The following is a 72,089-nucleotide window of genomic DNA, read 5'->3' on the forward strand; positions in this document are numbered from 1 at the left end:
ATTTTATAAATAAATAAAAATAATTTATTTTCGAATCAAAGAGTATCTAAGGCTACGTTTGGTTTGGGACCCTTTGTACTCAAGAACAGTAATTCTTATATTTCTAGAATAAGCTGGCATAAGACTAGAACGGTTGTTCTACCCTTTTTCTGGAACAAGTTTGCTCCCAGGTGGTAACAAGATTAATTAAAGTCTAAATTTAATTTTAATTATAATATTTAATTATTAATTAATCTACTTAATATATTTAAATTATTATTTATTGCTTAAATAATAAAATGATTAATTAATTTATTATTTATAATTAATTATTAAAAATAATTTTAATTTAAAATTATAACTTTTATTGTACTTATTCTAATCTAATCATCCAAATATTATTTATCTTATTTTAAGGAACAATCTAATTTTTATCCAAACACAAAATTAATTTAATTTTTATTTATATTTAAATTTATATTTATTTCTAAAATAAACTGTTCTTATTTATACCCGAACCATATTAATTCAATCCAATAATACGTGTACAAATGACATTCCTCTTTTCCCGTTTGGGGGCGCCAAGTGTGAACTGGATGTGTCGATATCGATCCTTGCTTTCTAGTGTCAAAATCAAAAGCTAAGTATTATTATTTGTGGGGTCCATAGCAGCTCAGGTCCACGATGCCGCACTCAACAAGTATATTGATGTGATGTGGACTCTTATTATAATATCATGAGCTGTACCTGGTACTATAATTGCAATAGTAGATAAAAAGTGTAGACCGAGGAATTGTAGTGTGCACGTGTTGCATACATACACATCGTGCACCACCCTTAAAAAGTACTAACTAATGACGATTAATATTTTAATATTAAAATTAGATTCAGTAGATTCAGTTTACAACAAGTACAAAATTACAAGGCTAAATGCAGAAAATCTCTGATATAAATATATATATATATATATATATATTTTTTATTTTAACATTTAATATTGTTGTAGTTGATATCCTAGCGCTGTAATTATTCCGGTACTATCACTACAACAAAAGCGGTCTATAGCGACACTTTTAAATATAGGTACATGTCAAAAAAGTACTGCTAGCTAAAATTACCGACATTTTTAAAAAGTGTTGCTATATGTAGGGTCGCTAGGTATATAGTGACAGTTAAAGTGTGTCGCTATAATCTAAAAGAGTGCTGCTAATTTACCAACACTTATTTAAGAATTTAGCAACCGCCGAAACTCTATCTCGTTGGCTGTGGTAGCGGAGGAGGACGACAGTAAAGGCTCTTCGTCTAGAATTTCAGTGGATTGAGTGAAGAGAGAAGAAAATATGGTAATTGATTTTTTTTTTTTTTTCTTTTTTGTTTGTAATCGGGTCAAATGGACTAGGTGTGGTGGTTGAGTAGAGTAATCTTTTATTTTTGGTTGGATTGGGTTTTATATTTAGGCATAAGTAGATGTTTTTTTAAGTTTTAGCATAAATAGGACACTTACTCAAAAGTGTCCCAAACATGTGTCCCTATAACCTAATTCTGTTGTAGTGTATTCGATTCATAAATTATATAGTATTAGCGAATAACTTGCTGAGTTATTAATAACAACACATGAGAATGTCTCTTTCTCCCAGAGATTTAGTAACTTCATGAAAGAGATTTTTTTACTATTTCTACAACTTTACGTTGTTTTTTTTTGTCATATCTAAAGGTTAAACAAATATATATATCAATAGTACTCATTCAGTCGTATCATATAATATGACAAAGCAGTAGCAATACGAGGTTAGATGCTACAATTTTAAATTTTGAGGAGAAAAAATTAGAGGTTTTTTAAAAATACAGAGGCAAAGTGCGAAAATGGATATTTGTAGGGGGGGTTTCGCATTTTGGCCATAAGGATTATGTATACAAAATTACAAGCTTTGAAAACCTATTAATGAAGTATATATATTAAGTTGTCTCACGAATCTCAGCAATATAGATTTGAGCATTATTTGATTCAAACGCATAAATTTAGCCTGACTATTTATACACTTAAGTCATTAAATTAAGCCAAAACAAACTACAAAAATCTGTAACAGCTGTTCGACGCTTTAAAATTAATATCCATCCTTTATTTATTGGAATGCTAAGGTAAATATAGTAGTTAGATCTCTTATATATATTTGTCACTTACTAAGTAAAAGATATAATAAAATTCAGAGTCAATGAGAGGTTGAAATAAAATAAAAGATTATGCAGGTTTCTATGAACTGTTTGAAGCTCATGATCAGGAGTTGTCAACTAATCCTTTGTCTCTAATTAAGAGTTTAAGCATGCAGTTTCCCCTAAATCCAGGCTCGATGACACCTTAAGGTATAAGCAGTTTCCCCTAAATCCGGGCTCGATGAGACAAGGGAGTCGTTGGAATTTGAACTCAGCGCCATCTGTTTTGATATATACCATATGAAAAGATAAATTTTAGAAGAACTTCTACGCTCTAAAAATAATCATTTATATCTAAAAATAAAACCAAAGACCTATATTATTATTTTAATATTTTATATTCAATAGATATTTTTTTTTCAAAGAAAAACATGTTTTTACTGATTTTGTCGCTTTTATGATAGGGTTTTAAGAGGCCCAGTGTGCTAAAAGGCTCGAACCAATCCGTGAAGTTTATTAATGAATGAAAATGACATCCACACTATATACAAACCAAAATTTATTTTTGCATCTAATGCATATTATTCTTAAAAAAATAAAGTATAGAACATCTACACTCAGATCTATGCATATTATTCTTAAAACAATAAAATATAGAACATCTACACTCAGATCTCACACCGCATCATCCAGGGACACAAAAAAAGTTTGTGGTTTTTTAATATAAAACAACATTTAAAAGGTATGTAAGTAAATTTAAACCATATAGTGTATAGGGTACTAGGATTCATATTTATATTATAGGCGTACAAATAGTATTGCTTTTATTTTTAATAGAGCAATGCTATCAGCAGGCCTAGTGTATGTATAGGCGCAAGCTTTACACGCTAACCTCTCAAAGATCAAGATTTACTCACTTAGCAATTTGTTTTTTTTTTCTCTTTTAGAGCAATACTATTTGTACACTTAGGTATCATTTGGTTCATAAATGAAGCACTTATTTTCCTTGGGGCTGTTTGATTTCTCGGCAAAGTTTGGGAAAAAAAAAAAAATCAAAAAAACAATTTTTCATAAAAACCTCTTTTTTCAACTTTTCCCAAACCAAATAATATCTTATAGGATTAATTACATACAGCTCCCTGTAAACACATCGAATGATAGATATTTTCGTACAAAGTTTAACTTTTTATTTTTTTTTTAGTAGTGCTACAGATACACCCCTATTTAGGGTGTACATCTTACAACTGCCAAATCCAACAGCGGGGAATAATGAAATTTTTTTTATTAAAAAAATATTGATAACTTCACTCCTTTTTTTTCGTCTCTTTCCCTCTTTTCCTCTGGACTTCCCTCTGCTCCCTCCTCTTTTTCTCCATCTTCACTTCCTCTGTCTCTTCCTTCATCATTCGTCGATTCTTCGGCAAACTCATGTCTTGCGGCCATCCGCATATTCTCTTCCTCCATTTTAAGCTGGAGTTCTCAACCCACATCCGCGGGTTCTTCTCTCCGATTAGTCCCCATCCGTGCATCTTTCTTGGTTGTGATCCTCAGTCCCATCCGTGCGTATGCCACTCATGATAGCCATTCTTTTCTGTGATAACATAAGTGCTTTACATATGACAATTAATCCTGTTTTCCATGCTCGTAGTAAGCATATATATAGAAATTGATTATCACTTTATACATGAGAGAATATTTGAATGGTTTCTCTCCTTGTTGAGATTATTCCTTATTGTATTAAAATGTATAGAAGTTACAAAACATTACAAATGGTATGATATGCATAAAAGAAAACAATTTGAAATAATAAAATACAATCATAGTTTCTTTTCTTAGAGTGGATGAAATCAATCTTGGTTGAGCACAAATGATCCTTCACGAGATTTGATAAACTTTCCTAATTCGTCTCTTGATCATGATCATTTCCTTTTTGATGAGAATGTTCATTACTCCCCCGCAAATGTCTAGACCACATGCCGAGTTTGGTTCGTAATTGTGTAAAACCAGATTTAGAAAGTGGCTTGGTCAATACATCGGCAAGTTGATGAGGAGAGGAGACAAACCGTGTGACCAAATGACCAAAAGCCACCTTCTCACGTATAAAGTGATAATCAATTTCTATATGCTTACTACGAGCATGGAAAATAGGATTAACTGTCATATGTAAAGCACTTATATTATCACAGAAAAGAATGGCTGGTTTATCAAGTATAATACCAAGATCACACAATATAAAGGACAACTAAGTTAACTCTGCAGCAGTGGAAGCCACAGCTCGATATTTAGCCTCGACACTAGATCGAGATACCGTAGGTTGTTTCTTCGCGCTCCAAGATTAGCAATTACTTCCAAGAAAAGTATATAAACCGGTGGTAGATCGGCGAGTAGTAGGGCAGCCAGCCCAATCGGCATTGGAGAAGGCATATAAATCAAGAGTACTTTGAGATAAAATTCGAATTCCAAAATCAATAGTACCACTGATATAACGAAGAATGCGTTTGACATTCTGAAAATCTTGCATTGTCGATGACTCCATATGTTGACATGCTGCATTAACAGAGAAAGAGATATCTGGACGAGTCATCATCAGATATTATAAAGCTCCAACAAGACTTCTATTAAAAGTAGGATCTGCAAAAGGACGATCATTAAAACAAAGAGTCTTAGCTTTTAAAGCCCTAGGAGTGGAGACAGGTTTGCATGCAGTCATTTGAACCCAGACCAATAAATCGCGTGCATACTTTCCTTGTGTAAGAAAGAGTCCTTGAAAATTTTGAACTTCAATGCCAAGAAAGTAGTGAAGTGGTCCCAAATCTTTCATAGAGAATTCTCGAGCAAGATCATTAATAACGGTATCAAGAAGGTCTGGATTATCTCCGGTTAAAATGATATCATCAACATAAAGTAATAAAATATTTTTTTCCCATATTAGTATGGCAAACAAAAAGGGGAGAATCAGCTGTGCTGCAATAAAACCCAAGACCAAATAAAAAAGTGCTAAAACGATCGAATCAAGCCCGTGGAACTTGTTTGAGTCCATACAATGCCTTCTTCAAACGACAAACATGAGTTGGATGAATTGGATCAATAAAACCAGGGGTTTGAGCCATATAGACAGTTTTATGTAGATGACCATGCAAAAAGGCATTTTTAACATATAATTGCCGAATAGGCCATCCTTTAATTGTAGCAATAGTAAGTACAGTTCGAATACTACCTGGTTTGATAACAGGGCTAAAAGTTTCTGAAAAATCGATACCTTTTTTTTTATTATATCCCTTACCAACAAGTCATGCTTTAAGACGATCGAGACTGCCATCAGCTTTTAATTTTGTTTTATAAACCCATCGACATTCGACAACATTCATAAAAGATTCCCGAGGAACAAGATCTCACGTATCATTTTTCATTAGAGCATCAATTTCCTCTTGCATAGTCGAGCACCACCCATCATGCTTGAGTCGATTGAATTGACTTAGGCTCCAAAGGAGTATGATGTGTAATCGAAAGTGCATACTTGGGATTAGGTTTAATCACACCTACTTTTGATCGCGTAATCATATGATGAGTATTTGAAACATTTTCAGTAGACATAGAGATAGTGGAAGGCTCACCAGTCATATTTTGATTAGGTTCGGTCATCACTCGAGAGGGTGAGATGTCGTCAGGAAGAGTCATGTCACCACTTGATGGAGCCGCAACTTCATGAGCAAGTTCTCTTGATTCAAAATTATGTTTAGCAGATGATGGATTTTCTGCCAAAATATGTTTTTCGTTTGCCGTTGTAAATATTTGGGATGCTTCAGGATTAGATGTTGGCTGTGAGTTGCTAGATAAATTCGCAATATCAACAGATATAATTTGATTTCCACCTGATACACTAGTTGATTCTATAAAACTAGTTTGATTTGAGCAGTCATGAAATGTTGATAACTCACATTCATCATGTTGAATATCAAATAAATGAGAACTATTTGAAAAAGAAAACAGTTGTTCGTAGAATACGACATGTCGAGAAATATAAACCCGCCCTGTAGGAGGATATAGACACCAATAACCTTTGTGTTTATCACTATATCCCAAAAACACACATGGTAAAGAACGTGGAGTGGAGTGAACTTATTTTTTGCATAATCTCTCAAATATGGAAAACAACGGCATCCAAAAATCCGCAAACTTAAATAGTTAGGATTCTTATTAAAAAGAGTTTGATATGGGCTCTTCATCTCAAGTCGAGAAGAGGGAAGCCGATTAATAAGAAATACCGTCGTTGAGAACGCTTCCACCCAATAGTGCCGAGGCATGAAAGCCTCAAATAACATAGCAAGACCAAGTTCCACAATATTACGATGCTTCCGTTCCGCTACGCCATTTTGTTCTGGCATGGCAGGACAAGACATTTGATGTTTTATGCCATTCATGGCCAAAAAATCAAGAAATTCTTTGCTAGAAAACTCACCTCCACCGTCCGATTGAAAGATTTTTATTTTTCTGTCGAGAGGCATCTCGACGAACTTTTGAAATTTTACGAAGCAATCAAAAAATTCAGACTTTCTTTTCAAAGGATAATACCAAATAAAACGAGAGAAATCGTCAACAAAAATCACATAGTATTTAAATCCTTGCACGGAGCATATAGGAGACGGTCCCCACAAATCACAATGAATTTTAAATAGTAGCTCAGAAGAGATTTGAGTAGAATTAGAGAAAGGGAGTTTTGAAGATTTACTCATTTGACAACTAGAGCAAATATAAGACATATTGTTCCATTTATTCACTCTAATAAGATTATTATTATAAAGATGATGCACAATATATACTAGATTGCGGATGTCCCAACCGTCGATGCCAAGTTTCTTTGGGTGCAACTTGCTGTCTATTTGAAAAGTAGGCTTGAATCACTTGTTTGCTATTATTCAACGAATATAGTCCTCCCTTTCTATTCCCCAATGTAATCACTTTTTCCGTTCTCCTGTCCTTTATCTGAAAGTCATTACAATTAAATTCAAAGAAGCAAGAAAACTCCGACATTAGTTGTGATACAGATAATATGCTCTTTTTCATTTCAGGAACTAATAATACATCATGCAAAGATATAGAGTCAAATTTTGTAGAGATATTAGAATTCCCCACATGTGATATTTACAATCTTTGGCCGCTTCCCACCGTAACAAAATCAGAACCGTAGTAAGGAGTGAGATTCTGAAGCTTACTAACGTCACCTGTTATATGGGTTGTTGCTCCAGTGTTTGGAATCCAATCTGAATCTTGAGTTTCAGAAATGCTCATGGATGCATGTGCTTTTGGGATATCTTCTGCCTGATCCTGATATGAATGATTAAAACGATGCCAACAATGAAGTGCATCATGGCCACATTTTTTGCAGATCTGACAAGCCACCACATTGTCATTTGTTTTGTTTTGGAATTGATTTGATTGTGCTTGTGGGAAATAACCATCTTGTCCTCGACCACCTTGCTCCTGTGTTGGTTTTTGTTGCATGGTACCTTGAGGAGAGCCACGTCCTTCTGAAGTAAAACGTTGTCCACCTTGTTTAAGTGGATTAGGTTTCTTTCGATAATTCTTTCCTCCGCTAGTGGATGGGTGGCCATAGAAAGCCATTGAATGATTTACATCATCATAATGACTTTTATTTCTTAATTCATGACTTTGCAATAAAGGTATGATTTCAGTAAAAGCAGGGATAGATGGTTTCAACATTGTAGTAGTAAAAGATTCATACTTTGAGCCCAAACCATTGAGTAAAGAGAATATTTTGTTTTATCATCAACGGGCTTACCAATGGCATTAAGCTCATCATATACAGATTTGAAATGGCGAAGATAATCTGCTAACGAGTGTGAGCCCTTTTTGATTAGTCATAACTTTTGCAGAAGTTCTAACTTCCAAGCTTGAGAATCTTGCGCAAAAGAATTCTCTAGTGTACTCCATACCTCGTCTGAAGTCACTAGCCCGACCACCAAACCAAGCACCTTTTCTGATAAGGTGCTTGTGATCCATGCCTTCACCACCCAGTCCGTGCGAACCCATGATGTGAAATCTAGATTCACGATTCGGCTTTTGCCATCATCCGAATCAATCTCACGAGCTGGTTGTGGCGTTTCGCCGTTGATGAAGCCCACCACATCTTGACTCTCGATTAGCGAAAAAATTTGAGTTCACCATAGCAAGTAATTTGATTGGTTGAGTTTGATAGAAACAAAATTCAGAAGGTTAATAGAAGCTAGATAGAGATAGGGAGAGGTAGAAGTATTTGTCATGATCAATGGCTCTGATAGTATGAAGAAAAGTAAGAAGTGAAAGACTTAGAAAATATTTGAATGGTTTCTCTCCTTGTTGAGAGTATTCCTTATTGTAGTAAAATATATAGAAGTTACAAAATGTTACAAATGGTATGATATGCATAAAAGAAAACAATTTGAAATAATAAAATACAATCATAGTTTCCTTTCTTGAGTGGTTGAAATCAATCTTGGTTGAGCACAAATGATCCTTCACGAGATTTGATCAACCTTGCTAATTTATCTCGTGATCATGAGCATTTCCTTTTTGATGAGAATCTTTATCAAATGATCCTTCACGAGATTTGATCAACCTTCCTAATTCGTCTCTTGATCATGAGCATTTCCTTTTTGATGAGAATCTTCATTAATTCTCTTCCTCCATTTTCAACTTGAGTTCTCAGCCCACATCCGCGGGTTCTCTCTGATTAGTCCCCATCCGTGCATCTTTCTTGGTTGTGATCCTCAGTCTTATCAGTGCGTACGCCACTCACGATAGCCACGTCCCTAGGCAATCGTGAGTAAAATTGTAATTTTTTCTTTAATTTGACCCCATTACTTCATTTAACTCATTGCTTCACTTTTTTTTTCCAATATTTTGTAGTATTTTGAGTAAAATAATATTTTTTTAATTGAGGTGAATTATTTTAATATTTTCTCACTGATTTGGACTACGATCAACTAGTTAAAAGATGACGCATTTTTATTATAATTCTATTTTATTGAAAATTTTCTATTTTTTACAATTTTTTGGTATTAATAGAATTTTTCTTTTTTGAATAGGTGGATGTATAGGTCATGAAATTACTATTCCTTTTAATTTTCTTAAATTTAATTTTTTTTCATTTGAAACAATTTTATTGATATTTTATCTAGTTATTTTCCTCCCTAATTAGGTATTCAAGTCTCTCTGTTATAGTGATATGAAGTTTTTTATATTTTACTTTTTTTACTTTTTTTAGTTTTATATTTAACAGTATATGAGAGTAAAATTTGATAAATTAAATATTGATTGTGTAATTATTTTGTTTGCTTGAAATGTTATAATCAAATGTTTATATTATTTTCTTTTGCCGTAATGGTACATTTTTAGGGCTCAGTAGAATGGTGCATATACATTATAACTTTAGACGTATCAATTTTGATAAATATTTTGTCCCTTCACCATTATTCTAATTTTGTATTCCGACTAAATATGATGTGTTATAGGCTACCAATTTTCTTAAATATCTGGGCACACATAATTTTAATTGATGATATTTTAGATGGGTGAAGAAAGAAACTATGAGGTTAGAGACGTAAATATTTCGGCACCAGAAATTAGGATAGTTTTCAATAATTTTGAAGCAGTTTTAAATTTCTATAAGCATTATGCACAATAATTAGGATTTGGAACTGTAAAAAGGTTTATAAGCATTATGCACAACAATTAGTATTTGAAATTGTAAAGAGATCAACTAAAATGACTGATGGCAAAACTACATATGTAATAATCGTATGCTCTCGTCATAAAAAAGTGCATTGGACCATAACTAATTGTAACAACCCAGTCCACTAGCAACAATAACTCGTTGGGTCCAGCATTGGACCATGACTAATTGTAATGACCGAGCTCACTAGCAACAATAACTCATTGGGCCCAAACCATCAGCCCAAACTGTTTAAACCCAATTATTATTACTAGTGTCTAAGTCTCTTATATACCCAATCACATCTCCATTCCTATTCAATGTGAGATTATTGGGGTGTGACAGACTCCCCCCATTAAGGTCCTGACGTCCTAATCAGTCTAATCACACACACACAGCCGACGATCACCACGCGATGTGAGACTCGTCTCGCTAGCCTTGTCATCCAAACCCTGACATAGCCGATCATCTTGTCTTTCCGACCCTGGCTCAGTCGAGACTCGCCACCAGTTATTATTACTAATGTATAAGTCTCTTATATATCCAATCACATCCTCATTCCTATCCGATGTGGGATTACTGGGGTGTGACATTAAAAGTATTCTATTATGCTATAAGAGTGTAAAATTGCAACGAATACATATTCACATTCAAACGAATAAAAATTAAAACCTGATAAGAGTGTTCTATTATGCCCTAAGAATGTTCTATTACAGCATAAGGGTGTAAAATTATAACGAATACATGTTCACATTCAAATAAACAAAAATTATAACCTAATAAGATTATTCTATTGTGCCCTAAGAGTGTTCTATAATATTATAAGAGTGTAAAATTGCAACGAATATATGTTCGCATTCAAACAAATAAATTAAAACATGATAAAAGTGTTTTATTATACCCTGAGAGTATTTTATTATGGCATAAGAGTTTAAATTACAACGAATATATGTTCGCATTAAAACAAATAAAATTATAATCTGATAAGAGTGTTCTATTATACCATAAGAGTGTTTTACTACGACATAAGAGTTTAAAATTACAACGAATACATATTCGCATTAAAACGAATAAAATTATAACCTGATAAGAGTGTTCTATTATATCTTAAGAGTGTTTTATTATATTATAAGAGTATAAAATTGTAACGAATACATATTCGCATTCAAATGAACAAAAATTAAAATATGATAAGAGTGTTCTATTATATTCTAAGAGTGTTCTATTATGGCATAAAGGTGTAAAATTATAATGAATATATATTCGCATTCAAACGAATAAAATTATAACCTGATAAAAGTGTTCTATTATATCCTAAGAGTGTAAAATTACAATGCATATATATTCGCATTAAAATAAACAAAAATTAAAACATGCTAAAAGTGTTCTATTATGTCTAAAGAATGTAAAACTTGATAAAAGTGCTCTATTATGCCCTAAGAGTGTTCTATTTTGTCATAAGAGTGTATAATTGCAAAACATGTTCACATTCAAATGAACAAAAATTAAAATTTGATAAGAGTGTTCGATTATATCAAAATAGTATAAAATCTGATAAGAGTGTTCTATATTACGGCATAAGAGTGTAAAATTACAACGAATAATGTTCGCATTCAAATGAACAAAAATTAAAACCTGTGCCCTAAGAGTATTCTATTATGTCAAAAGAGTGTAAAATTGTAACGAATATATTTTCGCATTCAAACAAACAAAAACTAAAACCCGATAAGAGTATTTTGTTATGCCCTACGAGTGTAAATTTGCAACGAATAAATATCCACATTCAAACAAATAAAATTTAATCATATATGTGATTATAAACTATATATGTGTGCGTGACACTATACTATACAAGTAGCAATTCTACAAATACAAACAAAATAATCATTTATAGGAGTGTGCAAGCTACAATGTTCCGTTTCAAGCAGTGTAGCAAAGTAACTACTAATACCTCATAGCACCATTCTACTAATCCATAAGAGAATATATTATTAATACATGTTTCCTATATATTTTTTTTATTCAAACGAACAAATCTTAATCATATGTGTCATCTATAAACCGTATGTGTATGTGTATGACTGTAGTATACAAGTGAAAATTTCTAAACCCTCATCCTATATTATGAATTATATGGATACAAATAAAATAATATGTACCAGTAAATTTGTGTAACACTATTCTACCAATCCCTAAATGAGAGTGTATATTTGCACTGAATACATGTTTCACATTCAAACAAACAAAATTTAAAACATCACAGTACTGTTAATTATGCCGTAATTAGGTATATTTGTAATGAATACATGTTTCCTATCCTAAACCAAACAAAATTTAATGAAATACGTGAAGTATAATTATGTGACTGTGGAAGCAACTTCTAAATTCTAAACCCTAATTCTAACTCTAAATCCTGAATTTATATAAATGCAACCAGAAACAATATATACTAGCAGTGTTTTAAAATTGAGTGAATCTGCTACTCAGTGACGAAGTTCGCAACACGACAAAGGTGAATGTGAAGATGGAACCCTAAACCCTAAAAATAGAAATTTTATATTAAATAAAAAAATTGAAAGAACAAGATTGTAGAAATTAAAAGAGTGTCCTGTTTGGGTTGAGTCTCCTGTTTGGGTTATGGCCAAGAGGTCAGAAATCGCCCCCAATTTTGGGCGCCCACGAGCGAATGAATGAGTGGCAGGTCCTGGGATGGACAGGAGAGTGGTTTGGAGCGTCGTACAAGCGATTGAGAGGTGAGCTCCTATAATGAAGAGATGCAAGGGCGAGAGAGAGTTCTGAGAAGATTGGAGCAGGATTTTCTATAGAGCACAAGAATGTGTGGAACGAAACAACTGCGACGTAGAGGCGAGCTCCTGCCCGATGGAGAGAGGCGAGAGCAAGAGAGATGCGAGAGCGCGAGAGAGAGGCGAGTGCGAGAGATAGAGAGAGAGGGAATGCTTGAAACCTGAGAAAAGGGGGTGAGATTATACCAGTCTTTAGTGACCATTTAATCTCAACCACCAATTCTTTAGTTGTAGTATGTACACCCCAAACAGGAGTGTACAGGTATCTTTTTCTTTTTTTTCCCTACATAAGTCCTAACGTTTTTAAATATACTCCTGCTGTTATGATCCATTAAAAAAATATAGTTGACCATAAGTAAAATACTTAACCGTGGTTAATGGATGAGTTAAATTGATCTTTTTAAACCTCTTATATTATTGGGTAAAATAATTTTTGGGAGGATGTCTTTGCATAGCTCTAGCAGCTGAGACTTTTGGAGAGATATATTTTTAAAAGAAACAATATCATTTCACTTATCTGCTGTTAAAAAATAAATAGTGCTCTAACGGTAACAAACCAAAGGAACAAATATAAATATCATTGGATATTTTCAGGGATAAAAATAAAAAGTTGAACTTTATAGGAATATATCTGCTATTCGATATATTTACAAAAAGTTATGTGCAATTAACCGAGTCTTATAATATAAGTGTAAGATTTATACCTTAGGCTTCCTATTGCAAAGATTTTTCCGCTATATTAATTAGTCTTATCATTTTTTAAATTCTAAGACCGACCGTCCCTAGAGCAAGTGGCAAAGGGCTTGGTGGTTAGTACCTGAGACCCAAGTTCGAATCCTAGTTGATTCATATATTTTGCTAAGTTTATTTCTAAATGAAATAAACAAAACGGATAACGTGCTACCTATCGTCTCCAAAAAAAAAAAATCACAGCTCAAGATTTATGCTTATAATATAATAAATAATAAAACATAACTTGTGTAATGTTAGCTTTTTTTTTATTAGTAAAGAAACACTTGTGCACCTGGTGCATACAATAATTATTTATTGACAGGAGCTAAGACGAATCTTAGTTGCACTTGCCATGGAGTAGTTGGGACGGCAGCTGTTCTTCCCCGGAATTTCGTAGGCCGGACGACGGGACACTCCCCCCCCCCCCCCCCCCCCCGGCCTCTTCTCTCTCTCTCTCTCTCTCTCTCTCTCTCTCTCTTCTCGGCCTTTATGCCGGCCACTGCCCAATCACCGTCACCCTCCTGCGTAAGAATTTATTACGCGCACCCAGCGTATTCACATATCTCACGCACCGTGTATAATTTTTGAAGACCTTAATAAAATCACAATCCTATCCTGTTCAATAAATACAGTGCGCATAATACAATAGGAAAAATATATATAATAAATATATTCTTTTAAGTCAACTTTGCATATACATTTTTATAAAAATTCAGTGATATTCATATTTGACTCCTGACTTGTTACCGTTAGAAATAAATAAAAAAATAAAATTTTGTAGGAATATATATACTACTCGATATGTTTATATGGAGCCGCATGCAATTAATCCGAATATATAAAATCCGCTGAGAATCCTCGTCCAAAATGTTAGAGGACATTGTATGTATAGATGTATGCAGAGTGTACGGAATGTAATTGTACACCGGGTGCACGCAATAAGTTCTCCCCCTTTGGAGCAGTTGGGAGCAGAGATACAGTTGCCCCTCCCCCCCTCCCACTCATCCGCCGCCACGTGTCACGCTCCCATTTCTCCTGTAGAATACTCTATACTAGGACTGTACCGGTACTCCTAACTAATCCCGTACTAATCGCAGAGAGAAATTGCGAATCTCCCTCTCACTCTGCTCCCATGCCACACAATTTGTTGCGTCATTTGGAATTTTGGTTTCACTGATTTCTCGCAGCTGCGATGCTTGACATGGTCAAGCTGAAGCTCCGCGCCTTCCTCTCCCGCCTCCGCTGGCCCGCCTCCACCCCCCGCTGCCGCCGCCAACGCCGCCCCGCAAAGCCCGCCGTAGTCGTCCGCCAATTCGGCCGGCCGAACCCCAACATCGACGACGACGCCGACGACGCCGCAGAATCAATGGCTAAGCCCAACACCTCGAAGAGCGCCGTAGTACAACTCCGTCTGGCCACGTTCAACGCCGCCATGTTCTCCATGGCGCCCGCCGTCTCGGCAGACCACGACATCCGGTGCAAGTCGGCCAACGACCGGCCCAAGGGCATACTGAAGCAGCAGAGCTTGGGGAAGTCGAAGCTGCGGGTGTCGATCAACCTCCCCGACAACGAGATCTCCGTCGAGAGGACCAAGCAATTGAGGGAGAGAGCTCCCTCACAATGTTATTACGGCTTCGGTTCCCCGAGATCGCACTGCGGTGCGGAGCGGAGCATGCTGGACGTGCTGCGGGAGGTCGGGGCGGACGTCATCGCGCTGCAGAACGTCAAGGCCGAGGAGGAGAAGGCGATGCGGCCGCTGTCGGACCTCGCAGAGGGGCTCGGGATGAAGTTCGTGTTCGCCGAGAGCTGGGCGCCGGAGTACGGCAACGCCATCCTGTCCAAGTGGCCCATCAAGCACTGGATGGTTCAGAAGATCTTCGACGACACCGATTTCAGGTGTGTTCATGCATGTGCTCTCTCCCTTTTATTTTTTCCTGTTTTAATTTGTTCTTCTGATTGATGTTGGAAGTAAGATATTGTTCAGAGCTCTTTTTAGTGAACTATTTGAACGGAATTACTGGTCCTGATAAGAAGGTTGATCTTGCCTGATCTTCTATTTACTTTTGAGAGCAGTACAGTATCTACCTTTGTTTAAAGCTTTTCAGAATTTTATCAGTTGGCTGGCTATTATTGCATTATAAATACGATACCAAAATAGCTATAACACTTCTATTCATGTGCACGACGAGATTAAGCGGACATAGGAATTGAACTAAAAACTCTTAAAACTAAAAAAGCACACAGCTCTGATACCAGACAATCCAAAAGAAAAAAGTTTTTAGAAGAGCCTTAACAATTAGCACTATAGAATTCGTAATCATAAGTCGTGAATGTATGAGTATCCACACAAAATTCTGATTTCAGACGCTCTTAGTCGGTACGATTCTTCATACTTTAGTCCTGGACAGATAGGAAAAGAAGGGAAATTTTCTCCGTGAAAAAGGTGAGCACTTTTTTCCTGGTCGTATTTATTCCGTAAGCATTCAGTGTAATCATCTAATTTTCAATGGTTCAAGAAAAACCTTTCTCAGAACAGATCTGTACATTCAGCTTTAGTAGGCAAAGCACAATGTTGACAAAAGTGTCTTCTTAGCAAGGATTAGGTAAGCCATCCATGTTTAAATTGTAGAATATTAAGTCTAACTACTATACTAATCGAAAAACACAAGTACTAACTACTATGTCCTGCTCCCACTAATAAATCAGCAATAATTGAGAAGTTTGTTTACCAGCTCAGGCATTAAAAAAAATGTTTCAGAAATGTTACTCAGAGAAGCTTCTTTTCACATGCAAAAAGTTTAGGTTCATTGTCCTGTCAAAGTTAAAAATTCTAATTACTGATAGAATCTACATGCTTTCCCTGTTGCTCATTGGATCTCTAAATTCACACAGACACTGTTGATCTGCAAACAGGAATGTGTTGAAGGCCACAATCGAGATACCGAGAGTGGGGGAAGTGAATTTCCACTGCACCCATCTCGACCACCTCGACGAAAACTGGAGAATGAAGCAGATAAACTCGATACTTCGGTCCAGAGACGGGCCGCATATCTTAGCCGGAGGACTAAACTCTCTCGACGAGACAGACTACTCGGCAGAAAGGTGGGCGGATATCGCCAAGGTGAGTCGGCTTTCTGCCGTTTCCCCTTCGAGTATCCGAGTATATTCGATTTCACAGTAACTTTTTGTGTGCATCTTTGTATTATAGTACTACGAAGAGATTGGAAAACCAAAACCGAAGGTGGAGGTTATGAAGTACCTGAAGGGAAAGCAGTATGTGGATGCCAAGCACTTCGCAGGAGAATGTGAAGCTGTAGTAATACTTGCTAAAGGCCAAGGTAAGCAATACCTGCTGTAAACTAAGGTCTCGTGCGGCACCGCTTACTGCTTACGTTATTCCTGTGTTTGTTAGTTTGATTGATCACTCCAAATGGACGTCGGTTGGATTGTTTGCAACCTATACATGTATAGATATAGACATATCCAATCGTTTGAAATTTGAGTTTAACAAAAGCATTTGTAGCATGGGATTGAAAGAAAATATGTTGTGATCATTTTGGTTCTTTCACGTTTAATGTTCTTTAATTTCTTTCTGACGACAAATTGCAGACGTGCAAGGGACATGCAAGTATGGGACGAGAGTAGACTACATATTGGCGTCGCCATATTCGCCATACAAGTTTGTCCCAGGATCCTACGGAGTCCTCTCATCAAAGGGAACTTCAGATCATCACATCGTCAAAGTCGACGTTACTGTCGACAGAGCAGACGACGAAAACGGCGGCAGACGCCGGCGACACCCGAAACAGAGAGTAGTGAAGATGGATAAGGCATCCTCCAGAGGTATATGGGGAACTAGCTAAGAATTGTGGAACTCCTGCCTTTCTTGTTGTTGTTGTTGTTGTTGTTGTTGTTGTTGCGCTGTTTGTAAGATTCTCCCACATCTTATTTTATGCCCAGTGGTGGGTCTGTGTGTAATAGAGAGATAGAGAGAGTGTATGATTGCAAGGATCAGCTAACCAGGGGAGGGAACTGTATATTTTTGTTTCCCTTACCGGCTGCTGCAGTTGTTCTTTTACATTGAGAGATCGAGAAAAAGCAATGCATGAATTTTTTTGTGAATGATCAACCAAATGAAGGGATGTATATAATGTTACATCTGCCTTGTGGCAATTTAAGTTGGTGGATCGTAAAAGGCTTGAACGAAGAATGAGTATTACCAGTGCGTCTGGTTTGTTCTATGAAAAATTATCAGGAACGAAGGAATTCCTAAGAATTTGATTTCTACTCATTTTATTACTAAATATGTGACATTATAGTGTTTGGTTCGCATAATTATATTATTTGAGATTACTAGAAATATAAAATTAACATGCTCGTCTTATCAATTAATTTCAAGTAATGTTACCAGTAATATAAACACCTTTTTTTTCAATACTCACAAGAAATCTGGTTTTAGGTTAAACTGAAGTAGCTTAGCTTAGAGAGAGAGAGAGAGAGATTTGAGGCTAAAAGTAGTAAGAGCTGAGATTAGACAGAGGGGGTTGAGAGAGTTTCCAGGTTAGAAATATGGAGAGATAAAGAAAGAAAGTTAAGCTTACAGAGAGAGCGAGAGAAATTGGGAGTGAGAGAGATTTGAGATTAGAGAGAGAGAGAGAGAGAGAGAGATCTAGAGAGAGCATTAGAGAGAGAGTATAATTAGAGAAATTGAGGGGATATAAGAATTGAGCTTTCATGCTTTTAAAAGTACAAAGTCATTGATGCTTGTAAGTTTGTAGCTCTTGGATTAAGAGATGTGCGATTAGGATGATAACGGTCCCTAGAGTTGAGTGGGTGGTTGGTTGAATAATATAATCTAATAGACAGAAATGATCAAAAGAATAAATTTAACGATAAAAAAGTTACAAGCATCAAGTGCTTGGTTCTTTTATAAGGACCATAACTGAACTCAAGATACAGTTCATATTAGTAGAAGAGATAGAAAAATAGAGTTAGAGAGAGAAAGAGTGAGTTTATGTTCAGAGGAAGATGAAGTTGGAGAGAGAAAAGAGATGGGATTAGAGAGACTCAAAACGAGAACATTGGGTGATGGAGGCGGAGAGCAAGAAAAAAATTAGATTGGATTAGAAATTTTATAATTACCCTAATTCATTAATACGAGAATATTTAGATTTTTTTTAAAAAAAAATTGAGATTATTATTTTGACGCAAATTTCATTCCTAAATATATCTAATACTACAAATCAAATTACTTGATACATTTAATTGAATATCATCGTAACGTGAACCAAACACACCCTATAAATTATTATGAAGGTCAAATTTCTAAAATCAGAACATGCATGACTCCCCTAGCAAATGGGTGGTTCAAGTCACCCAACTCGACTTGTATATAGGGATGCAAACGGATCCGGATTGGTGGAGCTCCTGCCCCGATCCGTCCCGACGGGGACAGTAAATGGGAGAAAATAAACGGATTCGGAGCAAGAAACGGAATAAATTTTATGATCCGAGGCGGATTCGGGACAGAAAATAGGAGAAATTTTGACTTGCCCCGAATCCGCCGCACCATGATCCGCCCCGAATCCGACCCCGAATCTGCACCGAAAATCATTATATTTTAGAAAAATATTCTTAAAAAATAATGTATTTACAAAAAAAGTTCAAAATACAAATAAGTTAGTACTCTCATTTCTAATGTATTTGAAACTTTTAAATTTTGTTTTGAATTACGATTGATATTTTTAATTTTTATAATTGATATTGTTAAATTATATAAATAATATTATTAAAAATTATTAATTATTAATTCATAAAATATTAATAATATTATAATTTTATAAAAAATATTAGTTGGCGGGGTAGATTCGGGGCGCTGGCGGAAGGCAGGTTACGAGGCTGGAGAAATTATATAATGTATTTTTTAACCCGTCACGGATTCGAGGCTGGAGGCGGGGCTGGATTTTGCTAGTCGGGGCGGGAGGCAGGGCGGGGCGGGGCTCCCGCCCCCAGATCCGCCCCGTTTGCATCCCTACTTGTATAACATATTTAATTATTTAAATTACTTGGACCGTAAAATACTAGAAAATTATTTAAAGCTTGAACATGACTGAGATGTATGCATAATTATGCACTACAAATATTTCATTCACATGTCTAAAATTTGGGCTCGACATAAAATGGGTCATTGGTAGGTAGGTCAAAAGCGGACTACATACGCTGATCAACATTGACATGAAATATTGATAAACAAATTGAACAGGCCAAACTTAATTAATTCATCATGAACTCATGTGGCCCAAGCTCAAATTCAAACATTTCAAACATTGAAAACTCTACTGTTTAAAATTCAAATATAGCTAAGTATCAAAATAACCCAAGTACATGTTCAATAGAGGCCGCGAAAGATCTCTACTTCCTAACTGACCAATGTATGTACAGTTGTAATTTCTCAGGTTGGTACAGCGCAAGTCAAATAGAATTGTTACAATCTACATATTGCTTATACCAATCGAATACATGCTGTTAAATTCTGAGCCAAATTGTCAGGTTCCAAATTATGTTAGGTTACAACTCGCGACATATCAATTATTGCTATCTTGTTACAGATCCTGCACTAATCCTTCATATCTTTCTTCATTTTCATACCTATTTTGCCAAGGACATTAAACTATAGAGCCTTGTAGATTGAGTTTTTCTCTTCTTTTCTTTTTTCTTTCTTTTCCTAGACCTTAATTTGTATCAACATCCTTCATTTTCATATATATTTTGCCAAGGACATTAAACTATAGAGCCTTGTGGATTGAGTTTTTCTCTTCTTTTCTTTTTTCTTTCTTTTTCTATACCTTAATTTGTATCAACATCGATTTTGTTAACAAGGACAAAACAGCAAATAAAAAGATAAAAAGAGCAATAGCTTATTATAATATAGCCTATGGTTGAGGAGTCATAAGTACATCTTTTATTTATCATAATTTTACAACCAGCGATGGCCTTCATTAACTAAGAGCTCCAATATTAATCATTGGATGATTTATATTTTAAATATAAAAACGTACAAAACTTATCTGAACTATAAATCATTTTGAATTGATTATCCAACCTTTTAATTTATTTGGTTTGAACCCGTCTACGCTACTTTGACTTTAAAGTTTAAACACATTGCTTATTTAGTGAGTTTATAGTTGCGAGAATTGAGCGAATTATACTGACTAAATCTATAAAAACACATTAATTTAAGATCTAGAACCTAAAATATCATGTTTATTTAGGTGCACAAGGGGAGTGGTTGAACCACACAGAAAATTTCCCAATCCTGGAATTTCTGCTCAATTAAAATTTCCTGCAAACCGAACTGAGAACACCCCTAAGTTAGTTTGATTTCAGTGGACCTGAAATAGGACCTCTACAAACCATAATAAACAACTATAAAATAGTGATTTGATCCTACACATCTCAGCAATATAACATCCAACTTCTGTGTCATCCGAAAGCGCATTTCTACATTTTCCCATATCTGATGCAATAATCTCCGACAGATGCTGTTCATTCGTTAGTAGGTAGGTATTCTGAGGCTTATCATGCATCATTAACCTCTGCCCAATTACAAAACTCTTCTGTTGGTTTCCAGACTCAAAACTATTTTGAAGCTTCTTCCCCAAACCACAGATTCTACAACAAGTTCGTACTCATAACATTCCACCCATTTCTATCAGTAATATCTTCATACGTATATACATAAAAGGCATTTTGTGGCATCTATCAAATCTTCAGCTCAACAATGTAACTCGCACCTAAAAAGTTTATTGTTATATGAGTTACTCCTTATTACCGTCACCCTTCTTCACGTAGCTGAAAATTATCAGTAAATAGCATGAGAAATGCAACAGGCAAATGTCTAATGGCTTTTACACAAGACAAATAATCATTGAATCTTTCAAATACATCCAAGCAGGACACACACCGCTCTATGCCGGTCAACTACGAATAATTATATTCCAAATGCGTCCAGAAATACAGGATTGAAATTCATATAATGTATTGTAAGAAATGCAAGTCTACATGCAGAATTAAGTTCAACAGATTCACTCAAGAAGAAACATAACATACAGACACAGGTTTTTGAAACTCGGGGAAATAAATCACATAAGTTTCTTCTTTTCCAGTATCATAAAGTATCAGAACATCAAAATCTACCACATATTAAGTACATCAAACAAAGGATCAATTCGATGCCTCATATAAATCACAAGAGGTGTGTATCTTTCACAAAGAACTTACCTCTATCAGTCCATCATTTATTTGCTGACGTAAATAAGAAATTTGATGCTAATAAGAGGCCCCTGAACCATTCTAGCAAAATATGTCAAGCAGCAGCAGCCTGCAGCAGCTCCTTTTCTGCCCGTTCCCGGATCCTCCTCTCCAGCTCCGGCCTGAAGTGCCTGATGAGCCCCTGCACTGGCCACGCAGCGGCATCCCCTAGAGCACATATGGTGTGCCCCTCAATCTGTTTCGTCACCTCCTGAAGCATATCGATCTCCTCCAATTTTGCATTTCCCACCTTCAACCTCTCCATGATCATCCACAGCCACCCCGTCCCCTCCCTGCATGGCGTGCACTGCCCACAGCTCTCGTGCTTGTAGAAGTACGACAGCCTCGCTATCGCATCCACAACGTCAGTCGACTTGTCCATCACTATAACCGCCGCAGTTCCCAACCCCGATTGAACAGCCTTCAATGCATCGTAATCCATCAAAACATCATCGCATATGTGCTTCGGTAGGAGAGGAACAGAAGAACCCCCAGGTATAACAGCAAGCAGGTTATCCCATCCTCCTCTCACACCACCGCAGTGCCTCTCTATCAACTCCTTGAGAGGAATGCTCATCTCCTCTTCCACCGTGCAAGGCTTGTTCACGTGACCAGATACGCAGAACAGCTTTGTCCCTGAGTTGTTCTTCCGACCAAAACTTGCAAACCATTCGGGGCCCCGCCTAAGGATAGTGGGAGACACGGCTACAGTTTCCACATTCGTGACAGTTGTAGGGCAGCCATATAGACCGGCATTAGCCGGGAAAGGTGGCTTAAGCCGCGGCTTCCCTTGTTTGCCTTCAAGGCTCTCCAACAGAGCAGTCTCTTCACCACAGATATAAGCACCAGCACCAAAGTGTATATGCACATCAAAGTTGTATCCGGATCCACAAGCATTCTTTCCCAACAGTCCCGCTGCATATGCTTCTTTCCTTGCCTTTTCGAGGTTATGACGCTCATTAACATACTCCCCTCTAATATAGATGTAAGCGGCTGTAGCCCTCATACCAACTCCAGCAATCAGGCACCCTTCAAGCAGTTTGTGCGGGTCATGGCGCATGATCTCTCTGTCTTTACACGTGCCTGGTTCACTCTCATCAGCATTAACGACAAGATAGGAAGGGCGGCCATCCGATACCTTTGGCATGAATGACCATTTGAGACCAGAAGGAAAGCCAGCTCCTCCACGGCCTCGAAGGCCAGATTTCTTCATTTCATTGACGATCCAATCAGCTCCCTTCAGCACCAGATCCTTGGTCCTGTACCAGTCACCTCGCTTCATTGCACCCTTAAGGAAAGGGTCATGCAAGCCATAAAGATTGGTGAAGATGCGGTCTTCGTCCGAAAGGCCGCCAAAGTGGGTTTTCTCTACCGGCGGTGGTGGCGGTGGAGCCTGTGGAGTAGTTGCAGTTGTTGTGGCCTGGGTGCTGAAGAACCTATGAGAAGAACCCAACCTCTCACTGTTAAAATGACGAACCAATTGTGCCTTTGGTAGAGACAAAGGGTTCTTGATAGATCCCTGCAGAGATGTAAACATATAAATTCAATGACTAGCTCCTATTCTGTTACATTTTTAACATTTTACAGCAAGGATTGAAGTGCTGCCCGTGCCGTACGGCACGGGGGCGTGCCGTCGGTACAGGGGGGGGTCCGAGACCCCCCCTCTGTCTGGCGGCACGCACCTGCGTGCCGCTCGAGACAAAGCAGCACGCAGGTGCAGAGCGGCACGCAGGTGCGTGCCGGCGGCACGTACCATGCGTGCCGCCATTTTTTTTTTTTTTCCTTTTGGCTTTTTTTTTTTGGTTTTTTTTTCTTTTGTCCTCTAGGGTTTGGAGCCCCCCCTCCCCCCCTCCCCTCTTGGGCCACCTATATTGTCATTTTTTTCACTTTGTTGTCTTTTTTTCAATTCTTTTTTTGCTTTTTGGCGGATACCTTTTTTTTAACTTCTTATTTATCAATATAGGAGCAAATTTTTAATTGACATAGGCGATCCACCACAGACATCCAATTTTTCTTTCACAAAAAATTTTGTCAAAATTTGTCGCACCGCGAAACTTTCGATAAATCAAAGGAACAAAAATCAATTTCCTAAACAAATTTTGATCAGATATTTTTAAAAAGAATAAAAAAACAAAAAATATAGATGTAATATTGGGAATATATGAATTTCTCACAATACCAGCAATACTTATATCAATATTGTCAAATAAATCTTGTATCTGCAGATAACAATATGCCATATGATCCAGCGCGACGATCTATGTGGAATTAAGCAGTCATCTCTATGTAAAGATGTAAATTTAAATAATTATTATACTTGTGAATTTTATTATTATATTTTAATTTCATTCTACATCAGGTATAGCTGTACTTTGCTTACAAAAAGTTTTCATGCATGTTAATTGATGAGTATAGTAAGGTATATATAGTAAATATTCATAATTATTTTGTTTAAATCTTTCAAAATAATATTATAAGAGTTTATTGGAACCAAAAAAACTAAAATAAGTCCGTGCCAAAACGTGCCGATAGGAGGTCATGCGTATCTATCGGCACGCAAGCGTGCCACGTGTCGGCACGCAAGCGTGCCTGTGCCGTACCGTGCCAGGGACATAACGGCACGCCCCCGTGCCACGGCACTTTAAACCTTGTTTTACAGGTTAATGACAACTAACTAAGTAATGCACCTAGTATACATTGTTGTTCAAAGCATAAAGATGTTTCAGAAATTGAACTGTTGTAGCATACTTGGAAAATTAATGCACTAAATGAACTAACTGCATAATCATCGGCCATGACCACTCTTCTTGGAGAAAGGACATGGAAACCTCTCTGGTGGTCTCCAACAAATTTAATACAGTATTGTGAAGAGTTTGGTATCTAACTACTGCAGCAAGCACATCCCTTTAGAAACTATTTCATACAATGGTTAATATTTGCAAACGCAGTATATGAGATAGTACAGGATATCAAAGAAGAGGAACCATGAGGCACAGCCATCAGATCCAGGACCAACAGCACGGGAAAGCAAGTGTAGTGACATTAATTTAGAGCCAACAGGAAGGGGTTCAGCTTTTCAGAGTAGCAATGGTGGCAATGTGATGAAGTTCGAAGGTGGTGTCAAGGTGTTCCAGTAGAAGAATAGGCCTGAAGAGATGACTCAAGGCCAGAAACAGTGTGTTGCCAGAACAACGGCTTACTGTTCTCCACATTAATCGAAACTTGCTTTGCTCAAAGGCATAATTGCCCATGCCAAAAGTCATATGCATTCACGTCAATTATGTCACACTTCGCTGCATCATGGTATTCATGATGCAGAAAGTAAGCGAAAGAGGCAGTGTGACGAATGTGATACAGGCTACACCCATCATGAACAACATAATGCAGATGAAAACATGGTAAAGCAGTGATGCCTTATTCCTCCACATATGTTCTAAAATGAATTATTTGTAAATGGCTCATCTCTACAAACTTAACATGAAACACCTTGAAAGAGAGAAACAAAAGAAAAGCTGCATAGTCCATGTTTAAGAAAAATAAGGAAAAGAACAAACCAGGGGAAAAGACAACAAAGCAATCATAATAACGTGAGCACAGTCTGCTTGACTAAGGCTCTGGTACAAAATTTGATGTGTGAACAAAGGAGGAAGCCTCATAATTCCATGACAAGCCCTTAGATTGTTAACAAAGAAAAGATACCATCTCGACAGGATTATTCACAAATAACAAGAATGATATAGACTCTCAAGTCTCAAACTAATAATGTTGCTACAGGTGCCCTTTGAATGTACTTGTAGATTAGGTGCTGTTTATAGAAAAACACATACGCATTGAAAACACCAATCAATTAGGCTCAAAAAGAGACTTTACAGCAGCAGCTGATTGGGATGAGCAACCAACTGTGAGTTTGAAGATGAATTTTTGGAAAACCCTGATTTTCAATCTTTCTACCAAACTCAACAGTCAACAATTATCTTGATACATAGAGTCTCGCAAATTTCCACAGCTACGAAAGCTTGCTTTAAAGATTCAGAGAGGAAGAACTGCTAAAAGACTAGAGGAGAGTTACAGATAGAGATTATGGCATCATACATTAAGAACAAACATAGTTGAGACCATGACTACTCAAACCAGAGAATGTAACTTTAATTCATCATAATTATATTGCCACATAAGCGTACGTTCAAAACCTCAATCCAAACAGAGGCAACTAGAGCACTAGATGTCATCAAAACCCTACTTCCAAAGTTAGAACCACAGTACGACCATGATTCTTCTTTCCATCAATGGAATGAAACTCACATTCACCTATCCTAGAATAAGTCTAGGTATATCACAAACCAATTAAGCAAGTTGAATCTTACATTTTGAAATTGAAAAAATGGAAGAAGTTTCAGTTTAATTAAACCGGGTTTAATGTATGCACCAATCCCAAAAAATACTTCACTGACAAGCTAATAATTTTCTAGAACTAGACAAGCACATTTTGGAATGCCTTATTCAAGTTATATTGCTAGTTTCCTACCGTTAGGCTGTATTGCTAGGTAGGCTGGAGTCTCAACTGTTTCGCCATAATTTCTGCTTGATTCCTACTTGAGAAAATCCATTACAAAGCAAATTCATGATTCCCTAGTACACAATACATGACTAGAACAAAAATTATGACAAGATTGTTGCTACCCTATACTTGACACTAACCCATCTAAAATAAGTTAACCCATCGTATTCCCTACGAAATGATAACTCGTGTTTTCCAATTACACTTTAATCATCAACTCTCCACAGGATGGCTATCCATTTCAGCCTTGCACTTCTATCTTTATGACCCGTAAGAAAAAGAAGGTAAGTTGTTGGAGTGATAAGAGCTCTTGCTGACAAAAAATTGGAAAGAACTAGTTTAAGAAAAAGCTAAACTAAAAGCGAGATAAATCCATTAAATCAATATCCCTAAAGAGAGAGAATGAGAGATGGATTTTAAAGTGCTCAAGGTTCTGGAGATCAACAGGAAGCTTAGAATTCTATTGCTGTTCCACATTCAGGAGATATAGATTGCAAAAATTTATTAAATATCTTGATGTTAATTTGTTCTGCATTTCCCATTTTCAAGTATCTGAAACATCATATGTCCACATCTCTGTATCATAGGTTATCAAGAATTATTTCATGTAAGTTCTTCATTGAATAATTGTAGGTTCTTTTTATCCTAATCTAAATCTCTCTTTTTGATACAAAATATGCAATGCACATGAGTGTTTGCTAGTAATATGACAGTCTAGATAGAATATGGTGAAGTAGTTACAAAATGAAAAGGCCAATCATCTATAGCACATGCATAAAGATTAACAGCTAACTATTTAACTAGAATGCAATTATTGAACCATTATTAGCTCTTGTATTTGTGAAAAAGATCCGATATTCACATTAAAACGAGTGGTGTTATTCTTGATAAGTAGCTCTCTAAAAATAATATAAATTGTGTCTTGTCCACTCTTGTCCGCTAGGTTCCAATAAGTTATAGCGCTTCAAAGATTTTTCTGTGATACCCATATGAAAGAAATACTAAATAATACATATCAGTATATAGGATCCCGACGAATTTCGTCAAGTTTCTCAGGTTTGTTAAATTAAACTTAAATTTTCTAAAAAGTTTAGAATCAAAAGAATCACAATGTCTTCAGTCCTCAAAAGGTGGCAAAAATGTATCTTATTCTTGCTGTACATATATAGCTACAATCCGCCTTGTGCACAGGATCTGAAAGAGGGGAAATTCAAAAAAGAGAGAGACAGAGAGAGAGGGGAAATAAGAAAGGAAACAAGAAAACAGATGATTAACAAGAAGGAAGAAGTCTATCTTGATCATCATTGGGCTATATTCTACATATGATTGTTTTAATTGCAAAGATATCATACACCATCTATTATCTAGTAGTCTAAAATCATCTTCACTAATTGTTCAGCGGTATCGTAAAATTGTAGGAGTCTCTTCCTTAGCTCTAAGAGTCAGGCTCAACCAACAAATAAATTCAAAACCATATTACGCGGTCCTTACAAGATCTAAAGTAGAATCCAAATGTTAAAGTTTCCACATCACAATAACTTTAGATGTAAATGAAACGTTAATAAAGCTAAAGACATTGACAAGTTAGCATCCAAGTTATGCATTCCAACTTATGCATAAGTTAGAGCAATTGAAACTCTTATAATTCTAAAAACATTCTTCTCAACTTAAAATAGGTGATTAAAACTAGAGGAAGAGGTTTCCGGCAACAAGCCTGAACTTCCCACGAACAAATTTATGAAAAGAAAGAAAAATTACTAGCCTCTACGTATTTTCTGGATATATTTATGCTAAAAAACGAAATGCATTTCAGCCATTGTCCAAGTCAATTAGGCATGACCGATTAACAAATGAAATGTACATAACAAGATAAATAATGCCTCAAAAGACACTTAGGGCTCATAAACAAACTATGGTGGTATACCCACGAAGCGTTTTTTCTCCTTTGGAGAGAAAAAAAGAATAGAAGGGGCACCAATCAAAGAAGTTTAAGGTGGCTAATATTTAGAAAGTCCGCATTTCTTGATATCTTTGAATTGCTCAATACATACTGTGCATACTCAAGCAAATACTTGCAGACAAGGAGACTAAGCATCCTGTAAAATAAATTAGGCACATGCTGACATTTAAACCAGAATTACATAAGCTTCCAATGGACATTACAGGCAAGTGAAAATGCAGATATGTTTGCCAAGAGATATTAAGTAATCCTAATATTAGAGATACTAAATAAGCAATGCTCTGACAAATTATAGTACCGGAAGTAATATTTCCATCAAAAACGAAGATAACCACAAATTTATGACAGACAGGAGGATCGTCTTATAGCATTAGCATATGGTTATTAAACATAGACCAGCACTAATGGCGGATATGCAAGAACAATGTTGCCAAGTGCTTCTATACTACTACAGAAACATGTCTATCATCTAATCTCTAGCCTGATGTAATAAAAGATTAACAATGACGCATGCATGAGAACCCAACTTTATCCATGTTAATTAAGTACATATATAGAACGGTAGATATATAGTTTGCAAGGTGACACCATTTTGCCAAACGTTGGAATCAAGTTAGTACATTCTATGGATAATACACCATCTCAATTTTACTTTCCTCATCCCAATAATTGCGGGGAGAAGCAGAAAGTGGCGCAATATCCAAAAAGTGTCAGACATGAAAAGAAACTTTGTTTCTAACAAAAAATAAATTATCTTTTAAGCTTAAGCCCAAGTCCACAGGATGACAAGTCATTTCAATCAAATCTAAATTTAGATTTGTGCAATATCTCCGTAATCAAGATGGGCTTATTACATATTGACCAAGCAAATTGTGCCGATTTGTGGCAATCAAATCATCTTAATGGTGCATGTGGCATCATTTTCTTTCTTACTATTCCCAATGTTTGTTAGGAAAATCAGAAGATAGAGCAAATATTAGCAATATTTCGGAAGTAAAATCAAAGATAATCTATTTAGTAAAGATTTCTGCTTCTATGCCCACTAGGGCATTAAATGGGGGGAAAAATTGCTTGGCATTATCTTTTAATCCTGCTCCAGCAAGTTATTTCAGTCAGATCTAAAAATAAATTTCTGCATCCAGCCTCCATCTTTCAGGTAGTGTTATCCGTGCATCTATATATGTTTACAACATCTTGAACTAGGGCATACTTATATGCAACATCTCCTTAATTGAAATGGATGGCATATTTTATATTCTTATATATGTGAACATAAGAAATCATCCTTTTCTACTGGCTACAATCCTCAAAATCTCTGAATAAATCCAAAAACATCTGTTTGATATCCTCACTCTGCTATACAAGCACCAGCTTGACATATTTGTCATGTAGAATTCCGCACCCTGCTGTAAAGTATCTGCTTCATATTCTAGGCATCCACAGAAAAGAAGAAAAGGTGCAACTCCTATAGCCCGTTGAAGATCCATACTTTCAATAGAAGCGTTAATACACAAAATAGGAATCACATACCCACTATTCTCCCATTTATATTAATTGACTAAGAATGTATATGGAGACAGGGCTCGTCAAACAAGCTACTGATACAAACGAAGGTGTTAACTTAGAACAAAGTGGCAAATTTTCGAGCGAAACGCAATCTCAAACCGAATCCAAACGCGTCGGATACTACAGATCCCCAAATACTGCAGCTTCACCGGAACCCGAGATATCTAGGGCACTGATTCCCTACGTCAGATCGCCGCGATCGCCATAAAACCCCCAAAGAAACCTAGCTTCCCAATTTAACAACCCAATCGCAAACAACAAAACCGAACCCTAGATGAAAGCGAAAAAGATTTAGGGGATCGGGGCAACGAATACCTCGTCGATGAGGGAGGCGTCGTCGGCGGCGACGCCGCGGCGGACGAGGTGATGGTGCGCGGCGGAGAGCGTCGGCGCCAGTGCCCCGACCCTCGCCCTCGTCATCAGATACTTCGCGAGAGCGCTCGCCATTTCCGGTGATAGCTTCGAGCGAAAAGGTTTCGTTCTGCTCCGCTGCTCCTGTGCAGTAGTGTTGGAGAGGGGGGGGTGGGGGACGGCGAGACGAACGCAACAGGGCTGGCGACACTCGGGCCAGAAAGAACGTGTGGCACGCGCGCTCGCACGTGACTAGTAGTAGCTCGGCCTGTGAAAATTAGGCCCAAACTTGAATTTTGGAGTTAACTTGGACTCATATAAGATCAGCCCAAAACCTAATTCTCGCCGGTGGTCCGTAACCTTCACCAATTTATTTCACTATGATACCGTCCCTAGTGCAAGTGGCAAAGAACTTGAAAGTTGGTACCCGAGATTTCAAGTTTAAAATTCGGTTGCTTCATATTTTCAGCTAAGTTTATTCCTAAAAACAATAAACGAAACGGGTATCATGCTACCTTTCTCTTCAAAATATATATATACAGTCATGTGCTTTCGAAAGTACGGAGGCCTCCGTGTTTGTAAGTTATTGTCGATGATGGGACATCCGATTCAGCGATCCATTCTGTTAGACATGATCTATGCTATTGGAACTATTTAGAAACCAAATTTTATAATTTTTTGACTTCGTTTGCCTAGTGAACAAGTAACCTCAAAATGAACGGCTGAAAATAAAAATCTCATAAAAAAAGTGATAATGGACTCAAATTTCAAATTGAAAGTATTGTTCTTAATTACTCTTATGTTAAGTAGAATTTTCTATTAAATTTTCATGTAATTTGGATACTTTTACACCGTTGAACTTAAAAACGTGTCACATCGGCCGTTAAAATAGTTATTTTTAAAATCATATGATCGCTTGGTAAATGATGTCGAAAAATTATAAATTTTGGTTTCTAGATAGTTTCAATAACATAGATTATGCCTAATGAAGCCGATAGTCAAATCGAATGTCATATCATCAAAAATAACTTATAAACACGAAAACCTCTGTACTTTCGAAAGTACGGAAGACGTACTCTATTATGAGGCCGTTTAGATCAGGTATAAAGGGGGGGATAAAGGGTTATCCCCCCTTTATACCCAAACAAAAATTAGATTGGTACAACCCGGTATGGACTGGGAACAAGTGTTCCCACCCAGGGGTGGGAACAAGCTTGTTCCCAACCCCCCCTTCCCCCGGGTAGAGAGAGAGAGAGAGATTTATTTTAATTTTAAATTTAAATTTATAAAATTTATAATTTTAAATTTTAAATATATAATTTAAAATTAAATTTTAAAGTTTAATTTTAAGTTTTTAAATTTTAAATTTGTTATTTTATATCTTTGAAATTTAAAATTGGTCTTAAATTTAAAATTTGATATTTAAAATTATAATTTTAAATTTTATTTCAAATTTTAAAATTTAAAAGTTAATATTTTCAATTTTTAATTTTAAATTATAAGTTTAAAATTTTAAATTTTAAATTCAATTATAGGGATAATATCATTATTTTCTATTTATAATTAACAACTATTCCTCTTATTCTCAATAACCATCCAAACGCAATTTTTTTAGTTCTAGCTTATACTCACATTTTCATCCAAACAAAAAAAAGTACTTTTGTTCTTACAAAACCCATACTTGTACCTATCCCCGGTATAACTAGTTCCTACTAATTTCCGAACCAAACGGAGATATTTATTTATTTCACTATGATCTCTAATATCTTTTCCCATATGCACAATCATCACATCGAGCTCAATCTCATTACCCTCTCAATGTTGTCCTACGCGCCTATAATCGACCACCTTGATCTCCAATGCGACATATATTACCTCTTTTAAAACATTCGATATCCTTAGTGTCAAACTGAACGTGCTATCAAACTCTTCCAAAAACTTAAAAAAGATGGCTCTAGAATTGACAAGAGCTATCCGACTATAGCCACTGTCTATATGCACAGGTTAATTAGAATTGGCATAGCTTATTACATCAAAATCAATCAAAATTTAAATGGTGGAACTTAAGTACAACAAAATTTAAGGGTTAGGGATCTAATAGCAAAACAAGGAAAAAAAAACTAGGGACCAAAGTAAAAATACAGATAACGATTAGGGACCAATATGGCAATTAGCCCAACCTGATATTGCAAGTCGGTTCTTGTACTTCTCTGTTGGACAGTTTAGTTTGCAACACTCACTCACATTGTATTTCTCATTTCTATTTGTCAAAAAGTTTTAACCTCTTTTACTAAGCTTGTTTACATAAAATATTCATCGGTTTTGTATTTTTATAAAAACAGGCCATTTATTTAAACTTTGCAAATTCGGTCCAAACTTTTAGTAAATTAGCCAAAATAACATTATTTATCTGTTCTCCTTTTTTTCGCATCTTTCTCCTCCCAGTTTGGGGTTTTCTGAAAACTTCGCTATCAGAATCCTAATCGAAAGGCCATCATGTTTCATGACGCTAAGTTGCACTATTTGAGACCAAACTGCACCATTTGAAACTATTTGAGATTATGTTTCATCGTATAAAATAAAAAATACGCTGTTTGAGACTAAGTTGTACTGGTTTAGACTTAATTTACATCATTTAAAATTATTTGAGGCTAAGTTGCAATTTTTGAATGATGCAACTTAAGTCTCAAACATTGTAACTTAGTCTCAACTTAGTTTCAACTTAATATCAAACAGTGTAACTTCTATTATGTGGTGCAACTTAGTCTCAAAGGTTTTAGATGGTGCAAGTTTTTTTTTGAGAGAAATATAGCTTGCTATCCGTTTTGTTTATGTTTAAATGGTGCAAATTTGTCTCAATTAATACAATTTATTTCCAAATAGTACAATTTCATCTCAAATAGTGTAACTTTATTTTTTTTTCTTCTCTATTTTTGGCTTTTTCTGTAGCGGCCATTAGATATGATGGTCTTCTAGAAAAAGAATTTTTTTTTTTCTCTTTTGTTTCCTTTTTTCCCATCATTTGTATTTTTTTTTTGCTATTACTCTCTCTCTCTCTCTCTCTCTCTCGCTTTCTGTCGCCGCCATCGCCCCCACCTAGATTCTTTTCTTACATATAACACTACACGGGTATCTTTATTCTTCGACAAAATTATGTGTACACCTACTCACATTATCCCCAAAAATATTAAAAGAAAAAAAATCACCTGTAATGCTATTTCAATTGAACAATTTATAGAATTTCATATCCTTTTTATTTACTAAAATTTTTCTCAAGAGTTTTCTATAGAAGTCATTAAATAGAGGTCTTACATTTCACAAATCCAAAAGCCCAAATTAGCTAGAAAAAAAAAAGTTCTAGCTATCAAATCCTCGGAAGCTTTTCACGACCTTTTCTCCAAGGCAAAAAATCAAAAAAAATGACAAAATACCCAAAATCCTAATTAAGGTTAAGAGAGAAAGATGTCCAGAATGAAAAAGAAGCGAAAAAAAAACCTAATTGAGGCTAATTTAAAAAAAAAAAAGAACCTTGATCGAGATTTTATTTAAACAAAAAAAACTCCAAACCTATAAAGGAGGCTGACAAACTATTGTTTCCTGGATGAAAAGAGGCCTTAAGAAGAAAACTTGTTGAAAATGAAGAGGTTAACGCGCGATAGTCATGGAGGTGGATTGAAAAGGGGAAGAGTGTGGCGAAGGCATTCGTGCGGCTGATTGAAGAGGCGCGATCGTGCGTGGAGAGGCAAAGCAGCGAAGAAATTGGAAAAAGCAGAATGAAATGGGAAAAGGCTAGGGTTTGCTCTGGAGGGAAGTAGATATTAAGAGAAAAAAAAATAAGAGCAATATTAAAAAGGCCGCTAGAAATGTCTATATGTTCCCGATTGCATTTTTGTCGAGGTTATTGTGACACCCCAATAGTCCCACATCGAATAATTATGACTAGATGTGGGAGTATATAAGCTTGATTGCGCTAGACATAATAACTGGGCTTAAGCATTTTAGGCTAGTATTTGGGCCCAATGAGTTATTGTTACTAGTGGGTTGGGTCGTTATATTTGGTATTAGAGCCAGTTCACCAGCCGAAAATGTGAGATGAGTCTTAGCTGAGTCAGGGTCGGAATGACAGACTAAGTCACGCTCGGTGATTGACATGCTTAACTCTCTTAACCTCTTGGGCCTAATCACCATCCAAAATGCTTAAACCGGATTAAGAGTTCTAACCCTATTATATCTTATATATAGGACTATTTTGGGTCTTACAATCTCCCCAACTTTGAGCCCTGACGTTCTCGTCAGGCTCAAACTCACAAGTACCAGGCGATGTGAGACTCGTCTCGCTAGCCTTGTCATTATGACCCCGGCTCAACCAAAACTCATCTCACACTTTAAGAGAGTAAAGCGTGCTAGGATGAGAGTGTTCTAGGATGGGTGACCCCCTGGGAAGTTGGGGCGTCACATTTGATATTAGAGCCAATTACCGGGTATTAGAGCCAATTACCAGCCGGAAGTATGTGATTAGTCTCGGCTGAGCCAGGATTATACGGCGGAGAGAGTGAGGCTCTCATGCTGTTGGAAGTGTAAGATGAGTCTCGGCTCAGTCAGAATTATACAGCGGAGAGACCGAGACTCTCATGCTGTTGACTATTGTGGGTAGAGCGCGACTCCTTTACAAGGTCGGTTTAGGCTAGCGAGACGAGTCTCATATCGCCTGGTACTTGTGAATCTGAGCCTGACGAGGACGTCAGGGCTTAAAGGGGGGGAGATTGTGAGACCCCAGGTAGTCCTATATATGAAATATAATAGGGCTAATCTCTTAACACGGCTATAGCATTTTAGACGGTGGCTAGGTTCAAGAGGTTAAGAGAGTTAAGCGTGTTAGGACTAGAGTAGTTCTAGGATGGGTGATCCCCTGGGAAGTTGGGGCGTCACATTTGGTATCAGAGCTAATTACAAGCCGGAAGTGTGAAATAAGTCTCAGCTGAGCCAGAATTATACAGCGGAGAGAACGAGGCTCTCATGCTGTTGACTGTTGTGGGTAAAGCGCGGCTCCCTTTCAAAGTCGGTTTAGGCTAGCGAGACGAGCCTCACATCGCCTAATACTTGTGAGTCTGAGCCTGACGAGGACATAAGGGCTTAAAATGAGGGAGATTGTGAGACCCCAGGTAGTCCTATATATGAAATATAATAGGGCTAATCTCTTAACCTGACTTAAGCATTTTGGATGATGGCTAGGCCCAAGAGATTAAGAGAGTTAAGCGTAGTAGGATTGTAGTAGTCCGAGGATAGGTGACCTCCTGAAAAGTTGGGGCATCACATTTGGTACCCCCTAGGAAGCTGAGGCGTCACAGTTGATATCAGAGCCAATTACCAGCCGAAAGTGTGAGATGAGTCTCGGCTACGTCAGGATTATACAACGGGGATAGCGAGGCTCTCATGTTGTTGACTGTTGTAGGTGGGGCGCGGCTCACTACAAGGTCAGTTTAGGCTAGCGAGACGAGTCTCATATCACTTGGTACTTGTGAGTCTGAGCCTGATGAGAACGTCAGGGCTTAAAGGGAGGTAGATTGTGAGACCCCAAGTAGTCCTACATATAAGATATAATAGGGTTAGAACTCTTAACCCGGCTTAAGCATTTTGGGTAGTGACAATGCCCAAGAGGTTAAGAGAGTTAAGCGCGTTAGGACGGGAGTAATACTAGGATGGGTGACCCCCTGAGAAGTTGGAGCGTCACAGCTGTTGTTATAAATGCCGACAAAGCTATGTTTTCCTACAGTGCTAGTACGGAAACTTATTTTTGCCATGGGTTGATATGGCGGTTTCGATTAGGTTGTTTGCATACTGGATTGTGCCGAGGGAACATGGATAGTGTTTCTATGATCTGATTGATCATTTGCATTGATTACAGCCTGCATAAGCCGTATTGAGCTCAATAGAGATATGGGTTGTATATAGATGCGGGTACCCATGAATTACCTGCAAATTTGCTGGTATGGATACTATTTTTTCTTATCCAAAAAACTATGGATAAAATGAGTGGGTACCATTTAAGTTGTGAGTATTTTAGGTAATCCGATGGTACCTGTATATATTTTCTTAATTAAAAAATATAATCTTTATGATATTGACTACATAATCATGAAAACTTTATTAATTTTGTATTATGAAAAATTGGAATGATAAAGTAATTTTATATTATATAAATTTATGTGCTTTAAAATTTTATATTGCTTACTATGTATCATGATATTTCAAATAACAAGTTATGTCGTACTCTTAAAAATTATATATATATATATATATATATATATATATATATATATATATATATATATATATATATGTTTTGCATTTGAAAAGTATAGGAGCTAAAAAGAAAAAAAAAAAAAAAATCTTGCGAGCAATCCGCATACCCACCCGCCATTGCTCATGGGCGGGTATGGGTAAAGATGTTAACTACTCAAATATTTACAAGTAAATTTTACCCATGCCTATATGACCCGCAGGTATAATGACATGTCTACGGGTTACCCAACCCACCCGTCTACTAGCTCTAGTTGTATACTTGGTGCGTTCATGCCCCTTTAGTACCGCTTCGGAATCTGATTTTAGCATTGATGTTGCAACAGTCATGGTAGGCAACCTATATTTTAATAGGCCATTTGCAAAAGTGGTGTCATGATAGTATATAGACGCAAACTTGATTGAACTCTCGAGTCGGTCGGTAGGATTGGGCTATGATTGTAAGCAATCAGTAGTTAATTGATGTATACTATCTATACATATTATCTCGAGCATCTGTAGTATAGAGGCATGGAAGCTGTAAATTTTATATATATATATAGAGTGAGGCTACTATGCTTCTGGAAGTACGGAGCCTTCCGTGCTTCCAGGTCGTTTTTGATGTTGTGACTTTCGAATCGTCGATCGACTTCGTTAAACTTAATCTAGAGTTTTTGAAGTACCTAGAAAATAAATTTTGCAATTTTTCGATATCATTTGCCTAGTGAACTAAGGGACTCAAAGTCAACGGCTGAAAATAAAAATCTTACAAAACGTGATAATATGACATTAAAATATTAGATCAAAGATATTAATCTTGTTTTATATAGTATAAAGAATTTTCTATCAAAATTTTACGTGATTTGGATATTTCTATACCGTTAAACTTGCAAATGGCTCACCACGGTCATTAAAATTATTAATTTTGAGTCCCTACGATCACCAGGCAAATGATATCAAAAAATCATAAAATTATTTTCTAAGTACGTCAAATACTCTAGATCAAGTTTAACGGAGCCGATCGACGATTCGAAAGTTGCAACATCGAAAACGACCTGGAAGCACGGAAGGCTTCGTGCTTCTATATATATATATATAGTCCGGCTACTAAACTCTTATAAGTACGATCACCCTCGTACTCATAAATTATTTTCAATAATATTTAACGGAGTGGATCGTCAATTTGGAAGTTCCATTATTGAAAATAACTTATGAGTACGAAGTGCCCTATACTCATAAGAGTATAGTAGCCCTGTTCGTACTCTATACTCATAAGAGTATAGTAGTTCTAGCATATANCACGTCTCGACTCTCCGGGATCTGCTTTCGGCTGGTTCCAGTCCCTGCGAAAGAATCAATGTATCAGAAATGACCCTAGAGAAACAAGAAATCATGAAGATGGACGGATCTATGGGGAAATCAACAAAGAGCGAGGTTTGTATCGGAAGCAAAATACAGGTGTGATGAATGAAAGATGAGACGGAAAAAATCAGAATCCGGATGTGTTTAAAAGAAACCAGATACTGAAACAATGGAGTCACAAATTCAGTTTTCTTTTTAGGCTAAATTACATAAAACCTTCCTATCAAAACCCGATTTTTTACTTTCCCTCCCTGTCATTTAAAAACCCATACTTTGCCCCCTTATAAAATAAAAAATGTTCACTTCACCCCATGCCGTTAGTAATCCGTTAGGATTCCGTTTATAAAATATTATTATATTTTTTTTTATGCCAAAAATGCTCTCAACGTACTCTCCTGTGAACATGGTGAGGGGCAAAATGGTCATTTTACTATCACAGTTCACACCGTACCCCCTATGAGCATTTTTCATTTTATAAGGAGGCAAAGTGTAGATTTTTAAATGACAGGAGGGGAAGTGAAAAATCGGATTTTGATACGGGGGTTTTTTGTAATTTAGCATTCTTTTTATGCTACCTACAAGGAACAATTCGATTGCTTTTAGTGGCTCCCTGAAAGAGAGGCTTTCGGTTTCTCACGTTTTCGTCCGCGTAATAAAAGTGAATTAAGCCAGTTTATTACTGCCGACTTTCAATGTTTAGTAGTTTAAAAATAGCTTCTGCCAATATATATATATATATATATATATATATATATGGTTGATTATCTCTTTTCTTTCTTACCTCTATTAGATCTAATGAGTAGGTCATTATCGTCGATGATAGAGCTCTTCACACCTGTCGCTGCTTCTGATCGAGGTATGAGATTAGGAAATGGATAACATCTCCTATCCGAGTTGGACGTATATTGAAGAACTCAATAGCACTAGGCATATCGGGACCAGTGATGCCAGCTTTATTGTATCTTTTACTTTTTGTTATCTGAGAGGTGGCGGGTGTTCGTTTTGGGATACTTTCTGTCATTTATGTACAGTGACCTTTTAGTTTAGTTTATTTTAATTATTTCAGCTTTGCTATCTACAATAGTAGATTTTTAGTCATATTTTGCAAGTTTAGACGCTTTGTGTATATGACGGATCTGTTAACATGACCGAGTTTCTGTCATAATCCGGAGCATGATAAAAATTTTTAATTATGAAAAATAATCCTAATTTTCAATAGTTTGATAGTTGAGCAAATGTTATTGAGTCCTCCGTATACCATTCCATAATTTCATATGGTATTCCTCTGTGCCAACTCCTAGGAGGTTCCCTGATCACCATCCATAAATACAAATTGCACATATTCTATTCTTAAATGCCAAAACTAATTAAATTCATGCCGAGCACGTCTATGTCTCCATACTCTTATCAAATTTCAAGTTTCGTCTAAAACTAAGTCAATTTTTTAGACAAATAGCAATCTTTAACATATTAGTTCGTTGCAAGATATACGCTCCTAAACTTGGTTGATATGGTTTTTTTTAGGATAATTATTTATATATCTCTCAAAGTTTTTTAAATTTTTTATATATTCCTACCTTTTTTTTTTATCAAATATACCTTTCGTGTATTTCTCCGTTGTTCTGTTAGTACCCGTTAAGTCATCTCGGTTTTAAAAAAAATCAAAATACTCCTATTGTTCCTAACTTAAGGACAAATAAGAAAACTTAGTAACGGTATAACGATATATTTGAAAGAATAAAAAGTCAAAAACTATGTAGAGATATATTTGAAATGACATAATAATAATTTTTACAGTGATAAATCCTAATAATTCACCAACAGAATTTAACTCCGTTGGTAGCCGAGTTTTCCGACCCTTGATCCAGTCAAAGATCCTCCTCGAGGAGTGTGTCGGGGTGAGGAACGGCTGCGGATAGTGACCCTCGAAGTTTGCGCCCTTCGACTGGATCAAGCGATTCGGCTGACGAGGGATCGAGCTAGCCGAATTCGAAAACCACTATTTTCTATTCGGTTCGGTTGGAATGAGCCGAATGTACAGCACATGCCAGAAACTAGGCTGGGAGAAGAGCCGAATGGCTAAAGCAACACGAGACTTTGTCAGCTTGAGGAGCCGAAAGACTTTCTATTGATTGACTGATGGGAAGTATAAGGACGGATATGTAGTTTACAACGGAGTGATGCCCATGGGGCAGACAGATTCCAGGATTCTACTCTAGCGAACTACTCTTAGAGAAAAACAGTAAAATTACAAGTAGACTACTATTAGAAAATGAGGAATACTTCAATACTCCGTATAAATCTTGACCATTTATTTTTCTTAATAGATGGTTTAGATTTAATATGATTATAGAGGTGACCTGCTATTGAAGCATAGGTACCATTCATCAGGTACCCATTTAAAGTGTATTTTAGTCTTTGTAAAATAGTTTGGTCCACAAAATCGATTTTATCCAACTAAGAATATTGTGACCCTCTTAAATACCTACAACAATAGTTGAATTTTAAATTACAACCAAACTGTAAATTTAAATTCAAAACAACATTTAAAACTTTATAAATCAAATTTAATTTTTTTGAATATAAAACATAAATTTAAAATAAAACTTTTTGTTCCAATTTAAAATTTCAATTTAAATCAAAAATTAAAATTTGGCTTTAAGATTAAACGTTCAATTTAGATTCAAATTTAAAAGTTTAATATACATTTCAAAATTAAAATTTTACATTACAATACTAATTTCAAAAATTAAATTTAAATTCAATATTTTTTTGAGATGAATACTTAATAAATTGGGTATCATCTAATTTGGTAAGTTATCAAAGTAAACAAGATATTTAATATTTAAAGAATACTGACAAATTTGGTATATACTAATTTTTTTTCAATATTGTAATGTTAATTAATTCAAATCGGTAACATGTTCAATAGGTTACTTCATATAAATCCCAACTATACTCTTTACTAATTAAGGAATTAAATTTTAATACTTATGGTGTATTGAAGCATTCCTCCTAGAAAATAAGGAAATTACGAGAAAATAAGAGTGGTCTTTTGTTCACAGGGAAGGACCTCTTTTCAAAGTATCGTTGACCTATTTATAGGACCGCCCCTGGTTCACTTATTACATGATCGGCCACTACCTCCTAAAATTCCGGACCAACTTCAGCCGATCGAACCGCTCGCAACTGCTTGCGGTTACTGTAACTTCCTATTTGCGCGACAATTTTCTTCTTTAGAACTTTTTCGGTGCTCCTGGTGCACGGCCAAATTAATGCCTTTGAAAGGAATTTCGGCCTACCACCCGTCCGCGCCTAATTGGCTCAACAAACTCTATAATATATATTTGAAATAACTTCGGAATGTTAAAAGAATATTTATTATATTAGCCTTCTAAGGAGTAAACAAGACAATCTGAAATTTTTCAGAATTAAATAAGCAATTGCCTTTTTTTTTTCCTTTTTTTTGTTATTTTTTCTTAATTTTGGTTATCTATATCTAGTGTTTAGCTAGCAGTGGTGGGTAGTTGATATTAACAATTGAATGCTGAATTGCTGGAACTTTAAATTATTCAGAAGTACTGTGTTTATTAACAAATTAATTATCTATTACAACCTATTTCATCGGTGGTTTATCTTGGATGATAAGGAGACGTTGTAGCGACGCAAAGATTAGAAAACAACAAAAAGATTAGAAAAAATTTCAAATACCACTCATGTGGTTGCGCACTTTCTCATTTTAGTACCCTATGATTTAAAGTGTATATATCATCATTTTCATACTTGTGATTTTATTTTTCTCTTTTTGTTATCCTTTGCACTAATATTTTTTGTTGAATCAGTGACAAAGGTAAAACTAAAAGGTACTAAAGTGAATATTTGATAAACTATAGGTGAGATATCTGAAATTTTTTGTATATGATTTAACGGAAAGTTAGCGGAGGGGTTGACAAAAAGAGAAAAATAAAATCATAGGGTACTAAATTGATACACTTTAAATCATATAATACTGAAGTGAGAAAGTACGAAACCACAGTGGTGATATCTGAAGTTTACCAAAAAGATCAATTAGAGCTACAGGCGACCTTCTAATTTTTCCGGTAACATTATTCTCAAATCCAACTTGGATTACATAACTCTAGCTTCATTTCGAGCAACTGGTTGTTGACCTTACAAAGAAACTATTTTAATGCCATTTCTTATAAAGATATCAACTTGACATGCTCCTCATTATAGTATCCAATCTTTCTCTACATATTTAGACATTTTCCTACTCAAGCTTAGTTTGGTCAAACCTCGCTAGCTCTTCGTAACATACGAATATGTTGATGATGAACAATTGAAGACATTTTAGAGAGTCGAAGAACAAGAATTCTTTCAGAGGGTGCGAGTTGATGGAAAAAAGACTTATCTTTAGATTTGGCGATAGGAGCTGCAGATTGACTCGAGATGGGTGTTGGCTCTTCTTCTTCCTCACTCATGTTGTTCGAATTCTGGTCACGTTGGCACACACCGACCCTCAAGATGGTAAATTAATTTGACTTGCCTATCTATTTTACGTACGGTTTTTTCTTTTTTTAAAAAAAAATTATATATTTCGGCATGCAAGAGCAATGCTGCGTTTACAATCTAGAAAAGTTTGTAATTCTACTACTCCATTAAAAGGAATGAGTAATCTTTAGTTTTAGCCTTTGAATGAGAGATTGTTGTGTTACAACTTCTTGGTTTTCTCTTTTCACAATTGTTTTTTTTTTTTTTTTGAGAGATAGGTAGCACGCTACTCGCTTCGTTTATTTCATTTAGAAATAAACTTAGCTGGAAATGTGAATCAATTAGGATTCGAACTTGGGTCTCGGGTACCAACCACCAAGCCCTTTGCCACTTGCTCCAAGGACGGTCGGTCTCTTTTCACAATTGTTGCGAGCATATTATTGAGTGTTTGAATTAGTGTTTCTTGAATTTTGTCGTGAACTATGGAGAGAACCACAAGCTGTTAGTGATGAATGAAAGTCATGTAGAAACATTAGATGTCGATAAAAATAGGCTCTTTTTTTTTTTATTTAGCCCCTTCAAAACAAATTTCTTTTATGAATGACCCTAATAAATTTATATGTGCATATATGACTTTTTTCTTACCACGCGAGTGTCACGTTGGTAATTTTAATTTGAATACGGCGATTGAATCACCGTATTCATATTCATACTTTAGTGTCTTTTTTAACTTATAGGCAATAAAAAATATAAAAAGAAACACGTGATTCAATCACCGTGTTCAACTTAAAAACACCACCTAAGCACTCGCATGGTAAGAAAAGGATTATTTATATAAATATAAATTTATTAGAGTTATTTGTAAAAAAAAAAAAAAAAACTGAGGGGGCTAAATATAAAAAAAGTCCATAAAAATATGCTGAGATTATGTTAAAATAATGCCCTCTCAAACTTTGGCTGCTTAGGCTAAATTGGCTATGTTTTAAAATTTAACGGCTTAATCAAATCGAATAAATGGAAAGTTTATGTGAATTTTCATTTTTTGCCTAAACTTTTTTAGATTAAGAGAGTATAGCATTTCTTTTTGCTCTTAACATGGCCCCCAAAACATGGGCTGATCCATAGCCTGGACCCGGCCCACGCTCGTTAACATAAGCGTGTATCAAATCAATTCAATTAATAAGCTTTATGAAGAATTTAATAAAGAATAATAATATCATAGATTCGCATTGAAATGATATAGAAGAAAAAAAAGTTATTTTTGCAAGGTAAAAATTTTGAAATAAATATTTTTATTTTCATCTTAAAATAAAAAGCAAAGCTAGAATATTTTTAGAAGCAATTACATGCTATTTCTCGTGGTGATGAAACATTCGATTGATTATTGTCGCAATTAAATGTAATTTAGATTATTTATATTTTTTAAATCTTAGAATTTATAAATTTTTGATATTATTTATTTAATAGGTAAAAACTGTGTATAACTTATTTGAACTACAGACCATTTTGAGTCGGCTATTTAACCTTTCAAACTTTTAATTTTACTATATAATCTTTCAATTTGAATTTTAATTTTACTATATAATCTCTCAATTTGTTTGATTGAGTTAGTCAACAATGCTTTAACTTTAAAATTTTAATGTGTTATTTATTTCTACAAGTTTAGTTAGCATATTTTATATAATTTTTGCAGTTATAAATTCATTAAAATAAGTAATTAACTTAAATTTTAAAGTCAAAATACCGTTGATTCACTCAAATTCAAACAAATTGAAAGACTGGGTAGTAAATCAAAGTTTTGAAAGATTGGATAGCCTTACTCAAAATGGTTTATAGTTTAAATAAGTTATGTATATTTTTATCTATTTTGATAGCTATTTAGGGTCAATTTCATTCATACCCCTGTAAAAATAAAAATATCATAAATATCCTTATAAATTTTTTATTATCNGCTCTTATTCTCTCTCTCTCTCTCTCTCTCTCTCTCTCTCTCTCTCTCTCTCTTATTTTTACTTTACTTAAGGTTAAGATTAAAAATAAGTAAGGATTGAAATGTCTAGTTTACCCTTGACTATTACAAATTTTTAGAAGGGCAAAAGCATGGGCTTCAAAATAAAAAGAATTTCAAAACTATCCCTCACTTTTTAATTCTTCTTTGTTTATATAAAGGTGTACATTTTAATAAATAGTTTGGATAAATATATTAATATTTAATTTAGATCAGTCAAATATTTAACAAATTTTATTAATATCTTTTTTATGATGTATATTGGGCAAGTTAGCTTGGATGCTTATGTTAGTTCAAATAGTTAAGTTTATATTATGCAAACTTTTACTCAGTTTTGGATTACAAACCGTTCAAATTAATAATTTTAGATTAACTTAAATATTATAGAATCTTTTAGTTCAATATTTTCAGATTAATCTAGATTTCAGGTATTGTTTTTTAGTTCAATTTATTTTAGAATGCAAAAGTTTAAATTTATAAAAGCTTGTTTACATGCTAGTTTGTAACGCTACTCCAAAAGTGATTTTCTTAACTTACATTATTTTTATAGTTGTACCCATTTTTTTTATTGCTTCTTTCTAATCTTATACATAATATTAAATCATTTTATTGTTACTTCAAATTTGGTAAATAATTTTATACTGTATAATTAGTGATAAAACTTTGTAACTGTTTAGTCGATTTATTCTTCACTCTCTCCCTTTATAAAAAAACCAAAAAAAATTTAGAAGCAATTAACAAGATTTAATAAGATAATAAAAGTATCATCCTTTTGTTTTTGGTTATTCAAATTTTACAGATAAGAGAATCAAACCATATGACTTACACAAATTTCAGATTTCATAAGCAGGCCTAAATAATTATATTAAAAGTTATATTTTTTAAAACTAATATCTTAGACAACAAGTGTGCATGTTGCTAAAACCTAATTATGGATTTTTAAATTCAAAGAGTGTTTACGAAAGTTATAACTTATTAGCGATAATTGGAGCATTTAAAAGCACAATTATGAAAAGGCTAAGACTGGTATTTGCTTGTTATTGTTGTAGACCAGTTTAGTGAAAGTTATTTTAAAGGGTAGTTTTGAAAATTTGCTGTGTTTGGAGGGGCATTTAGGATAGCTCAATTTTTATATTAAATGTTTCCTATATTCAGAGGAAAATTTGGAATATTTTAATTTTTATAGGGACTGTATTTTTAGATGGACATACAGAAAAATTTTCCTATTTAAGGGATGGGGTCACTCACTCATCAGATTTCCACCTGCTGGATGAGTGGGATGTACAATATTGATATTTTTCGAAATTGATAAATGTTATTAGTTAATAAGATATAAATTTAAAGGGCTTTTTTTTTGCAAATAGTCCCCTGACAAATTTTATTTGCAAAAATAGCCCTGTTCAAAAATTATTTGCAAAAATGGCCCTGCTCCTGCCACGCCAACGCCACGTCAGCGCCACGCGGGCAGGACGGGCCCAGATGTTTAAGTTGAACACGGTGAACCATTCACCGTGTTCAATACAAGATTTTTGTATTGGACACGGTGAATGGTTCACCGTGTCCAATACAAATGCCCCAACAATGACTAAGTTAGAGGTATTTGTATTAGACACGGTGAACCATTCACCGTGTCTAATTATTTGTATTGGACACGGTGAATGATTCACCGTATCCAATACAAATATTTCGATCTTAGCTATTTTGTATTGGACACGGTGAATCATTCACCGTGTCCAATACAAAAACTTTGTATTGAACACGGTGAATGGTTCACCGTGTCCAATACAAAAACTTTGTATTGAACACGGTGAATGGTTCACCGTGTTCAACTTAACCATCTGGCCCAGCCCCGCCCGCGTGGCGCTGACGTGGTGCTTGCGTGGCGGGGCCAGGGCCATTTTTGTAAATAAATTTTTGACAGGGCCAAATTTAAAATTTTTTTTTGTAAGGGGGCTATTTGCAAAAAAAGCCCAAATTTAAATTAACTTAATAACTAGTTAATGGCATAACAAATTTATAAATTTTTTTCTAAAAACTTTAAATAACAAAATAAATTAAATACTAAAATTAAACCATCGCTGCTAAGAAAGTAAGAATAAAGTAGGCTATCATATCTAACGAATTTATAGCTAATAAAGAGTTTGATGATTGACATGTGCAAATTCAAGTTAGATGTAGGAATGTCAATGGGGGTCGGATTCGAAGCGAATTTTTAAAAATCCGAATCCAAATCCGACGAATTTTAAAATTCATATCCAAATCCGAACCCGACCAAAAAACTAAAACCTGAATTCAAATCCGAACCGAAATAATTATTTCTCTTTTGCAATATTTCAAAATATATTATGTTAAATTTAAATTCTTAAAATGCAAATTTAAATATAATATTAAATTTTTATTTACATATTATATATAATGTAAAATAAATTCTGATTCGGGTTGAATTCGAATTCGGATCGGATACATTCAAAATTCATATTTGTCGGATCGTTGGCGCTAACCATTAATCCCAAAAGCTTGAGCTGTTAGAAATACGCAACCAATTCACTTAAAGCGTACAGAAACAACGCCCACGGGTCTCGATTGTGACTCGGCCCACCTGGCCTCACGCCGCTTCGAACGTGACTCGGCCCAACCCAGCCTCATGGCATTTCGAACATGACTCGGCCCACATGGCCTTACGCCACTTCGAACATGACTCCCGTCACAGAGCAAGATGCTGACCCATTTAAGCCAACAATATTCGTATTCATATTTGTGGGATATTTGTACTTGATATTCAAATCCCAAATTAAATCTATTAAGTACCGGATAACTTCGCTTCGTTCCGATTCGGTTCCCATTCGGTTTGGATAAAATTTCGACCCTCTGTATGTACCTGTCGACATCCCTAGTTGGAAGTTTACTGAAAATGACAAAAGCGAAACGAGACTGGGAGGCAATGCTGCCAGCCAGGCACTGAATGAGAATGCTTCACTTCCACGGGAGGGAGGGAGGGAGGGAAGGAGGGAGGGCGAGGGAGATTCAGGTAGTCTTCGCAAACCTAAAATTCATCTTCTCTATAATTTGCAGCTGCTGCGCTCAGTTCGCTCGCCTCCCAATGGCGAAGAAAACCATCCGATTGGGTCGGCTCGGATCCTTGCGGAGACATTTGGATCGGAATCAACTGCACCGACTCCCGGATCGTCTCAATGTGAGCGCCCTCTCTCTCTCTCTCTCTCTCTCTCTCTCTTCTCCTCTCCTTCTTCTCTCTATTATATATATATATATATATATATATGCTAGGAAAACCCTTTTATAATTAATTTTTAGCTTTCTTTCTCTTTTTTTTTTTGTTTGGGCAGAAAAATTGTCGAGCATGGGACTGAGCGGAACACTTTCAGACGACATTCAGTATATAGAGGAATTACAAGACTTTGTAAGCGTCAGTCTAGTATATGCTGCTTAATTTGGTCATGCTTCTTGTGAACCTGTAATTCATGAAACACATCCTAACAAGCGAACACCTATTCCTATATACTAGAGTTCCTAGGAATTTTGTAGTCTTGTTAGAACTCAGTCTTTAGGTTGGAAATCTTACATCTTAAATGTTGAAGGTTGGGGATCCAACCTACGACCTCACGGAAGGAGTTTAGAATTGGATATAATATCATAGAAACCTAAGAGGTCGATCTTTTAGGCAACAATACCATGTATCCTAAGTCATCGTGCAAGATGAATTGTCTAGGAATATGTATATATATATTAACACCTTTATTCACGTGCATGATGAATATCAAAGACACGTGGAATTAATAGGTAAGGTAAGATATGTTGGGGAATATGAGTAGAGATCAAGTAAATTATGGTCTTGAGGTGTGTAAGTTCACTTTCTTTAAGGTGATATTTGCCTCCACTCAAATGGATGTTGCTAGGTTACCAGCAAATCACTTCCAGAATACAACAAGGCCGCCGAAAGACTGCAAACAACGCTTTTGAAGACTTTCCCTCAAAAGCTTCTCTTAAGAATCAATATTTAGGAAGGAGAAAGAATTGATTACACTACCCTTGAAACCTTCAAACATCTCCTATTTATAGGAGATGAATGATTACGATGAAAGGATACAACTTTTAAAGTTATATCTTTTATTAAAAGACACATCCGTTCACAAATAGTGAAAAGGCATATCTCTTCACAAATGAAAAAACATATATATTCTTTCACAAAGGGTTCATCTTTTTGTGAAGAAGCGTGTCTCTTTTTAAAGAGATATATCTCTTTGCATCAAATGAAAGGACACGTCTTTCATAAGAATAACTAATTCACCAAAGAGACAAACCATTCAATTAATTTTAGTTTTGATTCTTCAAGTCATTTTCTCACATCCATTATTACAATATACACTAACAAGGTATCGAGATTTAACCTATCATATAATTCAAAATTTAACCTGTTGAATGTTGAAGGTGGGGATCGAACCCACAACCACACAATACGAAAAGGTTTAGAATTGACTTTGATACCTTGTAACCTAAAAGATCAATCTTTTGGTAACAATACCATATAACCAAAATGATCGATCTTTTGGGATACATGGTATCAAAGCCAATTCTAAATTTCTTCATTTTGTGAGGTCATGGGTTCGATTCCCACCTTCGACATTTAACAGGTTAAATCAAGTTAATTATGATAGGATAAATTCCCATCTCTTATCTCATATATCAATCGCACGTGTCTTTCATATCCATAATGCACATGAATGAACGTCCTAAAGTATATTCCTAGGCTTATATATCTGGGCCGTTTCCTACTAGATCGATCTGTTGGGTAATATAGATAAAAATATATCTTCCGAGTATAGTCAATTTAGCTATTTTACTATTCAACTAAGCTTAGGTTAAGAGTATATATTAGCACTCTGATTCACGTGCATGATGGATATGTAAGACACGTAGAATCGATTGGTTAGATAAGAGATCGAGATTTAACCTATCATATAATACCGAAATTTAACCAGTTAAATATTGAAGGTAGAGATCTAACCCATAACCTTACAGAATGAAGGGGTTTAGAATTGGCTCTGATAATACGTAACCTAAAAGATTGATCTTTTGGGTAACAATACCAAGTGACCTTAATAATCGATCTTTTGCGGTAATATGGCATCAAAGCCAATTTTAAATCCCTTTATTCTGTGAGGTTGTTGGTTCGATCCTCACCTTTGACATTTAACAGGTTAAATATGATGGGTTAAATCCCCATCTTTTATTTTATCTATCGATTCCATGTGTATTTCATATCCATCATACAAATAAATTGGGGTGCTAATGTATATTTCTAGGCCTATATTTCTGGGCCCTTTTCGATTAGATCAATTTTCTCAGTAACAAAAGGTAAAAATATATCTTCGAAGCATAGTTAGATGAGGTAAGAGTTGGAGGTTTAATCCATCGCATAATACGAAAAGCTAATCTCTTAAATGTTGAAAGTGGGGATCGAACCTATGATCTCACAGAGTGAGAGTTTAGAATTGGTTCTGATAGTATGTAATCTAAGGGATGGATCTGATGGATAACAATATAATGTAACCTAAATGATCATGCATGAAAAATTGGCCAGGAATATATATTAACACTCTTATTCACGTGTATGATGAATATGGATAACATGTGGAATCGATAGATGAGGTAAGAGATTGAGATTTAACTCATTACATAATACGGAAATATAACCTGTTAAATATTGAAGGGCGGGGGGGGGAGGGTGGGAGGTAGTGGGGCCAGGAATATATATTAACACCCCTAATTCATGTGCGTGATGAATATAAAAGATACGTGAAATCGATAGATGAGGTAAGAGATGGACATTTAACCTATCATATAACACGAAAATTTAACCTGTTAAATATTGAATATGGGGATCGAATCCACAAGTTCTCAGTATGAAGGGATTTAAAATTGGCTCTGATACCATGTAACCTAAAAGATCGATCTTTTGGGCAACAATGCCATGTAATCTAACAGTTCGATCTTTTGGGTAAAAATTTCATGCAAACTAAATGATCGATCTTTAAGGGTAATATAGTAGAACAACTAATTCTAAATCTTTTCATTCTTTGAGATCATGGATTCGATTCCTACCTTCAAAATTTAACAGGTTAAATATGATAGGTTAAATCCTTTATTTTACTTCGTCTATCGATTCTACGTTTTTTTTCATATTCATCATACACATGAATGGGGGTATTAATGTATATTCTTCGCACTATATTTCTAGGCTGTTTCCTACTAGATAGATCTTTTGGGTAACATAGGTAAAAATATATCTTTCGAGTATATTCAATATACCTATTTTACAATTCAACTAAGTTTAGATTAAGAATATATATTAACACTGCCATTCATTTGCATGATGGATGTGAACGACACATGAGATCGATAAGTGAGGTAAGAGATTGAGATTTCACCTATCATATAATACAGAAATCTAACCTGTTAAATATTGAAGGTTTTTGGGTGGGGTGGGGTAGTGGGGCTAAGAATATATGTTAACACCCCTGATTCATGTGCATGATGAATATGAAAGGCACGTGAAATTGATAGATGAGGTAAGAGATGGAGATTTAACCTATCATATAACACGAAAATTTAACCTATTAAATATTGAAGGTGGGGATCGAATCCACGAGTCCACAGAATGAAGGGGTTTAAAATTGGCTCTGATACTATGTAGTCTAAAAGATCGATCTTTTGGACAACAATACTATGTAATCTAACAGTGCGATCTTTTGGTTATAAATTTTATGCAAACTAAATGATTAATCTTAAAGGGTAATATGGTAACACAACCAATTATGAATCTCTTCATTCTTTGTGATCGTAGATTTGATCCCTACCTTCAACATTTAACAGGTTAAATATGATGGATTAAATCTCTTATTTTACCTCATCTATTGATTCCACGTCTTTTTCATATTCGTCATACATATGAATGGGGGTGTTAATGTGTGTTCTTCACATTATAATTCTAGGTCGTTTCCTGCTAGATAAATCTTTTGGGTAACATAGGTAAAAATATATCTTTTGGGAATGTCAATATAGCTATTTTACAATTCAACTAAGTTTAGGTTAAGAATATATATTAACACCACCATTCATTTGCATGATGGATATGAACGATACATGGAATCGATAGGTGAGGTAAGAGTTGAAGATTTGACCTATCATATAATACATAAATCTAACCTGATAAATGTTGATGGTGGGGATCGAACTTACGACCTCACAGAATAAAGGAGTTTAGAATTGGTTTTGATACCTAGTAACCTAAAAGATCATTTTTTAGGTAACAATTCTATGTAACCTAAATGATCATGCATGATGAAATAGCTAGAAATATATATAAACATTCTTATTGACATGCATGAGGAATATGAAAGACACGTGAAATTAATAGGTGAGGTAATAGATGGAAATTTAACCCATCATATAATATAAAAATTTAACATATTAAATGTTGAAGGTAGAGGGAATAGGGGGTGGATTCATTGGAATTGATGGTGAGGTAAAAGATCGAGATTTTACCCATCATATAATACCAAAATTTGGCGTGTTAAATATTAAAGGTGGGGATCGAAGCCATGACCTCACAGAACAAAAGGGTTTAAAATGGCTCTGATACTATGTAAACTAAAAGATTGATCTTTTTCGTAACAATACAATGTAACCTAAATGATCAATCTTTTAGGGTAATATGGTATCGAAGCCAATTCTAAATCCTTTCATTCTGTGAGGTCGTATGTTCGATCCCCACTTTCAACATTTATCAGGTTAAATATGATGGATTAAATCCCCATCTCTTACCTCATCTATTAAGTACACGTGTCTTTAATATCTATCATGTGCATGTATTGGGGTGTTAATTATATTCCTTGGCCTATATTTCTTGGCTGTTTCCTACCAGATTGATCTTTTGGATAACATAGATAAAATATATCTATTGAGCATAGTCCATTTAGCTATTTTACTATTCAACTAAGCTTAGGTTAAGAATATATATTTGCGCCCATGATTCACATGTATGATGGATATGAAAGACATATGAAATCGATTTGTGAGGTAAGAATTGGAGATTTAACCTATCATATAGTATGGAAAGCTAGCTTGTTAAATGTTGAATGTGGGGATCGAACCTATGACCTTATAGAATAGAGGAGTTTAGAATTGTCTCTGATTCCATGTAACCTAAAAAATTGATCTTTTTGGTATCAATACCATGTAACCTAAATGATCATGCATGAAGAACTAGCTAGGAATATATATATATATATATATGTATATATATATATATATATGTATATATATATATATATATGTATATTCAGGCCTGGAATAGCTATCATACACACCAATACAGTTGGTTGCTTATTAGTTTTTTAGCCTTTGATTGAAAAACTTGCGCTTAGGAGATTGGCCCCTAGGATTGAAGTGGGTGTTGGTTGGGTTGATATATATAACTCATAACGGTAAAAAATAATATAGGGTTTAAATCTACTTAACGGTGAAATCTGCGATAAAACCCAACCTTTGTGCTATCGATAGTATCCCTGGCTGGACTCATATATAATATATATTATAGTTAATATATTATTTTATTAATTATATAATACTATAAGACTTCCATTCACATGCGTAATGAATGTAAAAACCACGTGGATCGATTGGTGAGGTAGGATATGAAGATTTAACCCTTAATATAGTACAAAAAATTAATCTATTAAATATTAAAGGTAGGGGGTAGGGGGCCAAAAATTTATATTAACACCCCTAATATATGTGCATGATGAATATGAAAGATATGTGGAATCGATGAGTAAGGTAAGAGATGGAGATTTAACCCATCATATAATATGAAAATTTAACCTGTTAAATACTTAAGGTGAGGATCAAACCTACGATCTCACAAAATGAAGGGGTTTAGAATTGGCTTTGATACACCATGTAACCTAAGAGATTGATCTTTTGGGTAACAATACTATGAAACCTACAAGATCGATTATTTGGGTAATAATACCATGTAAACATAAATGATCGATCTTTTGGGTAACATGGTATCAGAGTCAATTCTAATCCCTTCATTCTTTGAGGTCGCGGTTTGGATCCCCACGTTTAACATTTAATTGGTTAAATATGATGGGTTAAATTCTCATCTTTTACCTCATCGATCAATTTCACGTGTCTTTCATATACATCATGCATATGAATAAGGGTGTTGATGTATATTCTTGGTCCTATATTTCTTGGCATTTTCCTAGTAGATCAATCTTTTGGGTAACATAGGTAAAGATATATCTTCTGAGTATAGTCAATTTAGCTATTTTACAATTCAACTAAGCTTAAGTTAAGAATATATATTAACACTCCCATTCACCTGCACGATGGATATGAAGACATGTGGAATCGATTGATGAGGTAAGAGTTAGAGATTTAACCAATTATATAATAAGGAAATCTAACCTATTAAATGTTGAAGGTGGGGATCGAACTTACGACCTTATTGAACGAAGGAGTTTATAATTGACTCTCATATCCTATAACCTAGAAGATCGATCTTTTAGGTAACAATACTATATAATCTAAATGATCGACATAATAAACTGGCCAGATATATATATAAACAACCTCATTTTTGTTCATGATGAATATAAAAGACACGTGAAATCGATAGGTGAGGTAAGAGATGGAGATTTAACCTATTATATAATATAGAATTTTAACCTATTCAGAATGAAGGAGTTTAGAATTGGCTCTGATACCATGTTACTTAAAAAATCGATTTTTGGGTAACAATACCATCAATCATTTGGTGGTAACATGCTATTAGAGCCTACTTTAAATGAGGTCCTGGGTTCGATCCCCTCCTTCAACATTTAAAAGGTTAAATATAATGGGTTAAATCTCCACCTCTTACCTTATCTATCGATTTCATGTGCTTGTTATATCTATCATGCACGTGAGTGGGGGAGTTAATGTATATCCTTGAGCCTATATTCCTTGATCATTTCCTGCTAGATCAATCTTTTGGGTAACATAGGTAAAAATGTATCTTCCTTGTATAGTCAATTTGCTAATTTACTATTCAAGCACATTGAAATGATTTTTTATCTTTATAAAAACAACAAAACTGAATCGAATTCAATTCAACACTTTATGTCAATTGAAAAAAATTCACTTGTAACTGCAATCAATTTTACTGAAATCAATTGAATTCTATTCGGATTTGATTAAGGCAGGCTTGTATGATAGCCAATAGTCCTATATTGAGTAGTAAAGTGAATGTGTTTGGGTATATTAGTACTAGGCACTATATTATTTATAACTTGGACTTAACAGTTTGGAACGGTGGTCTGAGCCTAACAAGTTGCTAGTGATAGTCCTAGGTCATTATAGCTAATTTCTTGTGAATGTCTCTGTAATACTTTTTTGTCACTATAAATGCTCACATGATGCCATGACCAGGGACTAGTCTTACAACAAGGGTTTGAGTGGCGGGCTTCATGCATCAATTGGGAGGTTGAGTAAACTTGAAAACTTGTAAGCAATTCAAGATAGTTTCTATTTCTATAATTAAGTATAAATTTTCTGCTGCTTCAGAACCCAGAACTGATGCCATTGTGTTTGTTCTTTATTCAGGCTTCTTACTGGCTGCAGCTTTTCTGGTGAAATTCCACCGGAAATAGGCTTACTATCCAGGCTAGTCTATCTGTAAGATATTTGAACTCCTGAATTTTCTTTCTTCTGTTACCTGATTTACTGACTACGTATAGAAAATTACATATTTTTATGCTGAGAAGTCTTAGCTGCCTAAATTATCCGAAAGTTAGAGAAAATATAAAGGTTCGATTGTACGTAGACTGCCTCAACTTTAGGCCACTTTAAAGAATCAGTCTTTCGCCCAACCCAACAAAGTCTTCTCTTTCTTGACCAGTCCATGCAGACTCTCACCAGAGCAACTTTTGTACGTAAGCTAGGCTCCTCCCTCTAAAATTGATTCAAGTAATTCCCCCAGACTTCGGATTTTCTGATTGATACCTCCTTAACTAATATTAATTTTTTAATCTAAACTAAAATTTGGTAACGTTGTTAGAAATTAACTCCTCTGCCGTCTCTTCTACATTCATCATGTTCCTGTTGCGCAGCGTGGCTCCGGCTCTCAGTGGATGCAGCGAGCACGAGGGCCAGTGGTAGTGGTGTTGTGGGAGCAGAGATAGGTGCTGGGAGAGGTTGAGATTGAGGGGAAAATAGACTTTGGTACATCTACGATGATGTGTTAACTTCACTGACGAAACAACGAAAAGGAATTTAACGTACAACCACCGATAGTATAGGAGTTGTCAATCAAAAAATTGAAAGCCCGAGAGGATATTTCAGAGCGGCCTACAGTTAACGATACATTTTTAACGAAAGATAAGTCTTTTTTTTTTGCATTCAAAAGAATAAATCGAACCGTTAGCATCAGAGAATGCAGTCTAATGCACCTAAAGTACAATATGGCGGAGTGTTGTAGCACTTATCCAATCCTATGTAAACACTTAAATGTATTCGTGATAAGAATATATTATGGAGCTTTTTCAATGGTGAAGCCTAAAACACTAACACCTAAATCAACAATTCTACCCATCAAATAGTCTTATAGGCTTAAAAGGAAAAGCCCCTTCTTTCTAAACTTCAAATTATAAGTGACCTTGTATCCTTCTGAAAATGTTTTCGTGATGATAACTTTCTTGGCATACTTGATGAGTATGTAATTTTGTGCTCGTTATGTCTTGTAAAGAAATGTTGTGATTCTTGAAGTCTAATGGACATCTGTCATCACCAATATCTGTCATCACCAATTTTTTTCTTCTTTCTTTTCTTGATTCTCTTCAGCTTTTGCATCCTGCAGATTTAAAGTTTTGGGCCAGTCTGTTGTAACAACATGTTGTTTAAACAATCTCCACGTGTCTGCAGATCTTTGGACTATAAGGGTGCGTTTGGTTCGCATTATAAAAGATTACTAGGAATAAAAGATATCCGAGAATCTTATTATTATTCATCCTATTACTAAGAATGTGGAATTCCTGTGTTTGGTTCACATAGTAATATTAATTAGCCTTGTTATTTAATATTACAAAAATTATACAATTAATTAATTTATTTATTTAATTAATTTTAGATAATGTTACTAAAAGTTTCAACATCTTTTTAGAAAAAAGGGAGAGAGAGTATAAGTTAGAGAGAGAGAGCACAATTAAAAAAATAGGAAGAAAAATATAGTCGAAATTAAAGGGAGTGAGAGAGTTGAAATTTTAGAAAGAGAGAGAGAGAAAGCTTAGTTTAGAGAGAGAAAAAAAAAAGTTAAATTTTAGAGAGAAATAAATTTAGAGAGAGATATAAGATTAGAGTATAAAGAAAAATAATATCAATTAGCCGGCGGGTAGGAAGAAAGAAAGAGATTAGATATATTATGATTACCCCAATCCATTAATATGAGGATACCCACCCTCCTCAAGGGAATGAGATTAGTACTTTGGGGTGAATCTTATTCCCAAGTGAATCCAATATTACCAACTAGATTACTTAGTGCGTTTAGCCAAACACCGTCATATTTTTTTATTCCCATTAGATTACTAGGAATCTTTAAAAGATAGCGCGAACCATACGCACCCTAATAGCTTTACTGGAAGCATACCTCCTACTATTGGCAATCTATCCAAACTATATGTGCTGGATTTAACCAACAACAAGCTAACAGGAACTATCCCAATCTCCAACGGCCTTACTCCGGGCCTAGATATGTTACTTCATGCTAAGCATTTGTATGTTCCATCTTGTCTGATTATGAGCTTTATTTTTGGCTTTTAACGCATTGGATCAATTACCATAATTTATGTAAGAGCAAGGTAATTTACAGCCATTTAGGTATGAATCAGCTCTCTGGTACCATCCCAATGAAACTTTTCAGCTCAGATATGCAACTGATACATTTGTAACCCTCTAAACCTTCTTTTTTTTCTTTTTGTCCTTATTACAAGAGAAAAATCTGTTCTCTATATATCCATTCTTATTGTATGAAGTTAATGAATTATTTGTTATTGGTTAGGTTGCTAGATAGCAACAATTTATCGGGGAGCATCCCTTCTACTTTAGGACTTGTGACAAACCTAACAGTTGTGTAAGTATACGCTGTCACTGAAAATGAACGATTATGGATTTAAGTTCATTGAGCTCCTAATTCTAGATGTCTCAATTTTGCAGGCGCCTAGATAAGAACTCATTGACTGGGCCTGTTCCTTCCAACCTCAACAACCTTATGAACATTGGATAGTTGTAAGATACTGTCTTGTTAAAACATCGTGAAACTGTGCTGGTTTGCAATTGCATAGTTGACAATTTCCTTTATATGGTATAATCGGAAGTTGTTTTCTGTCTTTTCCTTTTTCTTTTCAGGAATCTGGCCAACAATAATTTGTCAGGTCCATTGCCGAACCTAACTGGAATGAATGCACTCAGTTTTGTGTAAGCGCATATAATTCTCAACGAATTTTTCAGATTTTGAATTTTGATGATGAAATGATCAGTCCCTCTTGCAGTGGAAGTGCATTTGTTGTTTCAGATTGGTTGTCCTGGTGACCAACTGAACCGCAAGCGCTGTGCTTACATTGCATAGTTTGCTCTGAACACCGGAGTCGCCAACACATATCTGCACAGGCCCTCTTGTAGTAAAAGTGCATTTATTTGTTCAGATCATTTGTCCTGGTGACCAACTGAAACTGCATGCACTGTGCTTAAATTGCATTGTTTGCTCTGAACTGACCGAAGTCACCAACACTTATCTGCACAGGGACATGAGCAACAACAGCTTTGATCCATCAGATATTCCATCGTGGTTCTCAACCTTGCCAGTTTTGACATCATTGTATGACTCTCTCTCTCTCTCTCTCTCTCTCTCTCTCTCTCTCACCCCTGCCTCCCCTCCCACATATATATACACGTGCATATGCGTGCTTGCATACAAAAGCTGAACCAGAATAGCGCACAAAAAACTGAGCTCTTTGTGCTATGAACCTGTATTGATGTTAGGATTTCCAAATTGGCAAACCATACTATAAAACATTTCTTCAAAGAAAACATACCACTAAGCGTGATTTGAGACTATATTTCTTGGGACCAAAAATCATGAATTTTAGTCCTCTTTGACCTAATGGTGTGGTGGTCTCAAAATTGTCAATCACAATGGCGATATGAGGTGTTTGTTTGTTTAATGGTGCAAAATTATACAATTTGGTTGAATTTTTGCTGGAAAATACTTTCAACCATTCAAATCAAGATAAATACCTATGATTTTCAATTGCAGAATCCCGTCCTCTATATTTGCAAGGTAAATCATTTTCACTATTCATTTGTGTTCACTTAATTTAATATAAAATGATTTTCAATAGTCGTAACATTTTTTGCTAAAAACTTTAAATATTCTATATCATGTGTAATGGTATGGGTTATCAATTTGGATATCTAACATCCAACTTCGGTTGATAGAATGAAGAGTCAGGTGCCATGGATAAAATTCAGGCACTCAAGTTCTTCCTGCGTGGAGAGTATACATGCCCTCCATGCCGTTGTATTACATACTAGTGAAGAATGTGAAGCAACTATTCTCTCCAAAAGCTTGAGCTACCAAAGAATGGTGTTTTTAATATTTATACTCATCTCATCCCCTCAAGTCTAGGTTTGAGACTTTTGATAGGTTCAAATGTGGAACTGAATTAAATTGGAGGAAATTAAACGAAGCAAAGTCCTGTCGGGACTCGAACTCAGTACATCATGTTCTAATACTATGTTAAAGATTGTGAAACAACTGTTTACTCCAAAAGCTTAAGCTATTAGAGAACTGCATTTTTAACATTTATATTCGACACGGTAGCTACTAAAGCAAGCAAGCACTTCCTAAATTATGTCCATTTAAGGCCTTTTTCACTTTGCTAGGATGTAGTGAGTTTGATGGAGTATTATTTAAATAGAGCTGTTAAGAGAAGCTACACTAGAATCAATAGTTTAAGTTTTCTTTGCAGTATAATTAGAAGGTCCAAATTGTTCCATTTCAGCTTCTTGTCGCATCAACAGTTTTATTTATTTATTTTTTTTGCTTTTCGAAATGCGCTGCTGGAGATGGATGCAGCCAAAAATTGAAGCAGAATAGGTCCCAAACAGGTCCTTCGCAGGTAGTAATAATACATGCCAAAAAATCAAAGTACTATAAGGAGAGCACCAGTAAGCTGACAAAGAACTGTTTCTCCTGTACTCCTAACCTGTCTTGAATGCAAACTTGCCCTTTCCACCAATCAAAACTTGGGCCAGATATTTTAATTTTCTTCGACTTCAAGTTGATAAGAGATATAGGGTTATTTTTATTCTTTGGCAGTAAAGCTATTTCATGCGAGAAAAAAAGGGTATTTTCAAATTTTACCCCCTTGCACTGGTACATTAGGAGAAGAAACATTTATAAATGCACTTAGAATTAGATACATATATTTTTGACTTTTAGTCTTTTTACTGCAGATATCTGGAACATCTAAATATTGGGGGACAGCTACCCCAGTCTCTGTTCAGCTTTTCTCTCATTGAGACTCTGTGAGTATAACCTGATTGTATAAATAGTTTTCTCCTTCACGGAAATAGAGAGACAGGAAGTTAAAAAAGAAAATGAATCATACCATAAGAGTGGAAGTTTGTTTGACTTGCTGCAACTGCTATGAATTACTAAATTCCTGTCCTCTTTTCTAGCTTAGAATCAACTCATTTTTGGATATGATAATGTAAATTAACTGATGCAGGAGGCTTAGGGATAATCGCTTTAATGGCACTCTCGATATCGGTACACACTACAGCAGTCAGCTTGAACTTGTCGATCTGCAGAATAACCAAATTAATCAGATTGTACTCGGAGGAGGATACAACAAACAAATCATGTAATAAACTTTAAATTCTTTCTTTCTCTTTTTTTTTTTAACATACCTATTTGCCTAATTGGATACATTTATGTTTTTGTTAGCCAATTCCCACCCTGGATATCTCATTCCTAACAGGTTTTGTTTGTAACAGTTATATGTTTACTCCACATTAGAACTGGACAATATTTTTTAACTTGTTGAAATATTTGGTTGTCTAAAATAATATCATGTTACTTGACGTTGATGGTATATTCTACAGCTTCTGATGGAACCGTTGAGTTCCAGTAGAACTTGACCAAACTTTCTGAAATCTAATGTACTGAAAGATGAGGTATACACTATAAATAAAAAATGTTAAAGTGGAGGCATGCATTTTAAAATGCATTCTGTCCAAGTAAGATCTGCACATGTATACCAAAGATTTTTAGGTTGCCTTTATTAGCACAACTTTTATATGTTGTTTATTGAGTTCGTGCACTTGTGGTGGGTTTGCAGACTTATCGGCAACCCAGTTTGCAATCAAGGAGGTGATAATCTCTCATACTGCAAAATTGTGCAGTCTACCTCCTCATATTCAACTCCGCAGAACTGTGAGATGGTGCCACCTACTTGTTCCTCAGATCAGATGCTCAGTCCCAACTGTAATTGTGCATATCCATACAGAGGCACTCTATATTTTAGAGCTCCTTCCTTTTCCGACCTTGGAAACACGACGTATTATCTCATACTGGAACAAGAACTCAAAAAGTCATTTGTAAACAACAAACTTCCTGTGGACTCTGTTTCCCTTGATAATCCATTTGTAGACTCTAACAGCAATCTGGTAATTAGTTTGCAAGTGTTTCCGAGTGGCAAAATTCGATTCAGTGAAAGAGATATCACTAACATTGGTCATATGTTCAGCAACATAGTCTTCAGACCTCCAAAGATTTTCGTGACCTACTATTTCATAGGACAACCATACACTGCTTTGGACGGTAAGCTGGTTCTGTCTTGGAATCCACAATCTAGTATCTTTGAACGACTTTTATGGGAAATTTGATCTCTTGTTTTGCTACTTTTCATCCAGTTCCTGCACCAGCGTCAAAATCAAGACACTTTCCGGTCATTGTTGGAGTGGCAGCTGGCGCCACGGTTGTTGTAGCAATATTGATTATTCTAGTTGTTTTTGTTATTAAAAGAAGGCGAACCAAGAATCCTGTGGATGGATGTCAGTCATTTGGTAAATATTGACAAAATATGCCAACTTCTTTTCTATCAGTTTATCTATTTTGTTTTCTATATTTCAGCGAGATGCTATTCGTTCACAGTTTCATGGGATCCCAGCAAAAGCACTAACAGCATCCCACAACTGAAAGGAGCAAGGTTGTTCTCCTTTGAAGAAGTAAAGAAATGCACTAATAATTTTTCAGAAGCCAATGAAATTGGACATGGTGGTTATGGAAAGGTGATTTCTTTTTTTCATTTCGTTTATCAATAATGTTGTACATGTGATATGTATTATTTTCGTAGCTTATACTATCATGTGACGATCACACGGAAAGTTATGCGCACAATTGCTTTGATTTATAGAAGTATTAGAAAAGAAATAAGTTTTTGAACTATAAAAAGCAAAAAAAAAAAAAAAAAATCTTTTGCATTGTTATCATCTTAATCATCAATTCTATTGTAATGTCAATGATCAGTTCTGTATGTGGCTTATNCCCTTATTTTAATGTATAAGCCACATACAGAACTGATCATTGACATTACAATTGCTTTGATTTATAGAAGTATTAGAAAAGAAATAAGTTTTTGAACTATAAAAAGCAAAAAAAAAAAAAAAAATCCTTTTGCATTGTTATCATCTTAATCATCAATTCTATTGTAATGTCAATGATCAGTTCTGTATGTGGCTTATACATTAAAATAAGGGTTAATTGCAATGATCAATTATATTGTTACCATCTTAATTGTTAAAATAAAGATCCTGAAGTAGTCTCCAAATCCCTAATAATATTTATACCATATAATTTTGAGAAAGAATAATTTTGTGATTATTTATTTTTACTCCTGCGCACCCATTCATGTCATATCAATGCTGTTCGAAACTCCAATAGGAATTTTCTGTCGGAAAAATATGTTTTGTTCGATATCTTTAATAAGAGAACCTTCATGGAACATAAATTTAGCTCTGTATGCTATGATATTTAACTGCTTGCTATAAATAAGCTTCCCATCAGAAATGATTTTCTTTATGAATGATTGCAATAATAATATGGTTGTCTTACAGGTTTATAGAGGAATTCTTACTAATGGCAGAATGGTTGCTATCAAAAGAGCTCAGCAGTGCTCTTTGCAAGGCGGGCTTGAGTTTAAAACTGAGATCGAGCTGCTTTCTAGGGTCCATCACAAGAACCTTGTCAGTCTAGTTGGCTTCTGCTTTGATCAAGATGAACAAATGCTCATCTATGAATACGTTCCAAATGGTACACTAAAAGAAAGTCTATCAGGTACTAATTTACTCTTACTCAAAAGTCTGTTAGATACTTTGAAATGTAGTTCTTTTTCGACTGTTCCAGTCCTCAACATTTATCTTGTTCTTTTAAAAAAAAATTTAGAGACCTTTCTTCCCAAGTACTAATCAGAACCAAAACAAATAAAACTACTGAAGCTGTTAAAACTGAAAATTCTAGAAGACCCACAAACTAATACCAAACTCTAGAAATCTGGCCAAAACCAAAATCAAAACCGATCTTGTCAGCCTTGATTGCAATTGTCTAAAGCATTGTAAACTTAAATCTTTATATTGTAGTTATAAACATAAGATATTGCGACTAATTTCTAATTTTTATCATATTGACTGGAATATTATTTATAAGAGATCAAATGGTAAAATGACCATCTGTTTGATCTTCTTAGTGCTATTTTATGGCGACATACGCGGCTTTCTTTTGGGCCAGGGGTTACAAGGTAGAATGGCAGTTTTGGCATCTGGATCCACTTTGTAGCCTATTTCCTTCACTGGAATTGATAGTCACAACAAAACAAAAATCAGTCCTCTTTGATTTTGGAAGATTTTTTTTTTTTAATTTTTAAGTGTGGGTAATAGGTAAAAATCGGGCTTTTTTTACATTTGGCTCCTTGGAAAAAATTTATTTTAAAAATAGCCCCAGCAAATTTATGTTTGCAAAAATAGACCTAGCCCTGCCACGCAGGCGTCACGTCAGCGCCACGTGAGCGGGGCTGGGGCCAGTTTGTTAAGTTGAACACGATGAATCATTCACCATGTCTAAACACGGTGAATGGTTCACCGTGTTCCATACCCCTCCTTAAAACCATGGCGCTGACGTGGCGCTTGCGTGGCGGGGATAGGGCCAAATTTGCAATTATAAATTTGATGGGGTTATTTGTAAAAAAAATATTTTGAGGGGGCTAAATGCAAAAAAAGCCCGTAAAAATTATTTTTCTATCACCAGACCAATCAGGCAATGCTTATTGATCTGCTTTTGAGGGCATATTTCATGAGTTTATTGATTGCCATTTGCAGGGAAATCGGGCATATACTTAGATTGGAGAAAAAGACTTCGAGTTGCCCTTGGTGTAGCTAGAGGTCTTACTTACCTGCATGAGCTTGCAAGCCCTCCCATTGTTCATAGAGACATCAAATCAAGTAATATTCTCTTAGACGAGCATCTGAGTGCCAAAGTTTCCGATTTTGGAATCTCTAGGCTGATTGGAGGTGATTCGAGAAGTTATATAACCACTCAAGTGAAAGGAACTATGGTTAGTAGTAATTTCTTGATGCTAGAATAATTTGTCCTGCTTATCCTCTCTTGTTTACTCAAGGGCCAATTGTTAGCTTGTCTTTGAGAGGCATGTAAAGATATCTAAAGGTGATTAAGAAGGAACATGTAGTCCTGATTTTTCTTGATATGATAAATCACCTCTGAAGTGGGATACACTACCCTGAAAAATCATTACCTTGAATGGATAAAAGTGACATATGATTACATTTCAATCACCAAGGAAAATCCCCATCAACATGACTTGTTCCAACATCTAGCTAGGCCCTGAACTTCTTATGCAGAATAATGTGAAGACGATATATAAACTTTGAGTAATGCATCTATTTACTCCATGATCGCGATGCTTCTAACATTTAATTTATTTTATATATCCATGTGATGCAGGGATACTTGGACCCCGAATATTGCATGACTCAGCAGTTGACTGAGAAGAGCGATGTGTATAGCTTTGGAGTGCTATTACTGGAGATAATTACAGCCAAAAATCCCGTAGAGAGAGGGTACTACATAGTAAGAGAGGTAAAGGTTATGTTGGACAAGTCTAAGGATCTCTATGGCATATGCGAACTTCTTGATCCAGAACTAAACTTAGGCACCACATCTGGTGGCTTTGCAAGGTATATTGACTTGGCAATGAGGTGCATAGAGGAATATGGAGTTGACCGGCCCACCATGAAAGAGGTGGCCGATGAGATTGAGAAAATCATGCAGATGGATGGTATGTCCCTGTGTACTGATTCTGAACATATTTCCTTGAGCTATGAGGAAAGCAGGAGCTCTGTTCGCCATTCAGATATTAATAGAGCTTCCTTCGAGTATAGCGGTGAGGTACCTTCTTCCAAACCAGAACCAAAGTAAGTCTCTTTTTGTCTCTCTCCTTTCAAGTACCCCAAATATTTTGGTTTCTATTTAATTTCTTCCTGGTTGTTGGTATTACTTCTACTCCAAAATCTGTTTTATAAAATGTTCAAGTTATACACATTCCATACTCTTATAATTCTTTCCTTGTATTACTTTATATTGGTTTGTTTTATCTTCGTAACATACGCGTGTACTACCACATAACCTTTTGATAGTGCCATCCGTCAGATAGTTTAGCTTTCGATTCTTCTCATACATTATAGACTGCATCAATAATTGTATTTTTTTCATTAGTATCCAACGCACAAAGCTCTCTTTACACCTATAACCAACATGTGCTTTACATACTGGTTACACACCAGTCTCTCAACTAAGCACTTCATATTTCTTCTTCAAGTTCTGATATGCCTAATTTGAGCAGAACATATGACTACGTTTGCACAATGCTGTTATTAGAACATTTGTATTGGGGTTCTCTGCAGGTGAAAAGCCATCATTATGTATGCCTCTACTTATCATTAATTTCTTCTTTGACTGCGTCTGTTTTTCCACTGAGCTGTGCATTCAGTAAGGAACAAATTGTGTGGAGATTGTGAGAATAAGGGTGTTCTGCTCAACTTGTATCTTATTCTAAGAAACTTCGGTGAACTGTGTAATGATTGCACATTAACAAGCCTTTATATATATATATATATAGAGAGAGAGAGAGAGAGAGAGAGAGAGAGAGAGAGAGAGAGAGTGCGTCTGGTATGCTTCTGGAAGCACGGAGCCCTCCGTGCTTCCAAGTTGTTTTCGATGTTCGGACTTTCGAATCGACGATCGGCTCCGTTAGACTTGATCTAGAGTATTTGAAGTATCTAGAAAATAAATTTTGCGATTTTTCGATATCATTTGCCTAGTGATCGAAGTGGCTCAAAATCAACGGCTGAAAATAAAAATCTTACAAAATATGATGATATGACATTAAAATTTTAGATCAAAGTTGTTGATCTTGTTTTATATGGTATAAAGAATTTTCTATCAAAATTTCATATGATTTGAATATTTCTACACCATTAAACTTGCAAATGGCTCACCATGGCCGTTAAAATTATTAATTTTGAGCCCCTTCGATCACTAGGTAAATGATATTGAAAAATTACAAAATTTATTTTCTAGGTACTTCAAATACTCTAGATCAACTCTAACGGAGCCGATCGTCGATTCGAAAGTCCGAACATTAAAAACAACTTAGAAGCACGGAGGGCTCCGTACTTTTAGAAGCATACTAGCCCACTCTCTCTCTCTTTTTCTCTCTCTCTCTCTCTATATATATATATATAGAGAGAGAGAGAGAGAGAGAGAGAGAGTTGAGCTAGAATATTATCGATAGCAAACGGGCTCCGTTGCCACCCATTTGTTTTCGATGGAGCCTCCAAATCGACGATCGACACCGTCAAACATGATCTATACCACTCGAAGTGTTTAGAAATTAAATTTCATATATTTCTGATATTGTTCTCTTATCCATCGAGTGAACACAAAAATAAACAGCTGAAAATGAATATTCTTTAAAAAATGATAATAGGAGTTTTGTAATCAAGATCAAGAGTATAGATCTTGTTTTAAATAGTTTAAAAAATTTTCTAACAAAAATTTAATTAATTTGGATATCTTTATACCGTTAAATAAGAAAATGACTCATATCGACCATTATAATTATAAAATTTGAAACTCTTTGATCATTAGGCAAATGATGTCGAAAAGATTTAAAATTTGATTTTTAAACACTTCAAGTGGTATAGATCATGTTCAACGGTACCGATCGTCGATTTGAAGGCTCTATCATCGAAAACAAATGGGTGGCAACGAAGCCCGTTTGCTATCGATAGTATTTTAGCTCAACTCTATATATATATATATATATATATATATATATATATGAAATTTTTATTTTTCTGCTTCGGATAACAGGAGTGTCCTTTTTGCTGTTAGATTGTCTCGTGATTTGTAACATTTTAAAATTTTTTAATATTTTGTATTTAAAATATTCAAATCGTCGCCGTACAACTCAAGTTGATAAGTTTTGAATTCTAATTGATTCACATTTTTAGCTAAGTTTATTTTTAAATAAAATAAACAAAGCAGATAGCGTGCTACCTATCTCTCAAAAAAAATAAAAAACAATGTAACATGTCAAGTAGTAAAAAGAAAAACAAAATTTCTATAATGAAGAAGTGGACAGGGAGATGGATCTTCTAAGATTGAAATGAAGAGGTGAGAAGAGGTTCAAGGGGTGGGGAGGGATAACTTTATAATTTTTTAAAAGTTACAGGATGAAATTATAATCAGCAATATAAGATATCCATCTCTCTATCTTATACTATTATTAGAGTGCGTTTGGTTTGCGCTATCTTTTTAAGATTCCTAGTAATCCAATAGGACTAAAAAAATATGACGTTGTTTGGCTAAATGCTTTAAGTAATTTAGTTGGTAATATTGGATTTATTTGGGAATAAGATGCATCATAAAGTACTAATCGCATTCCTTTGAGGGAGGGTGGGTATTCTTGTATTAATGGATTGTGTTAATTATAATATGTCTAATCTCTTTCTTTCTTCTCATCCGCCGGCTAGTTGGTGTTATTTTTCTTTACACTCTAATCTCATCTCTCTCTAAACTTATCTTTTTCTCTCTAAACTTTAACTCTTTTTCTCTCTCTAAACTAAGCTATTTCTCTCCCTCTTTTTCTAAAATCTCAACCCTCTCATTCTCTCTAATCTCGACTCTATTTTTTTTCTTATTTCTTTAATTATGCTCTCTCTTTCTAATCTATATTCTCTCTCTTTTTTTTCTAAAAAGATGTTGAAATTTTTTATAGTATTATTTAAAATTAATTTAAAAAATAAATAAATAAATTGCATATTTTTTGTAATCTTAAATAACATGATTAAATAATATGACCGTACGAACCAAATATCGAAATACTACATTCTTAGTAATAGGATGAATAGGAATAAGATTCTCGAATTATCTTTTTACTCCTAGTAATCTTCATAATGCGAACCAAACGTGCCCTTAAGGTAATCCTGTGATATCAATATTGCATTACTGATAGAATTACATGCAGGATGAATCAAAAACCATAATTTGAAAAGATTTCTACATAATTTTCAATAATTTTGGCAGGATAGCACTAACTAAACACACTTATATAAATAAACAAGGTAAGCAAACATGTTGCAATTAAAAGCCAAGGAGATACGAGAAAAAGGATGTACATATCACAAGCTAATCATTAACATGATAATATGTTAGTAATTATTATGATCACAATCATGCAAACAATTAATTAAGGGTGATTTTTTTTTTTGTATTTTATTATGTTGTTTTGGCCAATTTGCATAAAAAATACACAGGTTTTGCATTCATACAAAAGTAAGCCACTTTTTTTTAATTCTTTATTTTTTCATGTTTTGTCACGCTCTGGATTTTTTTTGGAAAGCTAATTTTAAGAAATCCTTCCAACTTGAAAACAGATTTGTAGAAAAGCGTATAAATTTTTTTTTATAAAACTTGCTCGAGACATGCACAGACCTACCACGCACACAATGTGTCCTCTGTCCAAGCGAACAGAGTCTTCCATATACATGCACGACGTAGGAGCATAGAGAAGTAACCACAAACAAACAGAATAAGATGGTTTCATTATGCAACTACTAATACATCCAAAGTAATAAATCAGAATCCAGAATGCACTAAACCACTACAATAGAAAAAACCTAAATGCATCTAAACTTAAATCACAACCACATAAGTTTCTACATAATAGCAACAGAATGAAGTAGGAGTAATCTGAGATTAGGAATCAAAATCCACGGCACAAACTGTCTAGGCACTAACTAACCACATCCTTATATCGCGGGATATGGATGTCCCCTTCCATTCTCTTTGGGTATTGACTATGCCATCGACTCCTTCAGTTGAAGAGCAATGAGTTATGATATTTCCTCTCTAGACATAGTGTGAATGTCCTTCTGGGTTTGATGTGTTGTGGCCATCTGATTTGTTCGATTTTCTTCGGTTGATAGTGTGGATAAGTTCAAGGTTGGCTGTATAACTTGAATTTCAGAATTGCGTTGTTGCACTCTCATGTGTGTCTACATGCTGATGACCATTTTCAAGATCTCGTCTAACTTTCTTTTCAGGTTTGATGTCCTTGTCCTTTTCCTCCAGCTTCTTTCTCATTGAAGCGATTAGGAGGTCTTTAGGATCCCGGGAGAGAAAAGCGGGCTCCTCTTCATTTTCCTCTATGTTAAACGGGTCAAGAGGTAAGTTAGTATTGGGGTGTTGAGCTAAGTCCGTGTTGGGATGTTCTCCTATCCTTTGAGAGGAACCACCTCTTCTTGTTTCGGGGGCCTTCTTCTCTTTGCATAGGAGGGCAGCTTTCGTAGCTATCTCTCTCAGTATCGGATTGTCATCATCATTATCTTCTTCTACGTGATTGACCATCCTTACTGTATGAATAGTCAATCTTTTGGAGCTTCTTTTTTGTCTCTCATGATTATCAGATGGTATGGCAGAGTTCTTCGCCCTCCATTGCTTAGTAATTTTCTTATTCGGTTGCAATGGTTGCTTCTGCCCCTAATTGCAGATGTATTTTCATCCTTGCGACGTCTTTTAATCTTTTTCAAGGCTTCATAAATGCGTTGGGATATAATTATTTTTTTATATCTTGGAGAGACCTTGTTGATAGGTCGTTGGTGGTTCTCCTCATTGATAGGTCGTAGGCGGCCTATTTCCCTCTCGGGACGGAGGACAACAGTGGGTGAATTTTTTTTAACAAACTTGAGTGGGGCGAACTTGTTATGCATGAGACCCGCCGGTTCGATTATAGCCTTGATCAGCGGTGGTGCCTCTGTCCCCTTGTCTTCCCTTGTCTTTTCCTTAAGGAATGTCTGGCGTTTCTCTTAAAAGATTTGGATTTTAGATGAAGTGCCATTTCGACAACTTTGCCTGTAGAGGTCGTTAGCCTATCGAAAACTGATTTTCTTGGGGTCTCTAGATCAACGGTTTTAGAGTTGACATGGGACAATCTTTTAAAGACAGACGTCCTTGCAAGATAGCCATCAGAAAATTTGAATCGACCCTCTATCACCATCCTTATTGCGGTAGAGGGGATATCCAATCGCTCCTTGGCAGGCCTGCAAGGAGGATTCGGGATGATAATGTTTGGGCGCCTCCCACGTGATGGAAGGCGAGAAATCACACGGCTGTTGGGAGCAAGAATAGCTTTGTTCTTGGAATTCGTTGAAGTCCTACCCCCACCGAGTTGAGTGGCTCGCTGAGGCATGATAGTAGCTAGAATGTCCTCAGTGATGGTACCGAATTGGATGGTGACACTGGTAGCCTCTATCTTCATCATGGAAGCGGGAAAGCGGACTTGTGCTGCATTGACCGTGGTGTTGTTTGACATATATAAGACAACAGATGTCAGTCGCGCATAGACATAAATATATTTTGGTCTTTTATCAGCACTTATTAATTAGGTCTCAAAGATGGAGGGTGAAGCCATGTCCTACCTGGCGTGATTTTATCTGCCGCCAACGAACCAACCCCGTCGTAGGTATTTCTAAGACGAGTGGTCATCCATGGTACAGATTATATTTGTTTAAATTTTATTTTGAAATCAAAATTACAGGTTCATGGCTTCCAACAGACTCAATAATCTGTTGTTAATTATCCTACACTTTCAGTGTTAAGGAACTCTCGATTAAGAGACCGAATATAAATGCTGATATTAAAAAGACCAAACAAGCAAATAAATTTTATTAATATGATTTGCCATGTACATGGCTGTGACACCCCAATAGTCCCACATCGGATGGGAAAGAGATTGTCATTGGGTTTATAAGAGACTTAGATACTAGTAATAATAACTGGGCTTAAGCATTTTGGGCCGGTGGTTGGGTCAAACAAGTTATTATTGCTAGTGGGCTGGGTCGTTACATTTGGTATCAGAGCCGGTTCACCGGCTGGACATGTGTGGCGAGTCTCGGCTGAGCCAGGGTCTGGATGACGGGCTAGCGAAACGAGTCTCACATCGCCTGGTAATCTTGGGCTATGGATATGATTGGACTGACGAGGACGTTAGGGCCTTAACGGGGGGAGTCTGTGACACCCCAATAGTCCCACATCGGATGGGAAAGGGGTTGTCATTGGGTTTATAAGAGACTTAGACACTAGTAATAATAACTGAGCTTAAGCATTTTGGGTCGGTGGTTGGGCCCAACGAGTTATTATTGCTAGTGGGCTGGGTCGTTACAATGGCTTAAGCAGGGGAATTTCCCCACTGTACATAGATTTTATAAAACTAAATACTCAGCTTGTAGACTTATTGGTCGATTGGAATTAGATTGCTCAGTTTAATGATATGACGGTCGTTTGAAATAGGTTGAGGTTGAGTTTAATTTTAATTTGCTCAGTTTAACGACTTGGCGGTCGAAAAGAGTTTGATTTGATTTGATTTGCTCAGTTTAACGACTTGGCGGTCAAATATTCAGTTTACTGACATAACAGTCATTTGTTCAGTTTAACGATTTGACTGTCATATCTAAACTTGATTTGCTCAGTTTAGCGACTTGGCGGTCGATTGAAGTTGAGATGCTCTGTTTAGCAACATAGCGGTTGAAAAGAACATGGCGGTCAAAAAGAATCATGGCGCTCAGTTTAATAACATGGCGATCGACTTTAGATTGAGTTGCTTAGTTTAATGACATGATAGTCGGTTTGAGTTTTGGACAGTTCGGACCTGAAACAGACTCGCTGAACGGACAGAGTTTTTCCTACCTACCCAAGGCGTAAAAAAGTCTATGCATACATATCCAAGCAAAAGATATTAGCATCAAACAATTGCGAGAGGCATATCAAGTTACAAGAGAATGTAAGCTATTTATTACAACATTTCCACTTTGGTTATTCAACTATTTACATTCTTAAACTTGTTACAAAACTTCTCCTTTACCATACAAAATGCCAACTTCACATATATACATGCCACATTTCTTTTTCAAAAGTTTTACATGTCTTTTCTTTTCTTGCTTGTTATACATAAGGATAGATGATCTAGTCTCAGTGGTCCCGACTATCTAGGGCTCGATGCCCTTGCTGCGGTCCCTTAAATTAATTCATGCTAGGAGCCTATTTGTAAAGTCCATTAAATTAATTGATG

The 72,089-nt window shown here is 35.5% G+C and overlaps 4 protein-coding genes and 1 long non-coding RNA gene across 5 annotated transcripts; 3 read left to right on the forward strand and 2 right to left on the reverse strand.

The window, feature by feature from the left end:
- On the reverse strand, positions 4,028 to 4,714 carry LOC109709084. The gene is made up of 2 exons (XM_020231155.1): positions 4,570 to 4,714; positions 4,028 to 4,284 (listed from the first exon to the last, which is right to left on the reverse strand). Exons 1-2 carry the CDS (start codon positions 4,712 to 4,714, stop codon positions 4,028 to 4,030), a joined length of 402 nt encoding a protein of 133 aa, XP_020086744.1.
- Positions 14,468 to 17,584, forward strand: LOC109708617. Its single transcript, XM_020230424.1, has 4 exons — positions 14,468 to 15,273; positions 16,291 to 16,498; positions 16,586 to 16,715; positions 16,987 to 17,584. The coding sequence occupies exons 1-4, from the start codon at positions 14,570 to 14,572 to the stop codon at positions 17,238 to 17,240; spliced, it is 1,296 nt and encodes a 431-aa protein (XP_020086013.1). The 5' UTR covers positions 14,468 to 14,569; the 3' UTR covers positions 17,241 to 17,584.
- Positions 21,436 to 30,299, reverse strand: LOC109708945 (NADH dehydrogenase [ubiquinone] flavoprotein 1, mitochondrial). The gene is made up of 2 exons (XM_020230906.1): positions 30,087 to 30,299; positions 21,436 to 23,206 (listed from the first exon to the last, which is right to left on the reverse strand). Exons 1-2 carry the CDS (start codon positions 30,216 to 30,218, stop codon positions 21,743 to 21,745), a joined length of 1,596 nt encoding a protein of 531 aa, XP_020086495.1. The 5' UTR covers positions 30,219 to 30,299; the 3' UTR covers positions 21,436 to 21,742.
- On the forward strand, positions 47,603 to 56,144 carry LOC109708959. Its single transcript, XR_002215850.1, has 4 exons — positions 47,603 to 47,680; positions 54,760 to 54,834; positions 54,934 to 55,005; positions 55,440 to 56,144. It is a non-coding gene; the product is annotated as an uncharacterized LOC109708959 (long non-coding RNA).
- Positions 56,949 to 68,052, forward strand: LOC109709085 (probable leucine-rich repeat receptor-like protein kinase At5g49770). The gene is made up of 16 exons (XM_020231156.1): positions 56,949 to 57,098; positions 57,183 to 57,268; positions 57,383 to 57,454; positions 57,538 to 57,609; positions 57,730 to 57,798; positions 58,124 to 58,198; positions 59,839 to 59,910; positions 60,114 to 60,248; positions 60,726 to 61,207; positions 61,300 to 61,452; positions 61,541 to 61,677; positions 62,503 to 62,722; positions 63,760 to 63,995; positions 64,403 to 64,872; positions 65,434 to 65,618; positions 68,048 to 68,052. The coding sequence occupies exons 5-16, from the start codon at positions 57,779 to 57,781 to the stop codon at positions 68,050 to 68,052; spliced, it is 2,190 nt and encodes a 729-aa protein (XP_020086745.1). The 5' UTR covers positions 56,949 to 57,098; positions 57,183 to 57,268; positions 57,383 to 57,454; positions 57,538 to 57,609; positions 57,730 to 57,778.

Source organism: Ananas comosus, linkage group 4 (assembly GCF_001540865.1).
Source record: "Ananas comosus cultivar F153 linkage group 4, ASM154086v1, whole genome shotgun sequence".
In the NCBI taxonomy this organism is placed as follows: Eukaryota; Viridiplantae; Streptophyta; class Magnoliopsida; order Poales; family Bromeliaceae; genus Ananas; species Ananas comosus.

Excerpts from the sequence above, each read along its gene's own strand:
- LOC109709084 (XM_020231155.1), bottom strand. The coding sequence starts at position 4,714 with ATGACTCGTCCAGATATCTCTTTCTCTGTTAATGCAGCATGTCAACAT. Across the intron at positions 4,285-4,569 it reads AATTCGAATTTTATCTCAAA|TTAATCCTATTTTCCATGCT; the intron begins GTACTCTTGATT and ends TACATATGACAG.
- LOC109708945 (XM_020230906.1), bottom strand. The coding sequence starts at position 30,218 with ATGGCGAGCGCTCTCGCGAAGTATCTGATGACGAGGGCGAGGGTCGGG. Across the intron at positions 23,207-30,086 it reads ACGCCTCCCTCATCGACGAG|GGATCTATCAAGAACCCTTT; the intron begins GTATTCGTTGCC and ends ACATCTCTGCAG.
- LOC109709085 (XM_020231156.1), top strand. The coding sequence starts at position 57,779 with ATGAATGCACTCAGTTTTGT. Across the intron at positions 61,208-61,299 it reads ACCATACACTGCTTTGGACG|TTCCTGCACCAGCGTCAAAA; the intron begins GTAAGCTGGTTC and ends CTTTTCATCCAG. Across the intron at positions 62,723-63,759 it reads ACTAAAAGAAAGTCTATCAG|GGAAATCGGGCATATACTTA; the intron begins GTACTAATTTAC and ends TGCCATTTGCAG.
- LOC109708617 (XM_020230424.1), top strand. The coding sequence starts at position 14,570 with ATGCTTGACATGGTCAAGCTGAAGCTCCGCGCCTTCCTCTCCCGCCTC. Across the intron at positions 15,274-16,290 it reads TTCGACGACACCGATTTCAG|GAATGTGTTGAAGGCCACAA; the intron begins GTGTGTTCATGC and ends ATCTGCAAACAG. Across the intron at positions 16,499-16,585 it reads GGTGGGCGGATATCGCCAAG|TACTACGAAGAGATTGGAAA; the intron begins GTGAGTCGGCTT and ends TTTGTATTATAG.